Consider the following 72089-nt stretch of genomic DNA (forward strand, 5'->3'; position numbering starts at 1 on the left):
GGGAGCAGTTTTAAACAGTTTATTGTGCAGGTAAGTGCAGAGGGGAGGGGGATTCCAAGAGTCCAGGAGGGAGTGAGAGAGTGCTGGAGCTGGCTGTGGTGATCTGAGCAGGAGGCACTGGAAAAAAGGAGGAGAGGCACGTAAGCGACAAGTACAGGAGGAATACGAACACTGGAGATAACAAGAATCATCAAAAACACAAGAAAACTTCTCTGGAGGATCTTGAGAAGGAGTCTGGAGCAGACGTTTACCGTGTGGTAAGGTAGACAAGACTCAGGCGCTGTAGAGAGCTGCAGCCGGTCTTAAATAGCAGGAGTCAATTAGGTGATTCGCTGCAGGTGTGACTCTCCACAGCACCAGGGGGGCAGGGTGAAAGCCTCAGGAGAAACAGAGGATAGTTAGCAGCCAGCAGCCAGCTCCGGAAACCAGAAGTTCCACAAAATAAAATACTCAATACAATACAAAATATACAAAAAGACCACATTAATCTGCAGATTCACATTCTAGTAAAGTAAGATTTGTCTGTACGATGTTTCATTGCTGTCAGGATTGTTTCTGCACTTACCAAAAGCCTTCATTTTATCTGTAAGAGAAGTCTGACTTTCCGTTTGGTGGGAGCTCTGATCATGACCTGGTGTAGCTGTTGTATCCTCATATGGTTCATAGCTGACATGATCTCCATTGTTCTCCTTTACAAGTTGACCCAAACGTGTCAGCAGCTCTGGAAGTTCAAGGTTTTCCCTCTCCAAGTATCTGTATTTACACTTTTTGATCATGTCTGCCAGTGGATGGAGTGACTTGTATGTTCTCTTTAACCCTTGACTCTCCTCTCTTGGTGCTGATATCAGTAAGAATGAATGATTAAATGATCGATCACTGAAACTGTCAAGGACTCTGCAGAGACTGTCTTTGTGTTCCTCAGTGAAGTCTTCAGGCCGTAAAACCAGCAGGAACACATGAGGTCCAGGATCACAGAGTCTTGCACAGTTTTTTACATAATTAGTCAGCTGTTCTTGGGAAATGTTGCATTTTAGCACATCTGGGGTGTTGATTAGAGCTATGGTGTTCCCCTGAATTTTAGAAACAGATATAGCTCTGTCTCACTGATGAACGTAGTCCCTTTCTGCATGAAGTCCACCACTGAACTCCTCTCAGACCAGCTGTTTCCCAGTAGAATAACTCTCAGCTCTGACAATGTGAAAAAAAGGATTATTAAATAACCAGCTCACATTTGAAGTCAGTGAAAGTTGCATCACATGTTAATTTTAGGGAATAATATACCAAATGTTGCCAACAAAATATGGTTCACAAAGAATGTTATATCACAGGAAAGACGTTTCACTCACTCGATGGTGGCAGCCAATCAATGCTGCTACTGCGCCTCAGAGGATGCTGGTCATCTGTGATTGAAAGGACACAGATCAATGTAATCATTAGTGATAACAGTCTTCAATGCCAAAATAACAACTCACATAATTAACAGGAAGGCTGATTCTGTCATGAGCCATGGACTTAACACAGATAGAACAGGACCCAAAAATGCAGACACACGAGACAGGTGATCGTGGATCAAAAAATCTGAATCTTTAACTCAGTCCGAAGTCAAAAACCAGGGGATCCAAAAACTCACAGGCAAAGGTACAATTCAGGGTCGGTAAGGCAGACGAGGTCGTGATCAATATAACTAGACGAGAGTAAACAAGAGTGCTGGTTCGAGACTGAGAAGGTCAACGGACTAACAAAGGAGGTGAGTGAGCAGGTTAGTATTATACTATGACTAATTAGTGATGCAGGATTGGTGTGAGTAGCAGCGTGCAGGGCGGAGAGCAGGAGAGGGAGGAGACGAGGTGAGTGACACAAGAGGTAAGGAGAGTCAGTGAGGAAAAGGCGAGGCACGGTGAGTGGAGCGTGATCAATCTAAAATAGAAAAGAGAAAGAACATGCAAAAATAAAGCAGACATGAATGTGCGAAAAAATAAAAGTGGAAAATAAAGTTAACAGACAGGGATCGTGACAGATTCAGCATACCCACTATTCCTATCCAGTTTTTATTATTATTATTATTATTATCATTATTATTATTATTATTATTATTATTATCCTTGACCTCATGGCTTGGTTTCTGATCTGATATCACTGTCAGCTGTGAGGTCTTCTTTAAAGAGGTGTGTGCCTTTCTAAATCATGTCCAATCAGTTTGATCTATGGACTCCAGTGAAGGTGTAGAAACATCTCAGCTAAGATCAGAGACAAGGGATGAACTTGTGTTACATTTACAGGGATAATACAAAGGCTCTGAATACCTATGAAAATGTGATATTTCAGTTTTTCATCTTTGATAAATTTGCAAAAATCTCTAAAACTGTGTTTTCACTTTGTCATGACGGGGTACTGACTGTAGATTAATTAAAAAAAACACCATAATTAGTAAAGTAGCATAAGAAAGATGAAAGAGAGTGAAAAGGGGTCTGAATACCTTCTGAATGGACTGTATAAACATGTTTTCTTACATTTTACTAATATGATTCATTTTTCAAAAGGCATCCACTTTTCTATTTATTGCAAGCACACTTCTATTTGAGTTGATCCAGTATAAAAAATATTACTTTTTAACATCATCCTTCAACCTGGAGAACAGATTTCAGGTATAAATCTGTTTCCATGACCTGTTGGATCCTTACTGTATGTCTAGGAACTGTGACCTCTTTGGCCTCAGTGACTCTTTGTTGCCAATAACAGATTTTCCTAAATTTTACCTGCCTATAATGAATATTTTTTCATCTAAATTATTCCAGGATGTTGAAACCTTTTTAAAAGCATGCCGTAACCAAGACATGAGGGCACTGAATATGAAACTAGAAAAGCACTCAGAGAGCACAGACCTCCATTAGTCCTATCTCCCAGTAGTAAAGAATCCTTAAAACAATTCCTGGATCTAGACAGTGATCCAGATCACTCCCAAAATCAAATCAGGTCTTCCTTATGCCATTTCTGACATTTCCTGAAAATTTTGCCAAAATCCGTCCAAGACTTTTTGAGTTATGTTGCTAAAAATCTAACAAACTAACAAACAAACAAACAAACTAACTAACTAACATAACCTCCTTGGTGGAGGTAATAACGGATCACCCATGGGCAGGCCCAGAGCGACTAATCTGGAGAACTGGGAGAATTCCCAGTTGGCTGGAGCGCTCTCAGGGCCCGTAGGGCCGCCGCACAGCAGCATTAAACAGGCTACGCTAGCTAGGATGGACACGGGCAGGAGCAGTTATTGTTTGAGTTACATTTCCTCTCACAAAACTCTCTCTCTCTCTCTCTCTCTCTCTCTCTCTCTCTCTCTCTCTCTCGAATGAACTGTTTGAATTTATAGCCTATACAACAACATTTAAGTACACCACACAAATAAGCTCTAAGCAAATAGCAGCTGTGTTACAGGAACTAAGTGTTAAACACCACCTCTGCAGCTGCAGCCCCTCCACCAGTCTGCTGCTGAAAAGAAGAGCCATCACAAATGATAATGAGCCATAAGAATGGAAGGGGAGGATTCAGTTAATGTAAAAAAAAGAGTACTGTATTGATATGATGTGTAAAGAAAACTAATAATGTAGTTTTTTTTTTCCTTTTTGATTGTGGGAATGGGCTTTCATCGACTCAAGAAAACATTTCTTACAGTTTTAAACTTAACTTTTGTATCAGCAGCAGTAGCAGGCCCCAGTTTAGAGCTCAGTGTTGTTATTGCTGTCAGTAACACACAGGCCCAGGCTGCTGATTTTCTACAGTGTGAATAAATATACATAGTTAAACTGTTTCCAGAATATCTCTACCTGAATGCTAAAAGTAAACTTTAATGCTTTAATAAAAAGTATTAATAGCCTAATTGAACATTAATATAATTAAAATACTTAGTCTGCAGTTGACAATTTAAGTGAAAGGTTATGAACCAAAGTGGGCTGGTCTGAGCCTCGAAACTCCAGGGCTGAAAACGGGAGTTCATGGGTTATAATGGGTCATTTTAGAGACACATGCTCCTCTATGTAGAGGAGAGATGAAGAGCATCCCAGGGACAGCGGGTCTGACTGAACTCACCTTCAGCTGCAGTCGCCATGATGTCACTGCTGGGACCATAAGAGCCAGATTCAACTGAGGAAAAATAGATACTGGTTAAAAAGGTTGGATTTTATGTAGAGATAGAGAATATATTTCATGCCAAAGAAAAACTTTTACTAATGACTGATCAATCTGACATTGTTTTAACGCATTGTGTTTAAAAAAAAAAAATCCTCCCTTTTGCTTTGGTTATTTGAGCTTCAAAGACTTCTTCCAAGTCCTTTAAAAAGGCATTTTCTCAAGTCTACACTTGGCAGAAATGCTGCAAAAGGGCTAGAATTAACAGCCTATACACCTGATGTATGTTTAATTATATTAAAGCTAAGAGTTATGTGTAAATAGGGGCCTGGATAATTTCACTGAAATGTAGGTACCTCGGCCCAGCAGCTGTACGGGTTTCTACAGGGTATATACAGAAAATATGACATTACATTTAAAACTTTTCAAGACCCTCTTCATACATTATAAGATCCCATTGTATGTGATGAATGTGAAGTGAAGAAAATGCTGATGGTATGCTGAGTACACAATAAAGCTCTCTTCAGATGCTAGAAGTGCTAACATTGACAGATTCTGTGCTAGTATTACACTAAGTATAAGCTTTACTGACAAGCAGATTTCCAGAATCCTGTAAAATCGACTTCAGCTGTGCCAAAAAAAAAAAAAAAAAGCCTTCTCTTCCAACCATTTCTCAGAAAACTTGTCATTTTATGCACATATCTCCGGATCACATAGTTAACTTGCTAGCTAGAAACAAAGCTGAGCTTTAAGGAAGCACTGATAGCATCAAAACGTCAACATAAAACTCAAGTTGGATCTGGTGGAGTTTCCTCAGATTCTTGTGTTTGATATTATAAAATAGAAAACAGCAACAAAATAAAAACTTTGTAGCCTTGCATTTCAAACTTTAATACTTTTTAAGCCTTAATTTTCCCTTGATTATTTTATCAACTTTAAATACTTTTAAAGACTCCCTGTTTTAGCTTTCAAGCTTAAGGAGGTTTCTCTGGATCTTGATTCTGTTGTTTTATCATGGTCTGTAGACGGTGAAATCTCTGGATTACTTGCAGCTGCACATAATAACCTACTGGACTTTTGTTCATGCAACCTTCACAAAGTGGAGAACCTCAAACCATCACTGACCATGACCAACAGAAACTTTCAGGTTCTTTGATACTCATAGTAATATCACCAGTTACTGATTAGCATGCTTACCTGTGGAATGTTCCAGGTGTTTTTCATTCCATAACTTTCCCAGTTATCCTGTCTCTGTCCCAACTATTTTGAAATATGTTGCCTGCATCAAATTAGAATTTGCAATTTATGATGTTCTGTTTTATTCACATTTTAGACAATTAACAAACTTCTTGTACTTCAGGCTAAATTCATCTTGAATCACTTAAAACTTATTTTTCATGTCTTAAAGTCAGAACAGTAAGAAAAGAAGGAATCACACTTCCACAAACAAAACTGTTTTGTACTAACTGTTTACATGTTTTTAAAAATAAATTCAAAGCATGGACTGCCCCAAGTATCTTTGCCATATTCATGTTTAAGTCCTCTTTACAGCTTATGGTTGCTAATGAGTTCATCCTGAGGCTCTCAGCAGGTTCATATCTCTAGGAACAGCGCCCATATCCTGAAACTCTTTGCAAGGAACATTAAAAGTCTTTCCTGTTATATTTCTTATTTCAAAAAACCAAAATGCTTGTTACATATACTTTCAGATGTGTTGAGATCATTACATTAGATATAATGACATAAATATTTATGCAAACCCAATTCAAAAAAAGCTGATTTGCTGTGTAAAATAATAAAAACAATGTAATGATTGTCAAATCTCATAAAAGCATTTCTTATTCACAACAGAGCATAAACAACATGTCAGATTAGACTATTTCTATTTCACCAAAGGTTTGATCTCATTTTAAATTTGATGGCAGCAACACCTCTCAAAAAAGTAGGGACAGGGCGACAAAAGGCTGGAAAAGTAAGAGGTACTGGAAAACAGCTGGAGGAGCATTTTGAAGCTAATTAGGTTAAACGGCAGTGACATGACTGGGTGTAAAAGGAGCATTTTAGAGAGACAGTCTCTTGTGTTTTTTTTTTTGTTTGTTTTTTTTTTTGCACCAATTTACAAAAAACTTGATCTAAAATTGTGGAACAATTTCAGAAAAATATTCTTCAATGTAAAATTGTGAGGATTTTGAAATCTCACCCAGAGTTGATTTTGACAGCCATTTTAAATTTCAGCCTCAGTTTAGTCACAGATTAAATGTCTTTAAGTCACATTTTAGTCATTTCTGCCCTTTATAGTTTTAGTCTAGGTAAACTCAACATCTTAGTCTAGTTTACTGCATGAAAATCCTCACATTTTAGTCTCAACTTTGAGTCCAATCATTTATTCTCTAGCATGAATCAGGTACCAGATCACGTGTTTTCTCTGCAAGGTTATAACAGTTTAGGATGTTTCATTAGCTTCTATTTTTAGTTTGTGTTCACTGTCTGTGTTTGCTTTCAGTTCAGTTTTTATTAGTTTTAGTTTTTTACAGGTAGATTTTGAGGCTGTGTGAGCGTCATACATTTTTAAAAAACATATTCAGACAGGCTACTCGTCACTTAACATTTTATTTACTTAATGATGATGTTTGAATACAACTACAGACATAAAACTACCACTGTGTGAAGTCTTAACCAATCAGATCAGGCCATTTTACTCCCCAGACTTGTGTGTAGGTGCCAGTAGGGTTTTGTCAAAGAATAGAACTAAGGACATTTGTGTCCATTTTTATTTTGAATTTTGTAAGAGCATTACACACTTTTAGTTACTTTTCATTCTTTTGGCAAAGCTAAGTTTTTATTTAGTTCCAGTTAACTCAAATGATTTTTGAATTCTAGTTTTAGTTATTTAGTTAGCTTTAGTTAACTATAACAACCTTGGTCTGTGCACCTTTGCAGACCTGGGGTCCCCGCTTTCTACAGCTGAGAGGCAGAATAGATACAGATGTATCTTTACAGATTTACTCACAGGGGAGAAATATCATGGATTTTGAATGTCCGACAAAAACTAAATTACATTTTAGTCAGTTTTAGTCATCAAAGATATATTTTGGCTCGTCTTCGTCTAATCTTTCTCATATAAAAAAAAAGGCTTTCAAAGACAAGACTGAACTTCCAAGTAACAGTAGGTGTTCCTATTGGAAGGTGGGTTGCTTGTCTATCTTGAGTGTGTACAGGCATATAAAGTTTTATTGCATGATTTTAACAACTCTGTTGCTTGAAAAGACAGGTTTACATGAAGGATGACATCTTATATGCTTTATTGGATTTTAATGGTTTTTTTCAGTACATGTATTTTTGCAAACATGTAACAAAGACAAAAATAAGTCTACAGATAAACAGAAAATAGGATATAATCACAAATGTTGGAAAATGTTGTGCAGAAGAAATCACCCACATTAAACTAAATTTGATGAACATGACTGAGAAGGAGGGTTTAAAATAAGAAGTACATGTATAAAAATATACCAAACTTTATGTCTATATAGATAAATGCACACACATCACACTGATATACTAGACAGAGATTACCTAAATGATTTGTTTTCTGTAAAGCATTGAGAAATTAGTTTTACTTCTGTAGATAAATACAGATTTTTTTTTGTCCTAAGGTAGCAGCCAGGGTATCAACTTGGATGTAAGGTTGACTTCCAATCAATCAATCAATCAATCAATCTTTGTATAGCTCCAGCTCATAACTGAAGTTACTAAGTTAGTAATTCTGATCTGCAGTTTGCTCAAGGATATCTTGCTGTTTTTTTCTTCCATCTGTTTCTTTTACTGCGGCTTCTTGGCGGTCAAGGCTTTGTCATATTTCTCTTTCAGTTCATTAAACTCCTCAGCTTTCTTTCTGGCCTCCTCTTCATATATTTTCTTTCGATGCTCCATTTCTCTTTCGTACTTTTCCTCTATGGCTTTTTTCTCGTCTTCCTCTTGTTGCCTTCTGATCTGGTCTTGTTTCTTTCTTTTCTCTTCATCATTGCCTCTTTCCTTCTGGTATTCCTCCAGGATCTTCTTCCACTTCCCCTCCTCCTTGTGTCGTATCTGTTCATTTTCTTTCAATGCTTCCTCCCACATTTCTATTTGTTTGCTCTCCCAGTTCTCTTGTTCCCTATTCATTTCCTCTCTGGTCTTTTCCAGCTTCTTTTCCAGGATTTCCTTGAATTCAGATTCCATTTTTAATTTTTGCTCCAAAGCTTCAACTTTTTCTTCCCACTCCTGTTGTTGAATTTCTTCCTGTTGCCTCTTTTTGTCTTCTTCTCTTCTTATTTCCAGTTCTCTTTGTTTTTTATCTTGTTCATTGTTAATGTTCTCCTCCATCTCTCCCTGTTTTCTCTCATTTTCAGTTTTTAATTTCTGTTCTTCCATTCTTTTCTCCATTTCTTGAATTTCTTCCTCATGTTTTTGTTGTAGTTCCTCCCTCTCTCTTCTCATCTCCTCCTCCTTCTCCTCTAAGATCCTTTTCATTTTTCTCTCTAAAGTTGCTTCGGTCTCCTGGAGCATCTCTTGGGTGTAGCAGATGCCCTCATTTGTCTTCACCATTCCTTCAATCTTACTCATCAGCTCACTAACTTGTGTTTGGTTTAGGCCATCATTGTTATCAAATAGATGGCATCTTCCTCCACAGTCAGCGATCAGATTCTTAAAGGAGTCAGTGCATTTTCTTTCAATGTATTCCTCAATGGACGTGTTCTCGAGCTTTAGTTTATCTCCTCCTGTTAAAAGAATGATGGTGAACTTTTCAGCATTCTTCCCAAAGCTTTTCTTGAAGAGCTTTACCGCCTCCTTCTCTTCTTCTGTAAATCTGCCGATTTGTAACACCAACAGGAAGACATGTGGTCCTGGATCCAGAAGACCGATGCATTTAACCATCTCCTCATGAACCCTTTCATGGGACAAACAATCATTAAAAAGGCCAGGAGTGTCGACTATCATAACAGGACGACCGTCTACCTCACAGTGTTCTGTCTGACAACGCTTGGTGGCAGATATTTGACCTGAAACAGCTTCAAACTCATGTCGTCCCAGAATGGTGTTTCCTGAAGAGCTCTTTCCACTGCCAGTCTTCCCTATCAGCACAATCCTGAGACTCTCTGGGTCGAGCTTCTCATCGTCACCTGTGAAATAAGAAGGCTTTGAGTTACCTTCATCACTGATAATACAAAATGTAAACACTTCAATGTACATTTTTTGCCTAAGAAAAAGTTGTAGTATAATATCAGCTTGTAGAGTTCTGAACTTTCATTGCCTGTTTTAAATTGTCCACTTTGACCTTTTACCACACAACAGAAGCCTTTCTACACAGCCTAACACAGAAATAGGAACCTTCAGTTACAAAAGGGGCACCTTGATTTTGTTCTCACTGTCAGATGGCCAAATTGTTGCTCTTTTAATTCCTAGTAAGTTGATTAAAGCTCACATAAATAGCATATATCCAAACTGATATACCAACATTGATTTAGACTCAAATGTAAGTGACTCAATCACAGAAAGAAAGCTACTTTTCAAATAGTTTTCTCTGACTTTTTTATGACTGCCTTTCAACATTTCTGCACCAGAGCCCTGACAGCTGAGAGTGATCCTCATAATACCATTAAATAGGACTTGTTATGGAGAACTTGCTAACGTTGGCTTATTTGCACCCATCTATTCTTAAATGATAAAGAATTTCTGTCCCTCACTTTCCAAACAGCAGCTTTATTGACTCAAACACCTGACGAATAAAAAACCTGTATAAACTTCATCCTGGCGCCAGTGTAAGGAGAAGGATTCTCCATGACAGCAGGGAAAGCTTCTTTGTTTCTGTGGTTGTTAGACGATGAAGACTACAATAAAGGCAGCTTCCAGTTTCTGTTCACAATACCTTTGTTAAAAACCAGAATGAATTCTATGGGTTTTGGGATGTATTCACTGCATGATCAGACTTTGCTTTCATTGATATGCACCATTTTCCCCAATTTAACTTTAGGTATACATTCATACTAGACCATTGCTGAATAAATGTTAATAAAAGAAAAGAAGGGCTTAGTTTTAGGGTGAGAAGATTTGCAAATCACAATTTCAGTGCAAAAGTAAAAAAAAAACAACAACTCACGGTTAGCATTATTCACTTTAGCTCTGTGGCTTCTGAGAGTTTGCTCAATACTCTCACCTGTGTCCATATCGCCAAAAAACTACCACAGGAATGGCTGGACAGATTTTTACATTGAGGACAGAAGAATACACTGAAACAGACATAGCAAAACACCTAAAGGTGTCCAACAGAGGAGTTCACTACGCCCTAAAGAGACCAGTAGAAACTGGAAGTTATGATGATCAAAAGTCTGGGAGAAAGAGGGTTACTACGAAAGCATGCGATAAACATATCACTGTCACCAGTAAGAGAGAGACTGTGAAAAACAGCACCATAAAAAAGGGAGGAAATCAATATGACAAGGTCAAAACCCAGATGTCTGATGATGGTGGAAAGACATTTGAGAAAGGCTGGTCTGAAGGATTGTATCTGCAAAAAAACACTACTTTATCCAAAGAATGTGCTATGAGTGGGCAAAAGTACACAAAAACTGGACCTATGATGACTGGAAACAAATTCTCTGGGCCAACAAAAGCAAGTCTGAACTATTTGGTTGAAATCACAGAAATCCGCAGAAAAACTAAGACTTATGGGTTGAGCGTTTGCTTTGCCACAAGATAATGACCCTAAGCATTCTTCCAAGCTTTGTCAGGGTTACCTAGACAAAGAAGAAGAGGAAAGTGTTCTTCCAAAAATGGTTTAGCCCCCTCAGTCTCCAGACCTCTCTCCAACTGAGCATGTGTGGGTTGAATTGGATCAATCTGTCAGAAAACTGCTTCCCAAGAATCAGCAGTCTCTCACTGATGAACATAAGAAAGCTCGGAATTCAGTCCCTGGTGCATACCCTAAAAAATTTGTGAATGAACGTTTCATACATGACATGCTGTTGTTAAAGCCAGAGGAGGATACTTTGATAAAGCAAAGCCTCCGCAATGTTAATCCAAATACCTGATAATTAGAGTAAAATATGTATTATGGAGCTGTAGCCGAGTGCGCAACAACACCTGCACAATGACCTTTGTCAAGGCAGGGGAACAGCCGAGGGCAGGACAGAAGAGGGAGGCAGCGAGGATCCTGACGACGGCCCAGGACTGGCAGCTCTCAGTGGATTTGAAGAGACAGATGATATTCCCCCAGCACATCATCAGCACCACCCTAGCGCCAGATATCATCCTGGTCTCAGAGAGCACCAAAAATGTCGTCATCATGGAGCTGACAGTGCTGTCATGATTCTTCATGCTTACTATTTGTAATCTGAAACTGAAATGTGGGCTCCATTGATTGGCCTAAATGTTTTATCTTTATGTTTTGTTAAGTTTCTCTTTCCTCTGGTATTTTATTCTCTCATTTTAAAGCTTTTAATTTGTATTGCCAGATATGACGGGGTTTTCTTTTACATTTGGACGAAAATTGTTGGAGGCAGCTAGAGAACGAGCTCTTCATCATCACTAACAAACCGCTTTAAATATGGTGCAAAGAAAACTTCAGACCTTAGATAAGGAACTGAAATACAGAACTTGCATTGCTGCACCTGATTTCACAAACTAAACAACAAACTGCTCTTCTTGTGACGTCTATGCAGCTGATATAGAAGCCAGTTTTCTTAAACACGTATCAGGATGAAAAGTTGCTTTTTCTCATCACATGTAGGACATCAGGCTGTCAACTCCATCAACATTAGAGATCATTCACTTACTTCTCATTGATGGAGGCGGTGTTGCTCCGTCATCACTTGTATACAGTCCTGTAAAAACATAACGTTGTGTGTTTGCAGCCTCATGTTTAATGCTATCAATAATCTTGTATGAAATAAACATTTTAACATTTTTATGAAGACGAATTCTCTTACCAGCATCCGGGCTGCTGGGCCATGTTTCCTTTTGTTCTGTGTTTTGTACATCACCAGTAGCATCCATGAAAATTTCACAGCTGACATGTTCCCCTTTGTGTTCCTTCACAATTTGATTGAAACGTGTTAACAGCTCAGGAAGTTCAAGGTTTGCCTGATCCAAATATCTGTATTTACATTCTCTGATCATGTCTTTAAAGGGAGGATGCTGCATGTAGTTTTTAATGTCGGATAAGCCCTGCTCTCTTGGAGGTGACACAAGTATCAGTGATCGATCGAAAGACTGATCACTGAAGTGTTTAAGGACTCTGCAGAGTCTCTGTTTGCTTTCCTCCGTGAAGTCTTCAGGCTGTAAGACCAGCAGGAACACATGAGGTCCAGGATCACAGAGTCTCACACAGTCTGTCACATGTTCTGTGAGTTTGTCTTCAGAGATGTCAGGATGAAACACGTCTGGAGAGCTGACTAGAACAATTTCCTTCTTCTTAAACTGCCTTCTAACTGTTAAACAGCTTTCTGGTTCTTCCTCAGAGTTGAAGACGTTCTCTCCCAGGATGAAGTTCCCGACAGAACTCGTCCCAGACCAGCTGTTCCCCAGCAGAACAACCCTCAGCTCAGACACTGTGAAAACAGAGATTTTGACAGATTAACCCACATTTGTGTTCCCCCCACCCTAGTTTCATAATTTTGGGATTTTTTTGGATTAACATATTCTTAAACAGGTGTATTCAAGTTTGAACTCACTGTCAGGAGGCAACCATTCAAAGCTCTTATGGCGCCTCAGAGGACTCAGGTCATCTGTGACTGGAAGGACATGAATAAACATTCACATTGATGATGAGGTAAACACAGTCTCATTATACATTTTACTTAGTAGCAGGTTTTTGATGAATGTCCATGCATGTGCACAAAGATTAAAGAGTGTTATTCAGACTAATAAAAGCCTGACTGCATGGACTCACCTGCTGTATTTGCCATGATGTGACTTTGCTAGAACGTTAAGAGCCTCACTCAACTGGAAAAGAACAGAAACAGAATTTATTATCATTATTTACTCCAGGTTTTCAGGACAGTGAAGGTGGGTTATGTCACAGTAACTCATACTGAACACCTACCTGCCACCTGAGCATGTTATATTTAAGACAAGAGGTCAACCTGTATGAAACTCAGCCTACTAACTGTCAGATTTATTCATTGTGATGAACTGTGAGCACATCATCAGAGAAGAGGAAGAAGAGTCTCTGAAAAACATTCATACAACATTTTATATGTTTATGAATAGTCCTTACAGTCATCATCCTACAACAGAGACTTAGCAGAGCATTAATGCTCTCTACTCATGCAAGAAGTAAAATCAGGAATACTTTCTGTTTTGTTTTGTTTTGTTTTGTTTTTTCATATTTTATGAGCCAGAACCAGTGATCTCTTCCTTTCCAGTCATTTGGCATGCTGTCCTAACTGCTCATTTTGAATAAATGCTTGTCACAGACACTACAGCAAACCCCCTCAGCTCAGTGATATTTTAGAAATGTAATCTGTATTCACTCCTATCATGAACTTGAACTTGTTAAAAAGAAAACACAGATCTCACTGCAATCAAATAAATATTTTACCCTCGCCTTAGTTACCATAAAAATGTACACAAACATTAATATTTCTGTATCTAGTTTTTGTTGAGTTTACTAACCTGATGGGTTTCTTATGCCGTCACAAGCTGCTGCAGCAAAAGTGAAAGTAAAATGAAAAGTGGGGGAGGGGAAGTTGTTAAAACAACTCCCTCACAGAAGCAGCAGCATGTCAAAGTGAAACCTGTGTTTAGTGAGGTAACTCGAGCTGGTTTGACTGTATGTTGTTTAAAGGAGCATCTGTACCCCAGTTGTGTATTTTAAGCTCTTTGAAGTACACTAAATCAGGCTCTGGTCTGTTCACACTTACCCTTGAGAAACTTTGACTATGTGATATTTATGGCAAATAAGAAAAAAAGGTGCAGTGAAATGCTGCAGAGGGAAAGTAGTTAACACCTCACGCTACTAGTTTCTGTAGAACTTTCAAAGCAAAGACAGAGGCTACTAAAAGTGTGTTTTCCTCATCTTCATCCATACAGTAACAATGGCTCTGAGAAGAGTAGTAAACACTCATTAACATCATTTTCCAAATGTATTAACAATGGTAGCATGTAATAGAGTTTATGTGTTTCTCCTCTGACATTAAGTTTTGAAAAACGTTCCCTCTAAATGTTTGTCAGTGATGTCTCAGGAAATCAGATGAGTTTTAAAAAATGGATGACAGCAAGCTTGGTATTTTTTTTTAATGTAAAAACACTGGAGAAAAAAGCTGCAGTTTTACATCAGCTCTATTTTCCAATCAGTAACACAGAAACAAAAACATTGTTTTATATAATCTGATTACATTTCAGTATCTAGCTTTGGTTAAGTAGACTCACCTGTTAAGGTTTTTGCAGCAACAAAATCAGCAGTAGAAGTGAACCAAGAGGACAAGTGCAGTTGAAATCTGTTTGATGGGAAAATTTTGACAATGTGGTGTAAGTGGTTTCGTCGGATGTAAGAGCTTGGCACTTCCTCATAATCACAACACTCAGTCACTGTAAACTTACCATTAAACATCTGAGGTCCCTCACCACTGACCTCTTTGGTTGAGAATAATCTAGTCTAATTTTGCATTAAGGCACATTTATAAGTTTGGGAGTTTGAATACACTTCTGAGAGAAGAGGTGTTGCTGTTGAATATTTTTCAGTAACAAAACCAGCAGTACAGGTGAAAACAAACAAAAAGACTATTCTAACTTCAAGAACTGCATTTGTCCACAATGGAACAATTCATTGTGCAGAAGTGAGGAGCTTAGAAAAACACAAGGTCAGGTGAAGTCGATATAAAAAAAGTTCTACAGCAATCATCTGATTTAAACAGTTTTAGCAAACGTCAAAAGTCAGCATATTTGAGATGAAGGATAAAATAACTTGATAGGGCACTTTTACAATGTGGGGAACTGCTTCCATCAAATGTAAGAACTTTCACCTCCTCAGGACTAAAATACTGACTGATAATGCATTCTAGCTTCAGCTGTAGATAAAATTACATTTACTGAGAGTTCTCATATACAGTAGCAGTACTAAGGCTTTGCTTCAACAGGCTCATCCTTTTTATTGCTGCCACTGTGAGGCTAGATGTGCAGAAGTGGCATTTTGACCCATCAGCCATTTAGTAATGATGATGATACAGGATGAAGCTCTTATAAACAACAGCTTGCATTTTCAGCTTATTTGCATCATGTAACCTGATTATCATTTCAGTGAGTATCAGCATCACCTGGCTTCATTTGACTTGTTTTCTAGCCCATGATTTACTACATATTGAAAAAATATACTTACCTAATCTTTTTTGGTGTGAAATTCTATAAAATTCTGACACAAAAATTTTCATGAAGTATTTCAGAATCAGTCTTCTCCTTGAGGATGAGGAGTGTCACTGATGCTCACTGAAAACAAAACTTCAGAGTCGTCAAATCCATGCACTGCTTCAAACATCAGTCCTCTGCCTGTTCTAATCTGCCTCAAGCTATGACACAAAAAGTTTAAACAAGGCGCTAAATTCAACTGGCACAAGTGTCTGAACATTACGGTTGTTTGCTGATCTCTAATGGAAAGTGTGCAGGTTTGTTTCACTGTGAACTTAGATGTTATATATTTTTTTCACTGAATTTATTTTACACATTTATTTTGAATTGGGAAGCTTTCATATTATCCCGTTGTCTCTGTTCCAACTATTTCTTATTATATCTGTATTAAGCATTTCCAAATAAAAATCATTATAGTGTGGACAAAAAAATAATTTAAGGACAAAGACTTACTGTCAACCTAACTCAAAAAAGGTTCTTTTATGTGTTATTTATATATATGCATATGCAGTTCTTAACAAATTTATTAGACCACCACCCAAAGTAAGGTTTATGCCACAGCTGCCTTAAATGAACAGCAGTGGTAATTAACAAAATCATTTCTTATGTTTCTGCAATGGTTAATACACCACTATGTAGAAGCTCTTTAACCCAAATGATATTTTTAATGCTAAAATAGAATTATTATTGTTATCCATGAATTTTCAAATTTACTGATTTAGAAAAAAACTGAAAAATAGTAAAGCACATTAATATTTCTTGATTAATATGTCAAATTATAGTTATTTACTTGCATTCCTGAACAGAAAAATGAGTTTTAGTGGTTGAATGTTATGCTTGATTCATTTCTGACTTCTCAGAGAAGCCCAGTGAGCCGGCTCAAATTTGTGTCTAAAAAGGTGAATTCAGTTTGAAATCCCTCATTCCTGTTCAAAATGGTAAAACGTGGAGAGCTCACTGAAAATGAAAGAGTCTGCATTAAAGCACTTCATGATGCTGGATGGTCTCTGAGACAAATAGGAAAGACATAAAGTGTTCTCACAGTGTGGTCAAGGATGCTTTGGAGTCAACTGCAGAGACTGGTACTTAGAAAATGCGCCAAGGAAGAGGCAGGAAACCAAAGTTAACTGAAGCAGGTGTCAGACACCTCAAGATCTGAAGTACTAGAGACAGAAGGAAGAGCACTGCTGATCTTCAGGCAGAGATGAATGCTTCTAGATCAGAGTCTGAGAAAGTCTCCAGACTGACCATAAGCAGATGACTGACAGAACAAGGCTTAAAGGGAAGAATAGCTGCTAAGAAGCCATTATTGAGGCCTGCAAACATCCAGAAACACCTCAGATTTGCCAGGGAGCACAAACACTGGACTGTTGATGAATGGAAGAAGGTACTCTGGACAGACCAGTCCAAGTTTGAACTCTTGGGTCAGCATGGTCGTGTTTATGTCTGCAGAAAAGCTGGAGAAGGTTTTGATGCCAGATGCACCCACAGTGAAACATGGTGGAGAGTCCTTTATGGTATGGGGTTCCATTTGTGGATACGGCGTGGGCAAATGAGTGAAAATGGACGGTATCATGAACAAGAACGTCTACCACAACATCTTAGAGCATCATGGGATCCCTTCTGGACTGAATCTGATTGGTCGTGGGTTCATATACCAACGAGACAATGACCCCAAGCAGACTTCAAAGCTGTGCAGAGACTATTTGACCAAGAAAAAGGAATCTGGAGTACTGGAACTGATGGACTGGCCAAATCAAAGTCCAGATTTGAATCCTGTTGAACAAATTTAGGATTTAGTAGATTCATTTTTATGACAGGTGGTCTAATAAATTTGTTAAGCACTATATATATGTATGTATGTATGTATGTATGTATGTATGTATGTATGTATGGATATATATGTATATTCATTAACTACTTGGTCAGATTGACCTTTTAGCTGTAATTATATTTAGTCAAATATATAAAGTATGAAAAGAGAAACTGTCAAAGTCACTGAGGGGAATCGGCCATCAGTATTATACTTTCTGCTGGAGTTAGCCAAAACTTCAGTCATAGAAGTGTTTTGGTTTCCTATAGTTCTTCCTATAGTTCTTTACCACAGCACGAAATTATCAAGTATACAGCTGATTAAACTCTTCTTATCATCACTTAGGTTATCTTTATGCTTTATTAGTCACTGCTGTCTTAATTACTCTTATCTTTATTCTAATGTAATAAAATGCACACCAGTATCACCACAGTGGTGTACTCACATCATGGTCCATGTGTCATTGGCGCCATCTAGTGGAGCCCCTGCAGACTTGAGTCAGGCACCCCAAAATATGTAGCCAGCTCCTGTTAAACGTCCTCTAGCATCATGTCGATCTGTCCAAAATAAAAACAAACAAATAAGAAAAATCATCTATGGACGTTATTTAAGTTGTAAAATGTTGCTTTTTTAGTGTTCTAATGGATTAGATGGCCACATTGGTCGTGTGTAATGTTACTTAGAGTTAACAGTTAAACAGTTTAACACTATTTGTAATTTAACGTACCTAGCTTGACTTTTCCATGACTCACGGCTTCAAGTAAACTTTAAACAGCAGTTAGCTCAAGTTTTTTAGCACTCACCGCTGAAATGAGGAGGGAATGAAGGGGAGATGGTTTGTGAGGGGAAAAACAGTACACTTAAGCTGCTGACTATTCTCTGCTTTAAGTTTTAATAAATTATCTTGTGAACGGCACAAGTTCATCAATAAGCAACTTATTCTTTAAGGCAGTTGTACCGGTACCAACAATCCTCAACCCCCCTCACCGCCTCAGATGGATCTATCCATTAAGAGTCAGAGGTCAATAATGAAAAAAGATCAAAATAGAGAGAGAAGAAATGAATGAAAATACTATTTTGTCGGATACCAGAGGAGCAAAAACTTGAAGACAGAAGTTAGGAAAGAAAAGAGGATAAATATCAGGCCCTGTGACACAAAATGCCCTTTATATTTCACGGTTATTTTGCTAAAGTAACGTTGTCACCCTCAGTTATACCCGTGCAGAAAAATGTCCTGCCAGCTGAAGCAGTTTCTGTCCACCTTTAAAACGAAGAGGAGGAAATTTGGTTTAACAACAGACAGATAGGCAAAAGCAGCAGGTGATAAGTTTAACAGTGCTACAGGTATTAATAATTTAAAAATGAGCCAAATCCAGTATTTATAATCGATTTCTGGTTGAGAGCAATGCGGTCTGTTTAACTGAGAGCACATGTGCCACAAATCCTGTGTTGAGATATAAGTGAAGAAATTTAAGTTTGTTGTTTAAACTGCAAAGTTGGCGACAGACCGATGAAGGAACTGAAGCACAGAGCATTTCAGGAATTGAAAATAGATCCTCGGTATCTCTGGGAGCTGATGGGGTGGGAAGTGCAGGAACACTAGCACTATGTTTTAATACATTCAACTACAATAGAATATGTGACCTAATGATCAGGGCTGGGGGCTATGGAGCAAAAATATCTTAATACTTTAGCTGAAGAGTGACACATGGTATTTATCACAATATTTTATTATTTGATTTATTTATTTAAAAGCAAAGTCAGTTTTAGTCATATCTATGAGTTGACAGCAAATGTCCCCCAGCCACTTTTCTAAACAGCCAGCTGCACAATGTCAACATGGACATGAGAATGACAGACAATAAACCAGACACTTATGGGAAAAATAATGGGTCAATGACATAATGTTTTATTTATTTGATATAGATATGTATTTAATATGCAGAATTTAATGTTAAAATTTACCCGTTTTACCTCAGTTGTAACATGGATAGTGAACCTGCTCACCTAAGTTAAACTGTAATTGATCACAAAAAAATGTTTGGTACCTCGTTTACTTTAATAGAAGTAAAGTAAATATTTTTAGAGCTTTTATAATTATTATTTATCATTATTTATATTGACACTTTAAAATTTAACCACATGAAACACTGGTTGAGCCACCTGGCATTTGCAATTAATTTCAAATTAATCAAATACTCAAACTAAATTATTATTTTTATTATTATCATTATTATTATTATTATTATTATTATTAGAAATGAGTCATGAATATTTCCAATAAAATAAAAATTACATTGATAAAATAATTTTTGGCAGTTTTACATTGGGTGTGACTGAAAATAAATGTTTTTTTTTTATCTTTACTGTAAAAGGATCTATAAACCAGTTCACTCTGCAGTGACTGTCAGCTGGAGTTAAATAGGTGATAAATTATGCTACAAACTGCTTATTTCACTTCATTTTATAATAAAATACCCAGAATTACAGTTGCTCCAGCTTGACATTTGAGACCCTCCAAATTCCAGGACAAAAGTTTTTCGATGATCTTGCCAACTTCATACTGATAAAATTTGATAACATTGGTCTATTTCAAAGATTTGAACCATAAATTAATGCCAAAGAATTCTCATTTGAATTTCTTACAATTAAAACGTCATTTTTAACATGGTCAGTAATCTGTTAAATTAATCAGACGGTCACATTTTTAGGGTTTGAGATTCCAAAATATTAAATTCATTAGATTATTCAAATGTACCACAAACCAATTCAATCAAGGTAGGTTTTGTAGAACAAACTGATATATCTCATGAACTGATTTTTTTTTGTTTTTTTTTTTCAAAAGAATATAATAGGCAAAAGTATGCACACCACTTCATTTACCCAAATAATGAATTAACTCCTAAAATAAAATAAAAAATGATTTCCCATTCCAAGTAAACATTAAAAAACTTCAACATTGGTCAATACTATTAATAATAATATTAATGGTTCTGACTGTAAACAGTATTATCTTACATCTTGCGGTGATTCTGTGTTACACTCATTTTATTTTGGTGGACTTCGTTTCCGGTGTTGCTGATGTTTGTCTCTTTTACCTTTTCCCAGAGGCTGCTCCCTTCCTCCATGATGCAGAGGCTGATTGTTCGCACCTGCGGCTGCTCTGCAATCATTCACCCTACATGGCTGCTGCAGACTCATGCCTCAGCGCCAGAGGATTGTTTGCTCCAGTCAGCGGTACAACGGCTCTCCTTTGAGACTCTCCAATGAACCTTTTCGTAAGACTCCAAATTTACCTGTGCTTTTTGAAATCATTTTTGATCCTCTGTGTCTCTCCTTTTTTCCAGTGCCTCACTCCACGTCTCACGTCAGCCCTTAATCCCAGCACACTCTCAGAAGACTCTCACTGCCTGTCACTTCCCGTTAGATCTCCTCACCCCCTGGACCTGTGGATTCCCCCTCCTCAACTGCACAATTCATCTAATAAATCTGTTAAAACTTTTCCAGCCTGGTCTGCATTCTGGGTCCACTATACAAAACCATTACACATCTATTTTTTTCAACATCGATATCAAGACTGGGCCGCTTTGATAGACCTCACCTTCAGTGTATTAAATTTAGAAAAACAAGCACATGCAGACTAAGTTACGCATAGTGACTGAATATGCTTAAAAATGATCACAACAGGAAGATACAAAGAGATTTTCATGGCTCATGACTGGCAGGGGCCCAAATTTTTAAAACATTAGTAAAAAGGCAAAGAAGAGAGGGCTTTCTTCTGTATTCTGTAATGTTTGGGTAAAGGGCCCAGGACAGTTTGTATCAGAATCTGTGGGTGTGTTGTCAGGGACGCTCATGTGAGTGAACGTGTGTAAGACTAATAATTAATCTAACTGTTGTACAGGAGCATGTTTGTGTGCTTCTCTGTGTTGTGTCAGAGTGTGTGTTGGTGTGAGAGCAAGCAGAGGAGAGCTTGTAAACAGAAAATAATGTTCCATTAAAACTTTATTTTAACCTGTTGGCAAATGCACTGATGTTAAACTATGGAGAAGTTGTTTTGTTGTGGGTCAATTTACAAAAGGAGGAAAGTTTAACACTAAATCCATGTGAACATTTGAACATTACATTTACATTCTTTAGAAATAATAAAGAGACAAGACTTTACAAGCTGTGTTAATTTTGTCAACTAAAACTATGGCTACAGATTTTTGAGGCTAACTTTCCTCTATGAGGAAGATGAGACTTAAAACAGATCTTTGATGATTAGAGACTGAAACGTCAGTGCTGGACTGTTGGACATTTAAAATCCATATTTCACCACAGAGCCTATAGGGTACGCCAGTATTTTCATCAGTATATTCTAAATCAATTATAGCACTGATGGTGCATTTATGGGAGCGTTTTACTTTTTATTAATTTTGCAATATGGCTAATTAAATCACTTTAAATAAACAAATGTTCTGACTCAGACTAATCGATGAAAACTAGACTAAAATATCTGAACTGTACCTTAACCTTTTAATTAAACCTTTAAAGAGTGAGAATGACTAAAGTGTGACTAAGAGTTGACGTATTTTACCCTAAAGCTAAGACTCAATCTATATTCTACATAGCTGACAAAATTAACGCTGTTTACAAGACACAGCAGAGATAATGTTCAGATATTTGAGCTGATTACTGATATCATTAAGCTTGAACAGTGGTAAAGAAATACTTTACATGTTCCCCTCAGATCTCAAGACTACGAGTTACATCTACTAGATTTGTTCGTTTGTGGTCTTACAGTTTTTCTTGCCATTCTACAGAGCAGCATGTGAAGCTCATAAAATACAATTATATAGTGGGAAATAAACATCTGTCCCTGAGAGAACACCAAAACCTTTCAAATGTCTACAGTGAGAGAAAATACAAAACTGTCAGCTCTGTTTATTTTTCTATTTATTCATTTTATTTAGTTAGTTATATTAGTAACATCCTTACAGCACTGCAGGGAAACATTTTATTCATGTTTTCACATCAAATTACAACAAAGAATTCTGTCCAAAGTGGATAACATCAGTTTAGACCATCTTTTCTTCAGCATGATATAAAACAGAAAAAATCAGGGTACATACTGTCTGTAATGTCATCATTATATTTGATTTCTAGTTGACTTTTCATTTAGTTTAACATTTCATTTCTTTCATCACAGGTAACATTATTCTTCTCTTATTTAAAGAACAAAACAGGAAAATCCTAACTTGAACAGTTGACTCTATAGCATAGTCCCTAAAGTAACTATAAGTCTATCCATTTTGCTCCATGCACAGCAGAGGTTAGCAAAGCAAATCACCTTTTTTTTCTGGTTTATGGTTCCGCGCCTCCCCTGAAGTTCTGTGGCGCCCCCCAGGGGAGGCCCGCCTTACACTTTGAAAACCAGTGACTTAGAACCATTTCAATCAAGGTAGGTTTTGTAGAACAAATTGAGATATGGCATTTTCCAAAGAAAATAATAGACAAGAATATGCATGCCACGTCATTTATCCAACCACTGAATAAAAATAAAATCCTTAAATAAAATAAAAGAAGATTCTCCATGAAAGGTAAACATTTAAACAAAACTGTGTCGTGGTCAATAATGAATATTAATGGCTCTTATTGTAAACAGTATTTTTACCTTAGAACTATTTTGTTCAACATCAATATTAAGACTGGTCTGCTTTGATAGACCTCACCTTTAGTGTATTAAATTTAGAAAAACCAGCACATGCAGATTAAGCTATGCATAGTGACTGAATATGCTTAAGAAAAATCAGCCTACATCACAACAGGAAGATCCAAAGAGTCCGGCTCATGTCTGGCAGGGGCCCCAAATTTTGAAACATTATTTAAAAAGAAAAACAAGAGAGGACTTTCTTCTGTGTTCTGTAATGTTTGGGTAAAGGCCCTGGACAGTTTAGAATTTAGAAATTGTCAGGGACGCTCATGTGAATGACAGTCATGTTTAGGATTTATTAAAGATCTAACTGTTGTACAGGAGCACGTTTGTGTGCTTCTGTGTGTTGTGTCAGAGTGTGTGTTGGACTAAGAGCAAAAAGCTGAGAGCTTGTAAAAAAAGTTGTAAAAATGTTTCCTTCTCTGAACTGTTCCATTAAAACTTATTTTTACCTGATAGCAAATACACTGATATTAAACTGTGGAGAAGTTGCAGAGGGAGAAAGTTTAACACTAAAGTAATGTGCATAGATTGATGCCTGGTTGAAATTATACACAACATTTAAAAACTATATTTACTTTCTTTAGAAATAATAAAGCGAAAAGATTTTTACAAACAAGGTTCTCTTGAACCAGAAGCAGTGGTGAAGTTTGAAACTTGGTTCAATAACTACATTTCATAACAAACATGGCACCAAATATTGACAGAGTGTGAGAGAGAAGGCAAGCTTACAAGTACGGTGTCCCTGGTGGATCAATAAAGAAAAATATGAATACACAGGCTGATCTACAAAAACTATGACTACAGATCTTAGAGGCTATCTTTTCTCCATGAGAAAGATGAGAATTAAACCAGCTAAAAACTGATCTTTAATAATAAAACAAGAGGCATTTGGCTGCATACTTCGGGGCTCATCTGTTGCAGACCTCTACAAGGGGGTGACTTCAACTGTCAGAGTTTTTTTCTTAATTTGTGGTGTGTAACTTTTAATTTTATCCCCCTGCCCCTTACCCTAATCTGTCATTATTTCGTGGTGAGTTAAATTTAAATCCATCCCCCTCAGCAAATTTTAAGTTACACTCCTAAAATTCTGCTGTTGTGATAAATAGCCATTTCTTGCCATTCTTATGTGCAGCATGTGAATATCAAAGAAATACAATCATACTGAGGAAATAAACATCTGCTTCCAACAGAACACCCAACCTTTTCAAAAGTGTATATAGTGTGTAAATATAAAAGGGAGCACTGCTCAGTTTTATTTAGTTGTACTGGTAACATTCTGTACAGCACAGTGGGGAAACATTTAATTCATGTTTTCACATCAAATCACACCAAAAACCAGAAACCAAGGATGAAATACAGAACAGAGTTGATTCCATTACATATGTGATACCTAGAGCAGATAAGTTTATTTTCATTCCATTTCTCTCATCTCAACTAAAATCATTATTCTCTTATCTACAAAAGAAAAAAAAATCCTTAGTTTGACAAACCTCCAGCTGTTGAGGTCATTTTTTTCTGGGCTGATCCAGTTTTTACCCAGTGTGATAATGAAAAAAGAGAAAACGACAGAAAACGCATAATTTCAAACAAAGCAGTCAGGATCAACAAACAACAGAGCATACATGTTATGTCAGCAGAACAACAGGTTCTTGTTGTGGCTGTTTTAAAACACCAAATATTGGCCAAAAACTAAAGCACAGAGAAAAAGATCAAGATTTCACAAAGCTGACTTGCAGCGAGTCATTCAGCCTTTAAAGCCTGATTTTAACTGTGCAGAAAAAAAATGTTTTGTCTTGGGATGCAAACACCAAGACAGAAATCTACAGCTATGGGATGCAGCAGCTGTGTGTAAGTTCAAACATAGCCTAGTTTGAACATAACTTCTTACTTATGACAGAGTTTATGCTCTCCTAACATTGAAGGGGTTGCACCAGCTGAGATAGTTTCAATGTTGGCTGAAGTTATAACTTAAATCTTTCACCTGCCTCCTACTAGGCCTAAAGTCCTTAGTAAAATATGGCTGTCATAGTGATAGTTCTGAAAGACGGGATAACTCTGAGGGTGACGAGGAGCAAAAGATATTACTGGCAATTTGGTGTCAGTAGTGTGTTCTCAATGATCAGTATCACTGTTGTTTTCCATGAGCAGTGAGTTCAGTGTTAATATTTGATATAGTTTTAAAGTTTAGTCTGTAGGTTTTATTAATCACCGATGCAAAATGTCTTTGAGGATTAACAGCAGTTAGCATGTTATTTTTAGCTGTCAGCATCTCTAGCAAACACTGGGTTGAAAAAATAATTTTCACTGAGTCATAACAGCAAAAAATATTTGTATTAATTTGACATAAAGCTTAAACACAACTTTAGTTATAACTTTACTCGCTTCAGCGTAGGGTTTAGTGTGGACTCTACGTCAGATCCTAAGATGGTACTTAGCTGGTGCAGGCTACGGTACTCTTGTCTTAATTTTTGCATTATTTACAGATTTTTGTATGAAATGGTAGTTTACCATACTGTCAACAAACTAAACTACTGTCTGGTAAACACTGGCCACTTCCTGCTTAAAATATGTCAGATTTAAGATTCTTTCAAGTTTCTTCCTTGAAAACCAAATGAAGGCAAAAAAACAGTCACATCTGAAACTGCTCTGCCATGGAGAGTAAATGCATCATTTTATCTTCATTAATGACGTTTCATAGAATTGAACACCATGTTGTGTCCACATCATCCATGAATTTCTGTAAATGATCAGTTATTTCTGTTTCATGTTTGTCCTGCAGGGTTTTCTTTTCTTCCTCTGTTTTCACCCTCTTCATCTCTTTCTCATGTTTTTCCAGTAAGTTGCTGATTTTTTTCACATTTCTTTTATTTTTCGCCACACATTTTACCACGTTATATAGTTCATCTCGATGTTTTTCCTTTAACTTTTCTTCTTTGTGGGCTGAGAGTGCTTGTAAGAGATCGTATTCCTGATCTTTGTCTTTCATCTGTTTCTCATGCTCCTCTTTCTGAGCTGCATATTCCTTTTGGTTTTTCTCTTTGAATTCATTGAACTCTTCAGCTTTCTTTCTGGCTTCTTCTTCAAATGTTTTCTTCAGGTTCTCCATTTCTGCCTTGTGGTTTTCCTCAATAGCTTTTTTCTCTTTTTCTTCTTCTTCTCTTCTCTTTTGGTCTTCTTCTTCTCTTTTCCTTTCATTCTTTTCTTTTTCCCTTTCATATTCTTCTTGGAGCTTTATTCGTTTCAGTTCTTCCTCATGTCGTATCTGTTTATGTTCTTTATATCGTTCTTCCCACCATTCCTTTTGTTTTTTCTCCCAGTCATCTCTTTCTTTCTTCAGATTTTCTTCAGCTTCCTCCAGTTTTCTCTTGCTTTCCTCTGATTCTGACTGTTTCATTTTCTCTAAATCAGCAAGTTTCTGTTCCCACTCCTGTCTTTGATTTTCATCCTCTTGCTTTTTCCTCTCGTCTTCCTCTTCTCTAGTTCTCTGCTTTTCCCTTCTCTCTTCTCCCGCTTGGTTGATGCTTTGTTCTTTCTTTTCCTTAAGTTGTTTCTCTCTCTGCTCTCTCTGCATTTCAGTTTCTGCTTGTTGTTCTTCTATTCTTCTTTCTATTTCTTCCATTTCTTCTTCATGTTTTCTTTGAAGTTCTTCCATTTCCTTCCTCATCTCTTCTTCCTTCTCCTTTAGGATCCTCTCTTTCTCTTTTATTATCGCTGCTTCAGCTTCTTGCAGCATCTCATTGGTGTAGCAGTTGCCTCCATTTTCTCTTACCATTGAGTCGATCTTGGCGATCAGCTCACTGACCTGTTCTTGGTTTTGTTTCTCACGGTTATCAAACAGATGGTATCTTCCTCCACAGTCAGCAATCAGCTTCTGAAAAGGCTCATCACAACTGTTTTTAATGTACTCTTCAATAGAGTGTTTCTCATACTTCAGGTTATCTCCTCCAGTCAAAAGTATGATGGTGAACTTCTCAGCATTCTTCCCAAAGCCTTTTTTGATGAGTTTTACTGTCTTCTTCTCTTCATCTGTGAATCTGCCGATGTTTAACACCATTAAGAAGACATGTGGTCCTGGAGCCAGAAGACTGATGCATTTAATCATCTCATCATGAACCTCTTCATTTGACAAGGTTGTGTCAAACAGACCAGGAGTGTCGACTACAGAGATACGACAACCGTTCACTTCAACATGAGCTTTCTGACAGTGTTTGGTGACTGATTTTTGGCTTGGTTCAGATTTAAACTCCTCTCTTCCCAGAATGGTGTTTCCTGAAGAGCTCTTTCCACTGCCAGTCTTCCCTAGTAGCACAATCCTGAGACAGTTTTGGTTCAGCTTATCATCAACCTCTGCAAAATAAAATTTAAAAAAGCCTAGAATTAATGATTTTGTCAATATAACGTCACAGCAGAGGCAGTACAATAGAAACATTTTTTTAAGTCTCAAGGAACTGATTGACTCCAAGCCCAGCCATATTACTAGCTACTAAAATTTGACAGGATCATTGAAATGAAATGAAAATGTTTGGATCTTAATCTTGTTTGAAATTAAACAAAAAAACCTGCCTTGTTATCACTGACACTGTTATTTTTATAGCTCATCACTGGGCTGAGGTCATGTTCATCAACATTAATACTGACAGTTCAATAATTATGAGAAATGCCTTAATCCATAAACTAACATACAGTTAGGTTTACTATCAGGCTCAGGTTTTACAGTCTGTGACTAGGGTCAGATCTCAGACAGAAAAATGAAACCTGTCAGGTCAAACATAGTGAAACAACGTTGCTCATGTACAGCAGAGTAACTTAAGATATGATTACAGTTAAAGCTAATGTTGAGTTAGAATTTAATATATGTGTTAACATCAGCCATTTGCTAACTAAACAAAATCTCTGTTCATGCAGTCTAAGTCTTCCCCACTGTTTCATTGATATTTGACATCTCTGAACTACATGCTTCTCTAGTGCCAGTTAATAAATATGGCTCATTAACAGGGCTTGACTAGCTCCAGTCAACTTTACTGTGGTATAAGTTGTGTGAGCTTTAGCCACTTGAGGAAGTACCTCAACTACTATCAATAACTACAACAACAAACAAAAGTGAGTCATCCATGGTGATACCTCTGCATGTACAGGTGAACAGAACGGGCTACCTTACCCATAGAGCTGATGCTGAACAAAGGACTAATTGAACCTGCATGCTAGAAGTGCTACCAACGGGGCTGTTCTACAACAACTTTTGGCTGTGACGAGCCAAACCAAGCCAGGCTGACACGGTTAACGCTGTCTGCTGACATTGCTCACACTGCCATCTGGTGGAAGATCCATGTAAAACTTTTTTGATTCTCCCAGCATGTTAAATATCTACTGATGACTTGAATCAGAGCCAACAAGTGACACAGAGCACCAGGAACTTCTGGTCCTGTACTGTTCAAAATAAAAAGTACAGTGCAACATTACTTGCAAAAACACTTGAAATGTAGTTCAGGTGCCTCCCATTTCTCTGGATTGTTGCTGGGATACTTCTACACCTTGATTGAAGACTGACCATGTTAAATTGGTAATGCATACACCTCTCCATAAAAGGTCATACCTCTCTATAGAAGGCCACGCTTTAGAGCAAAAACCAAGCCATAAAGTCAAAGGAACGACCTGCATAGCTCAGAGACAGGATCAGGGATTAAAGCAAAAAAAAAAAAAAAAATCTTTTGACTGAAATTTTTTTTCGACACCAAATCATGTTACCCGACCATTAACCTGCCATGCCACACGTGTAAGAGCCTTTTATTCTGCTTATCAGTCACTTCTCAGAGGTTTTCGATTAAAAAGGAGTATACTACGTACATGCCCTTAGCCCAAGGGCATGTACACAGTATACTGTTCTCTAATAAAGCATTCGAGTTGTAAAAAGACTTTCACCTACACTAGTAAGATTCTCAGGACCAATAGCATTTTAAAGGAAGAGGGTGATTTTTTAACAGCTTTTCTGTTACTTTGCTTTTATGTAATTTCAATGTTTTCAATCTATTCACTAAAACACTTTTTGCAAGGCTTAACTCAGATATAATGTAGACATACAAATATTCAACCATCTCCATAACTTTTCAGTGCAAGTTATTTATTAGACTTTGAACAGCCATAAAGAAAAACAAAACTCACAGCAGCACCAACAATTAAGAACAATTAGGTGCAGTTGTGTAAAAGGCTATCCTGCTTTTCATTTCCCCTGCTTTTTGGCAGTGAAACCAAATGCCTCCAGTGACACCCATTTCTGGGGTCTTTCTGAATGAGCTACAGGTTCTGGGGCTCTGACTACAGCAGTGGAGGAGGAGGCTGTAGCACAGGGGTCTCAGATTCATTTAAGGTAGGGGCTGGATTTGCTCCAATGAGACGTCCTGTGGGTCGCACAATTTTTTTTAGCAATATCAGTACGACCAACAACTGATATATAGGCTGCTGTAATGTTTATAAAGAGAAATGATCCAATATTATATGTAGGTACCATTTAATGAGTGCTGCATGTTTGCACACTAAATGGTTAATTACCTACTTAAGAAGGAGAATTTATTTACCAGTAATCTAAACAGGTCAGGCAAAAATATGCTGTCCTTGTAACATGTGACAAGTTTTACAGATTTTAACGTTTTCAGAATCCACTGATGATGAATTTACAAGACTGGAATATCATTCAACATGACTGTTAATGGCTTTAAAACAGCACCTATTCACAAAACCTGATCTGAGCCCTGTTTAACCTGGCCTGGGCCTGCCTACACAGAGTCCAGAGAGGAGAAAGAGAGGGAGAGAAAGGAGGGAGGGGGAGAGAGAAAGCGAAAGAGAGAGAGAGGGAGAGAGCCTCCCACTCTGTCTTGCGGATATTCGCGCACTGCTGCCCTGTTACTGTTTATAAAGCTGCAAACCCTCACCTGCTGAGTGAAAACTTGACTTTAAACACACGTATGAGCCCTACAGTCGTTCTTCTGTATGTCCACTCTACCTGAATCCCCCTGACGTCCCTGCACGTGTCATGAACTGGGGCATCTCTGTGCGTAATTTAGCACTGCATCAAGATCAAACATGCTGACCTCTCATGCATTATGTCTCATGCCTGTGTCCAGATTAGGATTAAATGTTTAGTTATAAAGTTTTGTTTTTGTCATTATGAGAGGGATTTTTACGGTTTGATGAGACCTGGAGTTAAATACGCCACAGAATTTATAAACCATGTCTCGTTTAAACTTAAGTGATCAATCTCATAATTTGACTTCTTGTTGACATACAATTAAAACATATGTAAATAAAATTAGTTGATATTAATTGGCATTATAGATTGTAATAATCAGGGATTAAATCAGATGAGAGATTGAACTGAGTCGCTCACCAAAGCTGCGTCACAATTACGCAGGAAAAACATTTGTCATCCCGAGCCCAGCTGTTTAAATCCCACTCAGGAGAAGTTTGGTTTAACAAGGTAAAAACCTCTGGATGCCATCATAGACTTATTTAAACTCCGTTCTATATCTCTGAGCCTTTATAGACTTATTTAAACTCTGTTCTGTATCTCTGAGCCTTTATAGACTTATTTAAACTCTGTTCTATATCTCTGGGCCTTTATAGACTTATTTAAACTCCTATCCATATCTCTGAGCCTTTATAGACTTATTTAAACTCCTAATAATATCTCTGAGCCTTTATAGACTTATTTTAACTCCTATCCATATCTCTGAGCCTTTATAGACTTATTGAAATTCCTATCTATATCTCTGAGCCTTTATAGACTTATTTAAACTCCGTTCTATATCTCTGAGCTTCTATAGACTTATTTAAACTCCGTTCTATATCTCTGAGCCTTTATAGATTATTTAAACTCCTACCAATATCTCTGAGCCTTTATAGGCTTATTTAAACTCCTATCCATATCTCTGAGCCTTTATAGACTTATTTAAACTCCTAATAATATCTCTAAGCTTTTATAGACTTATTTAAACTCCGTTCTATATCTCTGAGCCTTTATAGACTTATTTAAACTCTGTTCTATATCTCTGAGCCTTTATAGACTTATTTAAACTCTGTTCTATATCTCTGAGCCTTTATAGACTTATTTAAACTCTGTTCTATATCTCTGAGCCTTTATAGACTTATTTAAACTCTGTTCTATATCTCTGAGCCTTTATAGACTTATTTAAACTCTGTTCTATATCTCTGAGCCTTTATAGACTTATTTAAACTCCTACCAATATCTCTGAGCCTTTATAGACCTTTTTAAACTCCTATCTATATCTCTGAGCCTTTATAGACTTATTTAAACTCATACCAATATCTCTGAGCCTTTATAGACTTATTTAAACTCCTGTCTATATCTCTGAGCCTTTATAGACTTATTTTAACTCCTACCAATATCTCTGAGCCTTTATAGACTTATTTAAACTCCTATCCATATCTCTGAGCCTTTATAGACTTATTTTAACTCCTACCAATATCTCTGAGCCTTTATAGACTTATTTAAACTCCTATCCATATCTCTGAGCCTTTATAGACTTATTGAAATTCCTATCTATATCTCTGAGCCTTTATAGACTTATTTAAACTCCTATCCATATCTCTGAGCCTTTATAGACTTATTTAAACTCCATAAATATCTGAGCCTTTATAGACTTATTTAAACTCCGATCCATATCTCTAAGCCTTTATAGACTTATTTAAACTCCTATCTATATCTCTGAGCCTTTATGGACTTATTTAAACTCCTATCTATATCTCTGAGCCTTTATAGACTTCTTTAAACTCCTAATAATATCTCTGAGCTTTTATAGACTTATTTAAACTCTGTTCTATATCTCTGAGCCTTTATAGACTTATTTAAACTCTGTTCTATATCTCTGAGCCTTTATAGACTTATTTAAACTCTGTTCTATATCTCTAAGCCTTTATAGACTTATTTAAACTCCTATCTATATCTCTGAGCCTTTATAGACTTATTTAAACTCCTAATAATATCTCTGAGTCTTTATAGACTTATTTAAACTCCGTTCTATATCTCTGAGCCTTTATTGACTTATTTAAACTCCTATCTATATCTCTGAGCCTTTATAGACTTATTTAAACTCCTATCTATATCTCTGAGCCTTTATAGACTTATTTAAACTCCGTTCTGTATCTCTGAGCCTTTATAGACTTATTTAAACTCTGTTCTATATCTCTGAGCCTTTTTAGACTTATTTAAACTCCGTTCTATATCTCTGATTCTTCCTGTCACATCGGTGATCAGTGATGTCTGCGTCATTTAAAGAATGAGTTGAGGAACAGCAGCGGAGACTCTCAGACCAGCACCCTGGTAGCCTAAGTACTGCTGGCTCTAAACTCAGACAGAACCCAGACCTGGACCAAGCAGAAATCATTGATGCCTTCGCCCTCACCCATAACAACCAGGGCTCTGTTTATTATGAAGATATCATAATAGCGTGTATTGTCTGCTGCAGTGTGTTCATTAAAGGCATTTGTGGATTAAGGCACCTGTTTTGAATTGTTCTTATCTCTTAATGCTTATTCATATTATGGATATAATATGATATAATATTTTGTTGGCTTTAAAGCTGCAGTGTTGTTGACTGGCAGCAGAAACTGGTGGATTTTTGCGACTGAGGCTGTAGTGTGCGTGCGTAAAAGGCGTGGGCCGCACTAACACTACACTTTGATGTCAAGTGGGGGGCCAAAAAATATCTTCCTGTGGGCCACAATTGGACAGCGAGTTTGAGACCCACGGTGTACTAAAAACCCAACCCCGTCTTCTTCAACAGTACGTTAACTTCACAGAGACGTCAATAAGTAACGTGTAGTTATTTTGTTGTCTGCTTACATGATAGTGCTGATAAAACTGTCATGACAAAATCAGATCTGAATCAAAAAATCAGATTCAGGTCACTTTGGCTGCACAGTAATTGCAGCCTTACTAATAGCTGTTGTCTAGTGATTTACTTACCCCGAGTGCCAGCCTGTTGTGTGATGATCTTTTCTATTTGAGCATGCACAAATGTTTTTGTTGTGTAGCTGAATCCAGTTCTCTGTCTGTCTAGATTATCAAACAGCTCTGGGATCTGCTGCCTGTCTCTGGTGTTGAGAACAAAAGATCCTCTACAGCGCTTAATGAGCTCCTGGATGTCCATGCTTTTCTCAAGAAAGTCGACAACTTGTGGAGCTGAAGGATCCGAGTCAATAGTGAACAGAATCATTGTGAAGTCACTGACTTGAGACCCAAATGTGTTCTGGATGGCCTCTAACTCTCCCTTGTCCTCATCAGTGAGTGGACCCACAGGTAGGACCAGGATGAAGGCGTGGACACCTTCAGGATCACAGAGTGAGACGCATCTGATTGATTCCTTCATCACTTCCTGCAGAGGTTTTTCATACAAGGCAGGAAGCTCCACCAGGGAAACCCAACGTCCACAAACCTCTCCCTGATGTTTAACACACTCTGATGAGCTGGAGGCTGAATAAAATCCTGTCTGACCTAAAATGGCCTTTGCTGCTGAAGCCTTCTCTGATCCTTTTCTCCCACACAGAACCAGGTTTAGAGCTGGTTTGTTGAGTTTAGACTTTGGTCTTGTGGACTCTTCAGTGAAAGTGAGGAAGTTTCCCTTGGTCTCACATACAATGTTTTTTATCCTCTCCATTAACAGACTCTGATCATCTTCAAACATATAGCTGCATCTTCCTCCACAGTCTTCAATCAGCTTCTTTACAGGTCTTTGTATATCCTCTCTGTGTGTCATGATGACCATTGAGTGTTTGAAAACATCTTGACCAAACAAACTCAGGATGATCTTCAGTGTTTGTCTGTTCTCTTCAGTGAAATCAGAAGGTTTCACTAACAGCAGCAGAACATTTGGTCCAGGAGGACAAAGACTCACACAGCTCTTCACCTCTCTCCTCACAGCCTCCACAGACAGACTGAACATGTCTGGAGTTTTCACTACTGTTACTGGTTTTCCTTTCCAATTCCCAGTGTGGGCCTCTGAGTGTTTGGTCTGAAGTTTTTGTTTATGGAAAGGATGGTCTTTGATGATGATGTTACCAAGTTTTGTCTGTTTGCCATCACTTTTTCCCAGAAGGACAACTCCAATTGCTGATGCTGTAGTCAACAGAAAAAAGTAGAGTAAATTTTTGAATGTTAATTGTGATACGACTGTTTCATTGTAACTGTTCTGCTTATCACAGTGTTGAATATGTAACATGAATAAACCTTGATTAAAGTTGTGATTAAAACACTAATTCTAGTAAAATGAAATGTGTTTTTGAAGAGACATGGAGTTTTCACTGTTTGAGATAAGAAAAAAAGTGAAAACCATTAGCATTATTGTTTTTTCTTCTTTGTTTCACATAAAAATAGATAATAAGGGGAGCAGGTGGCCTAGTGGTTAAAGGCGCTCCCCATGTGCGTGGGCGGCATGGGTTCGGGTCCGGCCTGAGGCCCTTTGCCGCATGTCTCTCCCCCACTCTTGACCCTGTTTCCGACTCTATCCATTGTCCTCCTCTATCTAATAAAGGCACAAAAATGCCCCCCCCAAAAAAAATAAGCCAAACCTCAAAGATCCTCAGAGATCTTTCTCTCCAGAGTTGGTCAATAAACTACAACTTTTATAAATTATATACGAAGATGATCATACATCAAAACAATGCATAACAAAAAACAAGAGAGGCTAAGTTCTTCATTGAGCCAGAATGAGTAAGAGATTCAGGGCTGGATCTACTAAAGGTTTGCGTGTATAGAAACGTGTGCAAACTCATTGCACACGCAAAAAAAAATACAAACTGATTTACTAACAGTGCGTGCTAAGGATTGCAAAATAGCGCGGCTGCATCCAGTTAGTTCCCTGTAGTGAATATGCAATATGTACGGTGGCCCTGAGAGCTCACAGCACTGCAACTTAAACCATAGACTGTATATAGTGTGAAACACGCTGTCAGCTGGCTATAGTTACTATCAGAACCCTTAGTGGGGGACAAGTAAGTTAAACTACCGGTAGGTTTTGCTGACATAGTTTCACACTATATACAGTTTATGGTTTTACAGTGAATTAACCGTGTGTATTATTTCATCAGGTTATGAGAATTGGCAGGCTAATTACAAGCAAAAGGCTAACGATAGTTTATCAGCAGATCACTGCAATAGGCTACTATCTGAATCATGCGATCACAATGTTAAAATTAATCAAAAACACTTTTTATCTCATTTTCCAACACCACTGTAACTCAAAATCCACGTCAACAACATAGATGTCAAGATGTAGATGACGCGTTCGCTATCTGACGGTACGTCTGTGGGGCCGCCATCTTGGCAAGGGCAAAAGAGTGAGAGTGCAACAGAGTTCTATGGGCAGACAGCATTGAAAAAGCCAACTTCCTGTGCTGACGCCCACAGATACGATGGGTTTCTCGCTCTGATGGTGGTGGTCTGGCTTTAAATATGTACAGGACTTCCGACCGGGTTGTTTATTAAAAGTTGTTACCTTATTTAAAATACAATGCACCCGCTGTTTTGGAAGGAAATGTGGAATCTTTCACTAGGTGTAGTACTGACCGTCATCTGATTGTTAAAAGCCAGACTGGTCATTTTAATGTTGCTGGCAGAAATCACCTCCTGGCTTTAAGTATTTATTTTTTTACTCAGTGTTATTTTAATGTCATTAAATACAATACTTGAAATATACAACTAGGTGATATAACATTTTTTGGCGTTAGTAAAGCACGCAGTTCTTATCGCCCACTCCAAAAATATATTTGCCTTCATTTTCTGCTGTCCCACAAACCAATAAATCAGTCATCAGGAGACTGGTATTTGATTTAAATGCAGGAAAATTCTCTCGTTTTAACGATAAGCATTATTATATGCACCGCAGAGAGAGAGAGTCAGTGTGCACCGCGCTGTACAGACAGTGTGAGTATCAGTTTGATTTAGGCTTTTTAGACAACATAAAGATGATCAAAGAAGCCAGGAACATTCAGCTTTAACTTTGCTCTTTCCTTCTTTGTTTTGCCACTTTTTGTTGTACCATAAAGAAGAAAATCATGAGAAATTAGAAATCACGTGACTCGTCGGGACTTCTACCTGTTGAGACTTTAGTTTTCCTCATGTAGCTCTCTCTCTCTCTCTCTCTCTCTCTCTGCCTCCCATCTGATGATCCGCTCAGAAAATTTTACTGGAATCTGCTAGCTCTGCGGGTGTTTAAGTCAGAAATTCATCCCCTGCATGAGTAATTAAGCCGAGATCGGCCATTGTGTCCTCACATGGCTAATATGCACTGCAAACTCAAAAATCATCAGGTGAGAAAGGGCTTGACGACTCCCAGTGTATGCCTGCATGTAGCCTAGATTAAAGACCAGTTACAAGATGAGAGGGAGAGAAATTATCTATATAAATCTATTTGGAGAAACAAAAACTATCTAATTATAGATTCTAAATATTCAATTACACATGTTCCCTGTATAGGTCATAGACATAATAGGATTTTTAATTTAAAGTTGATCAGACCCACAATAAGTACCTCGATTTAACTCCAGTAAGTAATCAGTATGATCAAGCTTTCAGCTTTATAACAAAACAAATTTCATGTAGATTGGTTCAGGATTAAGCAAGGTAGGGTGGATTTTACAGGCGAAGTGGGCTTGTTTATATTGAGTGTTCACTAATCCCGCCAGTTCCAAGATGGTGGACCGGCAGATGCAGAGCGGCTATGTTTATTAGCTGTGGACGCGTCATCTACGTATCCATATCTATGGTCAACAACATCAATAAGCGTGTCCGAACGTGTGCATCACTTTTAAGTGTCCTCTGGAAACACTTCCGTTGTGTTGCGGTCTATTTGCAGCGCGTTTTTCTAATGTGTTGTGTTGGTCTTTGCAGCGTGTTTTCTAAATGCTGCCGTGTGTTGTCAAATTGATGAAGATGTTTGTGTGCATCACTTTTAAGTGTCCTCTGGAAACACTTGATAAATGCGTTTTTCTAATGTGTTGTGTTGCGGTCCATTTGCAGCGCGTTTTTCTAATGTGTTGTGTTGTGGTCTCTGCAGCGCGTTTTCTAAATGCTGCGCATGTGTTGTCAAATTGATGAAGATGTTTTCTTAATTTGCTTGTGTTTTGTCTTTTTGCATGTGTTTTCTTAAGTTGCAGTGCTGTGAGCTCTCAGGGCCACCGTAAATATGGGGCGTTTGCACGCAATTGTGCATGTACTGGGAGGAGAAAATGTAAATATGTTATTTTAGCACATGCAAAGCGATTTATCAAACCTGAAAGCAATTTTGCTCATAGAAACTGCGTCTATATTTAACACGTCTCGAAGGGAGGTGCAAACTGTTTGTGCAACTGTTGTATGCATAATTGCGCACACGTGGCTGCGGTTATTGTGGAAAGAAGGAGACATGAAACAATGAAAGAAGACGCAGAGAACGCATTTTTCACCCTCGTGTAAACATTTTTGGAATGAATGAAGAAACAGTCATTTAAACATATCGCCTATCCAGCCTTGCCATTTTGGAGCTGTTGGTTGGAGCCAGCCACAAGGAGGAGTCACGCAATACCTGCAATGACAAAACTTGCAAGTTTACATTTTTTTGCATCTGGGTCATTCCAGCATACGGTAGCTACTACAGCTGGGATCTCCCAATCCCCTTTTTCGGATGTTCTGTGTGAAGTTGTAACACTTAACTTTTCTCAAGCTATAGCGTTAAACACACACAAGGGGAACTTTTAAGTAAAATAGAGAACCTTTTTAAGTAAAGAATATATCAAAATGCAATAAACAACAATTCTGAACAAATATAATCAATAAATCTCCCAAGAGAACGTAATGACTTTAAAGCACTTCCCATTTAATTAACACCTCCCCAGAACATAAGCGCACGTCGTGCGTAAACTCAAATGAAAAGTAGGTCACAACAAAATTTTATCTCAGTCTTTATAATTTCATAATAAACTAAAAGTCCAAATCTAATGAAAACAGCAACCTCGTTCTTATCTGAGCACTTTTAAGTGTCTTTTAAGTCTATTTTAAAATGTCTATAACGCACGCAAACACAAAAGTCTATAATCCACCAGTCTCCTCAGAAAAAACCCACAATAAATCCACACAGCAAAAGACCACCAAATCCAGGATGCACCTCTTGTCTTTTGCGCATTCACTCTTAGTAAATCACCCGCAAACCGCAGTCCAACCCAAAACGTAAAATTCTAGATTGCGCACGCAAATTAGTACACGCAAATAGGGATCTTAGTAGATTTGGCCCTCAGAGCATTTAAAACTTTAAAATCGTTTTCAGAAAGGCAGTATAGGTACTGGACTACTTCTGTTTGCGTTTCTGCAGTGGTACTTTCAGAACCTGATGGTATTTTATCTTTTTAGAACTTTCTGGAGTCATTTATTAATGCTCAATATTTTATGATTAAAGGGAAATTTTGTATTTTTTAAATTGGTATGTATAAAGTACTTCGCAGTAAAACTGGTATTAGCCTTTGAAGATTCCAGTGTGCGCTGACCCTTTAAGCGTTACACTCTTGGGGAAGCTATGCAATATAGCACAACAGACAGGTACTGTCACTCTGTAATTTAGCAAGTTTAAAGTAAAAATGGGCCAACAAAACAAAGTAAGCTCAATTGTAGGCTATGCTGAACGTTTTCAGAGGAGCAGCTGCACCTGATAGTAATGCTGCAAAGCCTAACTTCCCCATGCACATCCTGTATAAAGGAGCCACGCTCACTAAAAACTGGAGGATACTGCCACACCATTGCCATGTACTTTATGCTGGCCTTACATCAGAGGACTTTTCTAAAACTCTTAGAAGACTCTAAAAGACTGGCACCTGAGAACAATTTGTTGGCAAGAAAACTTCCCATCTTTGTGGAACAATTAAGTTTGAATCTAGAGTCATTGTGAAAGAGAAGTTAGACTAGGGGCAGTCCTACTCATTTACCATGCCAGTCGCATTTAGTCTACTTCAATCTGTAAATATATAGAAAGTTCAAATGCTGTAGTTTGGTTGATTTCTTTTTAGATCAAATATTTATGCTGTGTCTTTAAAAGATCTCAAACAAAATCTATCCACAGTATGACTAAATCTGTGAAGGTTTTACTTACTCTGACTCTCAGGACTTTTTCCTGAGACCAAGTTTTGTGGCATAATTTTTTTGGCTGCAGTTATCCCTGTGAAAAGAAGACCACATTATTCTGCAGCCAAGTCAAATAAGATTTGTTGACACATGGGTGTCAAGAATGTCAGGAATGAATCTGTACTTACCAACAGTCTTAACTCTACCTAGAAGAGAGCTTTGATGATGACCTGATAGTGTAGCTGCTGCATCAAGTGTTTTAAAGCTGACGTGATCTCCATTGTTCTCCTTTGCAGTTTGACCCAAACGCGTCAGCAGCTCTAGAGGTTCAAGGTTCTCTCTATCCAAGTATCTGTATTTACACTTTTCGATCATGTCTTTTAATGGAGGAAGTGACTTGTAATCTTTCTTTAAACCTAAACTCTCCTCTCTTGGTGTTGATATCAGTAAGAATGAATGATCAAATGATTGATCACTGAAATATTCAAGGACTCTGCAGAGACTGTCTTTGTGTTCCTCAGTGAAGTCTTCAGGCTGTAAAACCAGCAGGAACACATGAGGTCCAGGATTACAGATTGTTGCACAGTCTTTGGCATGATTAGTCAGTTCTTGAGATTTGTTGCATTTCATTAGATCTGGGGTGTCGATAAGAGCTACACTGTTTCCCTCCACCGTTCCACTGATTCTGTAACAGTTTACTTGCTCCTCCTCGTGGTTGAACACATTCTCTCCCAGGATAAAGTTTCCCACTGATCTTCTCTCAGACCAGCTGTTCCCCAGTAGAACAACCTTAAGGTCCGGCACTGTGGAAACCAGATTTTGTACCATGAATTCACATTTGTCACTTCTGAAAGTTTCATCACTTTTTAATTTTAGGGGTTTATACCTACTCACAAATGGTACCAAAAGAATAGCAAAGATATTATCATGCTTCTGGAAAAAAGTTTCACTCACTGTCAGGTGGCAACCAGTGATTGCTCCCATGGTGTCTCAGAGGAGGCAGATCATCTGTGATTGAAAAGACAGAATTACAGTGTCAGGATTGATCAAAGTCTTTAGTACAATTATGGCTAAATCTCAAGTCACAATTTTTGTGACCACACCTGACTTTTCCATACCTGCAGATGCATCTCCCTCTGAGCGCCAAGCCTGAGCTGTGAAGAACAAAGGGAACCAGAATTTCAGTTTCATGTTTCATGTTGGCCTCTCGCTTTGTTTTATTGCTGTTTAGCAAATATGCAATGCATTATTTCATAATGAACCTATTGTCACATATTTACTTCCATTACATCTTGTTTGTTTACAAAGAGAACAAGATGCCACAAGTAGAAATGTATGTAACAAGGCACTCAAGTGTTGACTTCATGGTTACTTCATTTGTTTCACACTTGAATGCTAATCTAAATTAATTCAGAGTGAAGGCCCTTTCACGAGTTTAAATTTTATTCTATTTTGTTTTTTTCCTGTTTTTTGGATCCAACAACTAATTTATAAATGTCACAAACCTTGTACAAAGTCAGATGCATTTACTTTTAGTCTCTGTGTCAAAAGAGGATAACTGAAACGTGTTCATGCCTGTATTTTAGGAGGCTTCACCAGTGTTGGGAGTAATGTGTTACCAAGTAACACATTACAGTAATTCAATTACTTTTTATGGTAATTAGTAGTGTAACACTTTTCTTTTAAAATTGATAATGCCATTACTGGGAATTAAAATAACACGTTACCTGTTACTTTTACAATCGACAACTCGTCAATGAAGTTTAGCAAACATCCGGTTCGGCGGATGACATGTCGGGACCGCTAACACATTAGCATCCTGTGACAGAGAATATCCTCGGCAGAAACACTCAAACACAGGCTCTGAAGCACACACGTCATGGCTGAGCACTCGAGCATGAACAGGGAAGTAAACCTTTCCACCTCCAAGAACAGTGATTTTAACTTCACAAGTATGGCGTCTTTAATCTTTGTATCTATTTTAGACTTCTTAAACAGTGTAAAAATGCTTTAACACTGTCAAAAGTTGAGAAACATTTCAACTGTGTTCTGTTGTTTCACCACATTCAACATAATGATAATGGCTACAATGTTAGGGTGCTTTCACACTAGGAGCCCGGTCCCGGATCCAAGTGCATTTGAGCCCAAAGTCTGGTTTGTTTGGGTAGTGTGAATGCAAATGAACTGCACCCGGGCACCGGGCCAGGACCCGCTTGGGGAGGTAGTCTTGGGCGCGATTCAAGTGGATTCTGGCACGGTTAGGATAAGATGTGAATGTAACCGTGCTTGGATACGGGACAGAGCGACGTATCAGCTTTATGACATCATCATAAAAACTAAACTTCTTTCCACAGCGCGACAGTTTGTTCACATTTTTCCACAATAAAGGGTGGAAATCATCAGAATCCAGTCAATAAACGGTCTGTTGTGACTCACCTTACAGATGAACACGAGTTGGAGTCAGTGAGAAGAGATGCAAAGGCAATTAAAGTCTCTTGTCACCTCAGAAACTGCTGTATCAGTGCAGTGCAAGCCGATTTAATCCTCTGAGCTGTAGTAGATGTGCAGGTACAAGGAGAGAAGTTGCTGGCATCTTAAAAGGGATTTTAATCATCCATGGCTGCAGGACAGACTTTTTGCTAGGTCAAAACAAAAATTATCTTTGCTCAGGTCATGACCCCAGTGGTTGCCATGGTAGCTTCTTCTTCTTTCTCCTTCTTTGGGGGGCTGTAAACCGCTACGTGCATACCACCACCTGCTGTTTCAGACTGAGTAAATAAGCAAGAGGGCCCGCGCACTGTTGGATGTTGCCAATGTGAAAGCAAGCCAGCGGGGGAAGGGGGAGGGGGAGGAATCGTGCTGCGGTGCAGTTCAAAACAACTGGGCCTAATGTGAAAGCTCCCTTATATGGAAATACAGTTATTTCCTCACACACTGCCATAACACAAATGAATGTGATGTGTACCATAATGGGGATTGAAGCAAAAAGTAACGCCTGAGTTACTTTTCAAAGTAACTAGTTACTTTTACAAAGCAGTAACTCAGTGACTACTCAGTTACTTTTTGCAGTTACTCAATCCCATATCTCCACAGTCTGGGACTGAACTCTATCCTCCAAGATGACAACATTCATCCCCACAGAGCGGGGTTTATCAGAGACTACCTCCAGAATTTGGAAGCAGAGAGGATGGAATGACCTGCCAGGAGTCCTGACCTCAACCCCATTGAACACTTGTGGCATGCTGTTCGTGCCAGAGTGACCAACAACCACGATGGCTGGCTTGCAACAAATGCTGGTTGAAAATAAGGATGCCATCGCAAGCAGTGTGTGACCAGGCTGGTGACCAGCATGAGGAGGAGGAGGAGCCAGGCTGTTGTGGCTGTGTATGGTTCTTCCACACGCTACTGAGGCTCCTGTTTGTTAAATGAAATGAATAAATTGTTAAATTGCCAATATGTCTTATAAAACTCACCAGGAGGCAGCCATGTTTTGGTTCGCGCTGGTGCTGTGACATCACAGCTGTGCAGCGCTCCTCACCATTTCTATGCTTGTTGTTTTTTTCTGCTGCCTCACCATTTTTCTATATTATTATTATTTTCTGCTTGCAGCTGTTGCTTCCATAACAGCTTTCATACCAGGTATGAGTTTGCTGCATGTTGGCATTGTCTCCCTGCAGTCAAAGCTCTGTCATTTCTCCTGTAGGAGCCAATGAGCGCTTCTTTATAAATAGGAACCAATCTATTTTTGTAGAGTGAGTAGAAGTAAAACAGTTTTTGACCGCTGAAGGAGCCGGTATGGTGAAATGTTTGTTCGTGTTGGATGAATGTTGGATCACAATTGCTTTTATCAGCGCAAAGAAGTTTTGGAGCAGTAAATGCATGCAAGCTACCGTCTCAGGCTGTCTTCAGCCATCAATTAGTTCAATCCTGGTGAAGCATCTCAGGGGCTTCAAGCAGTGGCTTAGCCTCTACACCTCCTAAGTTTTACCTCAATAAACCTACTAACAAGTGACTGGATTCTGTGTATAGTGGAAGCATGCTGGGAGCTTTTCAAAATAAAAGCAGTATGTACATACGAAGGGAGTTTCTCTGAAGAAATGTTAAAGCAGAATTTTACTTCGGAAGGTGCATACTGGTAGTGCTTTAGTTTTGTGTCTATGTTAACCTGAACCGTGTGGAAACAGAAAGCTTCATAAAGAGTGAAAGTTCAGGGAAAACCTTTATCAAAAAGACACATCTTAGCCTGTTAACTACCCAAACCCTGCTAACCCTTGTTACTGGAAAAAGACCCTGAGGTTGCACTAAATCTGGAGAAATCTTCTGAATCTAGTAGAAAAACATGCACCTTTAAAAAAGTACACTGCAAAAAATGTGAGTACACCATGGTTAGATCAAGAGTTAAAGGAATATATGTATGAACGCAACCAAGCTAAAATAAGCGCTAACATGTCTGGTTTTAAAATCTGATTGGCAAGTATACTGTAAGTTAAGGAACTTTGTAACAAAATTATATAATAACAAAAGGAAATTGTACCGTGAGGATAGGATTAAAAACATTAAAAATGACAGCAAACAATTATGGAATACATTAAATGACTTATTGCGCTCCAACACCAAGGTCACACCAGCATACTTAGAAACAGAAGGAAACTATCTAACTAGACCAAGAGAGATAGCTAATCATCTTAATAACTATTTTATAGGAAAAATTGATAACTTAAGGAAAAATATGCCAATAGTAGATAATAACATATCTTATTTATTAATCAAAAAAACAACCTGGACTACAGTCTTTTTAAAATATCAGAATGTGTCAACTTAGAGCTATGAGAAGCTTTTCAAAGACATGATGAATCATGGGTGTCTGTCTGGGTATTTATATTTCATATTTGGACATTTACTGTAGTTCTGTGACTCTGTTAACTTAAAGTTATGCTTTCTATTTTGTGTCTACTCATTATTATTGCTTTTAGCTAAAGGGAGAGGGTCCCCATAGTTGTCTTTGCCCTGGGCCTCCAAATGAATAAACCTGCCCCGCCTCACACCTCCAGCTCCCCCTCACACATGTTTTCTGTCCTGCAAGTTTGTTGCTTTCATTTTTCTGTTTCTGCCCTTTTGACAGTATTTATCATTAGTACATTTAAGATCAAATAAAACACCCATGTTTGGACAAGTTTTACTCAATTTTACATTGTTTTAAGATGTGATCTGTGTGTGTTTGGCTCGTTGGTGATGATGCGCATCGCAAAAGTCATCATCAAATACAAGTATGGGAGAGCATCGGCAGGGAGTGACTGAAGAAATTTATTAAAACGAGGGCATTAGAAACTTCAGTTTGAACACAAGACAGCACACCTCTATGAATGAACTTAATGAAGGGACACGCCACCAGCGGACTCCCTCTGCGCTCTTTTATGCACGTTCCTCCATCCAGCGCGCATCCAGCGGTAATAATATACAAGTGTTCATCTGAATTTGGAAGTTAAAGTCTTTCTTCTTTGTGTGGATTTATATTTATAGAGGATTTAGGGAGGATTTTTTAAAGTAAGCCTTAAAAGAGCTGCAACTGGTCACTAAAGAGCTGCGGGTTGAGTATCACTGCCTTAGTTGAATACTTTGAATGGGGGCACATTTTACTCAACACATTCACTGAAAATCTCAAGTATGTTCAAGTCATCGGATTAAAGTCCGAGTCAAGTCCTGAGTCATTGATGTCAAAATCCAAGTCAAGTTGCAAGTCTTTGATGATATTGTCAAGTCGAGTCCAAAGTCATCAAAATTGTGACTCAAGTCTGACTCGAGTTCAAGTCGCGTGACCTGAGTCCACACCTCTGGGAGCTAATAATTGTGCCCTCATCTGTTTATATGTGACTTGTCAGTCATTAGAAGGATAGAAAGTAATGTTCATAATAAGCCTCCTAGTGATTAAAATGGTTTAAAGAATATTGCATTTCCAGGTTTGAGTTTGGTTTCAGCAGACAGTTCAGAGTATCATAAAGATGAAAAAGTCTGGCTGGACTCACATTCTGCTCCAAACATCATGATTTCACTCTGCTGGAAACATCAGAGGCTACCAAACCTAGAAAAGAACAGATGGGATTAAAGGCCTTCACAAAACATTTAAGACAATATTGTTCAGAACAAAATAAAGGGTTTTCTGAGTAATATGTATCCTTAAATCAAAACTGTCAGGCATGTAAGAAAAATTTACAGTAAATAAAACAGAAAGGAGTCATAGGGCTCTATATTCGTAGACCAGGCGCAGGCGCGGCACACCTGCCCTGTGCCGCGCCTACGCCGCGCCAACGGGGTGTGTCCAGGGCATTTTGCAATTTTCGTGCACGGCGCAGGTGGCAAAGAGGGAGGAGAGAAGGCTTGAGTGGGTTTAACACAGCCGAGTGTAATCTTCACCAATCAAATGAATGCCTCTCCTTGCCTTTAAATGCGGGCAAGGCGCAGTGCCAATTTCACCTCACCACCACCATGGACGAAGACAGCAGCAGCAGCTCCAGGCGGCCAAACTTCTCCCACGATGAAACTGATGTGCTGGTCCAGGAGGTCCAAGCTCGCAGTACCAGAATATATGGTAATGCTAACAGACCTCCACGGGCTGATGATGCAAAAACTGCCTGGGAGGAAGTTACTAATATTGTCAATCAAGTTTGCCCAGATATTCTGAGAACCGCTGCCCAATGTAAAAAACGGTTCAATGATGTAAGGAGAAGGGCCAAAAAACAGTTGTCAGAGCAAAGAAGGCACACAGTGGCCACCGGGCTGTGCATCAGAGGCCACGATGAGCGTCACCGTGTGGACCACCTTGCGAGACAGATGTAATCTGTTCCTGTGTCATGAATAGGAGTACAAAATTAAGTGACAATTACATTAAACACAGCAGCAGGCTAATCCAGGCATCATGCTTGTGATCCACCTGCATTCCTGCTCTGTCATCGCCAAATAGGAGAACCTTTGGTGATATATTCTCTCCCGGTATCTCCTCCTCATCCTCCTTGCAATAATGTACTCCATCTTTTTAGATCACGTTAAGAATAAAGATTAAAACAGAGAAATATGGGCAATCACAGGTAAATCCTTAAGACACCGACTGACTTACATTTATTCAGCGAGCGTCTCTCTCTTTTTTCTTTTCTTTTGAATTTCATGAGATGACAGAAGCCGAATATATACTCCGTATCGGATGCCGTGGCTGTTTGTGGTTGTGAACTCGCTAGTTTTTATCACTCCCAGCTGCCATCAGGTTGAGTTTCAATTACGCGTGACAAACATCTTTGATTTGACATCAGATGTGACGGGACAATTTATATAGATACAAATGTATATGCTGGTTCAGACGGTTACATTAAATAGTGGTTGCGATGATTGTTTATTGCATTGAAATGTGCCTGACACTCTGGAAACCTGCCTGTGAGGTTTTGGTGACGTGTGCGCACTGCGCCTGTCAGCCAAATTACCACTACATCGGGCGCGCTTCGCCTGCGCCAAGAATAGACCAGGTTGGAGCTGGCAGGCTTTCAGCGCACCTTCCGCGCAGTGTTTTGGCACAAAATTGTCACTGCGCCAAGCTGAATCTGTCGACACCTCCCCCTGGTGCACCGCCACACCCATCTCGGCGCAGCCTGGTCTACCAAATAGCCAAATTGGCTGCGCACGATGTTGCGCCGGACGAAATTACCACTGCGCGGGGTGCGCCACGCTCTGCCACCCTGCGCTGTGCCACGAAATTAGAGCCCATTATGTTTTGATGTATAATGCGCTAGTTGGTGATAAAGTGATATTGAAAGCTTTAACTTAACCATTTATATTTAGTGCAGAAATAAATGAATGCTGCAAGTTGAAGTTAAAATATCCCATGGCTTCAGTTTGAATGCTGTAAGTGCTCTCATTAAAGTCGTATTGATAGGTACCAAGATTGTCCTGTGTCTTTGATTTAGCTGTAAAAAAAATGTTTTTCTTTAAACTAATATGAATAACAGATAATGAGCTCACATTGCACCTCACACCTAATATTCTTGCACATTCTCGCTTCTTAAACATGTCAGATCAAAACGTGACCTCCTGCTGTCCTGGGATTTAATATATTGTACACCTGGAATATAATTACTGATGCATTCATGTTTTAATCATTTAAATGTAACTGTTTGTTAAGATGGAGCTTATTAAGAGGGATTCCTATCAACTAAGCCATCTAAATAAACATTTTTATTAAAAGGAGAGTTTTGCCTCTTAAACCTGGTGGAGTAGAGCTGTATGCAAGTAGGCAATGCATTAAGTACCAGTTAAGTTACTCAAATGTAAGCAATTTGCAGCAATTTCCTTTATCCCTATAATGTGACCAGAAAACGGCTTCAGGAAATTTTAGCCATGTTACTGTTGACGGGGAACTCCAAGTCTATCACTGTTTAGTTTTCTAGTTAAATGATGAAACTGCAGACGTTTTCAAACACATTCAACACATTATAAGAGACTCAACGTTAAACCTTTCTGTAGGCTATGTTATGTTGTATAACTTGAAAAAAACACTTTCTCAAACAGATGAGTATTTGCAGTCAGGAAGCTTAAATAAGTTCCTGCTGCATGAGCTCTGCTGTTACTTTGAGAACAAGTAGCTGCAGCTTAAAACACTGTTTAAATCCCCAGCTGACTTTATTAATGATTAATCATACTGGTGATGAGAAGAATGAAATGCTGATACAGATAATCAACAAAATGCCAAATATTGCACTGATAAACAGCCAGACCAATTATTGGTCCGTCCAGAGTTTTCCATTTTAATAGTAAGCAATCTCTTCATCTGAATCTGTTTGTAAGAACAGCCACATACTGCAATCAACTTAACATCTTACCCTTACCCCAAATCACTAAAAGGTATTCTAACATTAAATTCTTTTTCTGCTGCTAGACTTGGTGGGGTTTCTAAATTGATTTTTTTTTTTTAATTTAATTGTTTATCTTTTTTTTTTTTTTTTTTTTTTTTTAGATCAGACACAACTAGCAGAACAAGTGGAAGTAAAGAGAGGAGAAAGGTGAGTGGGAGTAGCACGATGAGAGTGTATTTTCTGAGTTCAGAAACAGATGGGTTTGACTGGGTGCTTTATTTGCAAAAAAATTTCTTACATATTTCTGTTTTAATCCTGAAATTAAAGTATCATTTGAACAATGCTCATACCAACTCAGGACAGACTTGAGCTCTGGCTTATTTTTAACTTTATTCCTCAATAGTTATAAAATCAGATTGCAATACCTTAAATCATGTTCCCACTGGCTGTTAGAGCAATGTCAATTTTTGATTGGCTATGGCAAAATGTGGTAGAAGTATAACAGCACAGAGACATAAAATGCAGAAATGCTGCAGGAGTAAGACAGAAGTTCACAGCTTATTTTTCCTGTGAATGTAAAAGTTGAAATACAGGACTCCTATATCGGCTTATTTACACCATGGTTTAACTAGATTTAGTGGAAGAGTAATATCTGAGCTCTTTTGTACAATTTGACCTACTGATAATAAACCATTCATGTTTTGAATGGTTCCAACAAGGCCAAAGGTATTGTTAGCACAATAAACAGAAAAATACACAGAAGACATTTTTTCGTTTGACAGATGTTGTAAATTTTTACCTCAACACACAAAACCTGCAGACTGAGTTGTCAAAATACACAGAAGATGCAATATATTGCATGTTAAACTCAAAATTGACCTCCAAGTAAATCTACAGACGTTCACAGAATCCCTGTTTCCAGAGTACTGAGTTGTAGTGTTGACCAAATAGTGAATCGTTTAAATAAATGATGATAGCAAGTTTGGTAAATATTCATTAAATGTAATAAAGGCTGAAGTTACAAGTCAATTCTATGTACCAATCAAACATTTTCTTACATAGTCTGATTATGTTTTGCTGTATAAAGTTTTGGTCAAGTGTACTCACCTGTTAAATAGTTGAAAGCAGCAAACTCAGCAGTGGAACTGAATGGAAAAGAACAAGTGCAGATGAAGTCTAGAATAAAGGAAAAACCCTCCCACAATGGTCATGATACATCTGACTAAAACAGAGTCCTATAAAGCCTCTCATGTTAAAGGATAACCTGGTTAGGAGTGGCTTTTACAATCAACAGGAGCTGACTCTATAAACTCTGAAAGCTTGGCACTTCCTTTTATTTTAAATCACATGTTGTTGAAAACTGCTGACTGTTGATTTTTGGGGGGTTTTGGGGTTTTTGTTTTTTCATATGTGTGGAACTTGTCTGGGTGTTGTCTTTACCAGGACTCCCTTGCAAAGGCGATCTTGGTATCTCAATAAGAAAACTCATGGTTAACTAAAGGTTTAGATTTATAAATAAAATAAAATATAAAAATGTACACCTCACTTTTTTTATTGTGGACCCCAGAGTTGACTGGCAGAAAAAAACAGTTTTCTTCTTGCTGGGCATTTCCTTTATTTTAAATCACGTGTTGCTGAAAGTTGCTGACTTTGTTGGGGTTTGGGTTTTTTGGTTTGATTTTGTCATTTTTGTTTTTTCATATGTGTGGAACTCGTCTGGGTGTTGTTTTGACCAGGACTCACTTGCTAAAAAGACCTTGGTATCTCAATAAGAAAACTCCTGGTTAACTAAAGGTTTGAATGAATAAATAAATACATTTTCACCTCTCATTTGTCTTTTATTGTGGAATGCAGACTTGAATGGCAGAAAAATGTGTTTTCTTAAAAATGGAAGATAAGATATTCCTTTATCAGTTCTACTAGGGGAAATTCCTAAAGGGAGCTGAATTGTTTGAAATCATTTATAAATGTTACAGTATTCTGAATGATAAATATCAATCTCCAAATGTGTTTCTAGAGCAATGACAGCTGAAAAACACTGAAATAAGTCCATTCATACGTAGGATAGATACAACATCAAAAATCACACAAAAGTGACCTGTTTGCTTAAGAATATAAGCTTTTTGGTAGATTGTTGAAATATAAGGAATTTATAAATCGGTGACCTTTAACGTCTTTGCTTCAAACTTGTGATAACTCACAAAAGTATGTCTGTCTGTCTCTCTGTAAGACACACAGTTTTTGTAAATTGTATAAAATACTCTAAGGGCCAGATCCTCAAAAGGATTGCACTGCTTTTGCGACCGCTAAACCTGTGCAAATGACAGAAAAAAATAGCGTGCAATCCTCAAAGCATACGCAAAGGGTGAAATGCACGCAAACTGAACCCAAACTGCACTGCCACTCCTCGCTGCGCCGGTCCAATTTGCATGCATGTAAATTAGGGAATATTCATAAATTCAGTGCAAAATTGCCCCTGCAAATGAGCCTCATTGCAAATACCACCTAATCCTCAAAGACCAGCGCTAATTGCCATAGGCAGTAAAGCAGTGCTATTTACCGCCAGTGAGACCCATGTATTAAATCCGCGCAATATCTCTTTCTCCCTCTCTCACTCTCTCTCTCACTCAAAATGATTGCAAATTGCTTTCAATTGGTGGTAACTGTGGAGCATAGCCTATATAGGGGCTGTTATGCCAGGACTCTGCGGTAATCATGGCAGCAGTGATTGTAGCCAGGGGAAGGCACCGTGGCAGGCGAGATGGCAGGCGCGCACAAGAAAGGATTTATCGGAGGAGAGTATCACTTTTTGATCTAAGCGACAATGAAATCATCTGCAGATACCGGTTGCCAGGCCGCATGATCCTTGCGCTACTAGATGCCATGCAGCTTATTGCAATCAGAGGCACAAATAGCGCTCAGCTGCCAAACTGTGTGGGCGTGTTAGCACCTGCATATGATTAGAGCAAATTCTTTTGAGGATAAGGCGCTAAAACAGGGCAGATTGCGTAAGCTAATTCTGCGCAAATAATGGCGCTATTAGCAGGAGCAATCCATTCTTTGTGGATCTGGCCCTAAATGTAATATATGACAACAGAGAGGAGGCAGCTTAAACTCAGTCAGTTCAACTTGGCTGCGAGTGAAGACTGAATTCCCTGATATCACCCTGATAAAGGCTATAAAGGCACTCATTCACTCTTGTGACATTGACTATTTTGAAAAGTGCGCAACAAGGCTGTGGGTGGAACATGATCCCCTTATATTACCTTAGAGAGTCTATCCCTGTAACACTCAGTGTTCCCACTTAAGTTGAGATGAGCATAATAATAGGGTAATATAAGTAATCTTTTTTTTTTAGGTCAAAAGCATAATTAAAAAAGGTTTTATTCACAATGTTGAACAGTGATATGAAAAGCAACAATGTGCAGAGTGTGTGAGGCAAATTGATTTTCATGTTCGACTGACTTTTGAGTGTTGAAAACTTATTTCTATATGTCATTATCAGCAGTTCATATATGCAAACAGTGTGTGATTTCAGAAGGAATTTTAGCATTAGATATTTAGAAGCAGAAGTTTACAAATCCGGTTTCAATTTATCCCATTACTAATGGAGGATAACAGTAAAATTGTTTAGGCTTGGGTAGCCTGTTATGCATATAACTACCTCTCTGATTCATAAAAGTTCCCTCCCATTTTCAACATAATTGGCATTTTCTTGTTTCCATCTTAATAACATTTCTATGTATTAAGTGTCTTGTTATTCAACTACTTCCCTTAGTAGTTACTGTAGTTTAAAAAGATAAATCTGGGGCGCGCCGGTGGTCGAGTGGATGGAGCGCGCACCATGTGTGCGGGCGGCCCGGGCTCAAATCCGGCCTGTGGTACCATTGCCTGCATGTCTCTCCCTGCTCTTTTCCCTGTTTCCGAGTCTATCCACTGTCTTCTAGTGGGGGTGCAAAAAAGCCCAAAAATAGATCTTTAAAAAATATATATATAGATATATATCTGCATGAAAAATACAGTTATTAATCAATAATTAACAAACTATAAGAGCTACTAACCTGCTCGACACTGTGTTGTCAAAGCTGATGGGTGTTAAGATTTCCTCACCACCTGAAACGCATCAGGAATATTTTTTTATTAAAAGTTGTGTAGCTACTTCTCTCCACAACAGAGAAATCTTGAAAAACTCCAAATTTTTCCGGCTGATACTGCTGAAGTAAAAACAAGTAAAGCCACTGTCTATTTAATTCATATTCCACTGTTGATGCAAAAGATGAGAAGCACTGCACATGAATGTCATGGACAACATCATTTTTTGGCTTCACCAGAGCTACTGAAAAATGAACATACATTGCTGGAGGCATACACCGTTTATCAGAAGATGATAAATGCTGATGGATGCTGAGATTGCAAAGACAGCCAGATATCTGCTGAGAAGCACCGCTATTCTCAAGCATCAAAAGACCAGCACTAAATAATTAAATAAATCAAGTCACCTAGCAAACAAGCATTCCTCTGTTTATTCTAACTCATACAGTTTGCCTCCTTATTTTACTTTTCTTTAACTGCTAACCTAAACAGTCTTCTTAGCTTCCACTGGTCTCTGAAGACTTGTTTTGGCATGTCCTGACAAGGCCCACTCCTGTTTTGTGCATAACATGTTACTTAAGCTGTTTTCACAATGAGCTGAATGAAGCCAAAGATCACTTTTCCAAGGATTCCAGATATGGCATGGCTTTTCAAAAACATTACACATTCCATCATGTTTCCTTTAGAAAAAATAGCTACTGGCACTAAATATTGACTAATAACTAATACTGCAACACTGTGAAAAGTAAGTGTTGGCTGTTCCCCAAAAGGGTAATGTATAAACCAATTCAAAGAAAGCTATAAATCTAGTAGTATGTCAAGTATGAATCCATGTTCAGGTAAAAAAACAAACAAACAAAAAAAAAGATATAGCTGCAGCTGCAAGCAAGTAAAAGGGCCTAATAAAGGAAAATAAATCAGAAAATTCAAGATAAGAGTCTTAACGTTACAAGACTGGAGTTGTAAATATGCAAGATTCACAACAACGGTACAAACAAATGTTAAAATAGTTGTGATAAGTCTATGGTTAAATGTATTGTTGTGGCGAGAGATATATCATTTCATACAGACCTTGTCTATAGGCTATCCTCGTCAGTAGCTATACAATATACACAACAATATAGCAATGAATGAAGCCAGTTAAGCATATGCTGAAGAGCTCAGTATTACCAACCACCAGGACAAATAACAAAATAAATGCATTAAATATCTCACCAAAGTACTGCAGATGTTTTTCATCTCATAGGCTCTCTCCCTGAAAGAGTTATTCCTCCTTATTCTCTTGAACTAAGACAATCCTTGTCTCTAGCATGCTGTAAAATCATGTTTTTACCTAACCTGACACGCTGGGAAAGCTTCAATAGGAAACGTTTGAGAAAAGGCAGAGGCTTTGAAAAAAACTCAGAGTGTGATTGGATGAATGTTCTGTCTGTCACATCTCCACGGGCCAATCAGAGCAACGAAACACCTGACGTCGTAGCCCCAAACTGAGATGTGCCACAATGGAGGAGTAAACTCAAAAGAGAGCTGAGTAACATGAACCATGGCGACTGTAGACATGTCAGTACAAGACTTTTGTCGTTTTTGAAAAGAAAACACCTCACTGCTGTTCTTTGTTCTTTTACTTTAGAAATGTCAAGTTCTGATAAAACGTATGCTTTAGCAGCATCCACGCTAATCTTTTCCTCCATAACTGCACCAGCTCTTGCTGCTTGTTTACGTCATGACTCGGCCGTGCCTGAAAGTACTGCCTCTCGTCGCTGATTGGTCCTGTCACTGTCTAACCGGGCCCAAACGGTTCAGACGGGAGCTTGACAAGATGGATTTGCCAATGAAAAACAAGGAAACGGGCGTATCCATCTGCTTTGCAAGGTTAGTTTTTACCTGTATGACCCTTGATTTTGTTCTTCAAACTACTTTTCTGATCCTGTAAAGAAGTCTACCATGTGGTATGCTGTGGGTGTATGCTGATGAGGCCTGATAAAGCTTAGGTGTTTTCTGCCATCTTTTTTGATTTTCAGGAAAACAGTGATATTCTTACACCATACCGAAATTGTGGCTATCATCTCATTGTGAAACCAAAACACGTGCACAACACCTCACTGTTTGAATTTCAAACTGCAGCTATAAAAGTCAAATAATGTATCCCATTAAATTGAGGCTATAAACTCTGGGTAAACATTAACAGTGCTACTTTAGTTGTTTTTCCCCACTTTTTAAAAAACTACTTATTCAAAGCAGGAAATCAACTCTTTCCCTTAAAACATACTGACTTACATTATGCATTCTAGCTATTCAGCTATGGAGGGAGTAAAACAGATCTTTTTTAACACATTTACAGTTTTTTATGGCAGATGTTGGTGAGGCTGTTTTACAGAAGTGATATTCTGACTCATCAGCAATTTGGTAATGACTGTGGCAAGATAACGTATCTATGAACAAGAGCATGTGCTTTCTTTAATATTTTACAGTTCACTGATCTTTGTTTAGAACAAAAAACTTCTTCACATTGCCTAACTTCAGTCTGCTCATTTTCTAGCTGATGATTTACCAAGCTTTAAAAAAGAAGAATAAATAATGCTTACCTTATTTGGTGAAATACTGCAATGTTCCAGCACTAGGAGATAACATTTTCACCGATTTATAAATCAGACTCCTTTCTCAGCATAGCTAATGCATCAAAATTCTGAAACAGTCAAATCTAAGTAAATGTTTTGTTGCTCCAGCAACATTTAAACATCTTCAGTCATGTGCCAGTTGTCATTTGACAAAAGCTCAGCTACACACAGTTGAAACCTCTGCTTTAGAGGTTTGGTATAATGTTCCCATGTCTAACATAAAGTCTCTAAAGACTGTTTCATGGTGAACTTACCTTATACTATCAGTAACACTGGTTTCACCTTAATGAAAAAGATATTTTGAGTTGTTTCAATTTATTTTTATTCTCAAAATTTTAACTGTCTTTAACTTTTATAATAAAGTGAAATGCTTTCTGTGTATCCTGTTAGCTCCATTTTTCATATTCTAAATTAATTTGTACAATTCACGTCTAAATAAAACTCCATACAGTTAAGATAAAAAATAGATAATATAGAGCTTATTGTTAATCCACCTTAGCAGTTTAAAAACATTTCTGTCTCTATAAAAACAATATTCTCCTAATTCATTACTTGGTTAGAGTTACATTTCTACTGAGCTGAACCAATGTTCAGCCTTGGATGACTTAAAGTATGGACAGTCAAACTGTTAGAAGTTATTGAGGGGAATCAGCTATTGATATTTAACAATCTTGATAATGGAAATGTGTCTGTGGTATGTGAAGTTGAAGTTGCAGAGGAAAGGGTACGTTGGTGTGTGAATGCTTGTATACAATGGCTGCTAGAGTGATTAGCCACAGCGGCTGGTAAATTCAATTGTTTAGAGATGATTTGATAATGTACACACCTCTCAGCTGAAAATGCATATAAGAGCAAAAACCAAGCCATGAGGGCACGTGAACTACCTGCAGAGCTCAGAGACAGGATTGTTGACAGGCATAAACCTGGAGAAGGCTATCAAAACAAATCTGCTGCACTGAAGATTCCCTAAAGCACAGTGGCTGTCATAATTCTCAAAAGCAAGACGTTTGGTACAACCAGTATTCTGCAGAGCCAGTTGCACAAAGAAACTGAGCTATCGGGGCAGAAGGGTCTTGGAAAGAGAGGTGACCAGACCTGACGGTCACTGACTGAGCTCCAGAGATCCTGTGTGAAGATGGGACAAGTTCCAGAAGGATAACCATCACTGCAGCCCTCCACTGATTTGGGCTTATGTTAAAACACATGAAAGCCTGCTAGTTTTTTTATTTTGAGTTTTTTTGCAAACCCCAAGCAGGCTTTCATGAGTTTGGCATGGAGGAGAAACTTCCATCTAGCCACTCTGCCATAAAGCTCAGATCAGTGGAGCGTTGCACTGATGGTTGCCCAGTCTCTGAGCCCTGCAGGCAGAAACGCACTATCATAAAATGCAAGAAGACAAGAAGACAAAATTAACAGTAAATATCATTTAAACTGAAGTTAAAGTGCATTGAACAGTACTGTTTAAGGGTGGCTAAAACTTCAATTGTAGGGAAAAATCCTGTTGTGGTGCTTCTATTATTTATTTGTTCATAGTTTATTTGTCAGGGACAGAAAAAGTGAACATAGACAACTGAGAAGAGCTTTCCCATGCAAGTATAATAGTGTTTACGGCAAATTCTAAATTGCAGCACCCATAGAAAGTTAAAAGAGTTCATTAAAAAGAGGGAAAGGGTGAACTGAGGACCTCATGAGGCAATAAAAACAAATTAAGCAGTGACAGTACGGCCAGGCCTCAGAATTGGCTGAGCCCCTGAAAACCCCAACTTTTAAGGGCCCCAATCTGCCCATTCTTCACCTTACTTTGCTATCTTTGCCGCTTTTAACCCTTATGTCTAATTTGAATCAATTGTTTCCAGTTTGGACTCATTTCAAACATTTTGCTCGTCACTTTTAGCCCATTTTTGCCACCTTTTAACCCTTGTTTACCATTATTTCAACACATTTTGCCACTTTTAATCCATTTTTTCAACACTATTAACCCATTTTCAACACTTGCTCTGTCCTTTTTTTGCCAATTTGTTTTACATTTTTAATCCACTTGTGCCACTTTCTTCCAACATTTGGCATTGTTCACCTACTTTTGCCTCTTTTCTTAGATATTTATTCGTGTTTCCCTTGAATTTGTCTCATTTTCTTCAACTTTTTCCTGGCATCCTGACGTCTGTGCACATCATAGCTACGAAGTCTGGCAATACTGTCAAAATGGTTTAGTTCAACACTCATCTTCTTTTTTTTTTTTTTTTAATCATAACCAAAAGAGCTAATTCTCTTTAAAGAAAAGGGGTTCACATTTTGAAAAAAGGAACTACTACAGCATTTTTGTTGTTGTTGTTGTTGTTTTGTTTGTTTGTTTTTTTGGCTTTGATAAAAGTGGTTATTTTTCAGATTACAAATAAACTATGGTTTTCACAGCTTATCCCTACAATGGATAATGGTTTTGCTGGCCTCCATGGGCCCCCCTTTTGGCTTGGACCCAGAAAGCTCTTCCCTTTATCCACATTTATGGGTGGCCTTGATGACAGCAATACAGAAAAATCAGACAAGAGTGCAGCTCTGATTTTCCATAATAATTTCACTGCTTACTGTGTTTTTATTGTCTGGTGATGTAACGACTTCACTTTTTCCCTTTTTAAATGAACTGTTTAACTTTTTATACCCATTAAAGCTCCTCTAGAGGACAAAATAGCATTCACTGTGATTTTAAGTTTTACAGTAGTTGGAATGAAATGAACTTTACTTTGGTTATCTTTATGCTTTATTAGTCACTGCTATCTTTATTAGTCCCACTAAAGACAAAGTTATCCTGATTCTAATGTATTAAGGCGCACACTGATGTCACCTCAGTGGTTTACTCACATCGAGGTCCGTGTAGGCCACTGCATGAAAAAAAACACCTAACCCTAAAAAAATTCTAACAAAAGTTTTCTCAGCTGTTTTTTGTAGTATTGGGTGTCCTTAAAAACATACTAAAAGTTTACCAAAGTTTGACCACTAGAAAGGTGGAATTTTCAATATGGCGGCCATCAGGTCCTTAAAAAGACCATTACTCCTTTGTATTCCTCCTAGACCAGGAATTCTGGTGCCCGATACATGTTTTGGCCATGTAATATTCTAATTAGCATTTTTGCATGATAGATAAGTGATTACAAGTAGAATTATATATTAAAGCAATTGGTTACAAGCATATTTATGCGAAAAATAAGTACAGTTTCCCTTTAGTCATTGCATATTTCACTTTTCTCATATCATTTTGCTGAGTGTTGGTGGCTTTTGTGGTTCATAACAATTCTTTTGATTCCAGTAAAGAATAAATTCATTTCAACTGTGTGGTACTGTACACCGCTTTCCACATTATTATGCAAATGACATTTTTCTCTTATTCCTCCTCCTTAAAATTGCTTGATGCAGGAGCCCTTAAAATATCCTAACTCCTTCATTATTTGACCTAGCCAATCTTGGTGTCTAACCCCATGTTTTCTGGGTCTTTGAATCCACTGGACTTGTCTAAATGCACTGACATTATGTACTAAAGGAATACATGATTTTGTGAGATTACTGTAAGGTTTATCTTTGTTTGGGGTGAACCAGAGATGTAAATGATTTGACCGCATCATGTAACTCCTACTCAGTACATGTTTTTGGACACACATCCTTTTTTTTTTTTTTTTTTCTTTTGCTAAAACACAGACTTGACATTCAATGTAAAAGTTATTGCACCCCAAAGTAACTTAAACTGGAGTTGTATAACTTTTGATCTTAAACAACTCTGAGTTAGCCCGAACAGAGGCCTGTGTGTGAACCCTCTAAAATGGTCACTCATTTCAATTTGAATAAGTTGAGACATATGTAATGCATCCTCTATGGATGTTTTTCAGTATAAAGGTGGCATTATACTAAACCCAACAGCAGCACAGTGTATACCATTCTGCTCAAACAAACTTCATCCTTGACTACCTACAGACAGCATTCCAGAAACTTGTGAACGGTGAATCAACCATCCAGTCCTGTGCAAATGTGTTTCTGCTCCCACATCAAGCAAGGAATGTCATAGAGGACCATGGGACCAAGGCAATGGAAGTGTTGTTTGGTGGAAAGAGTACAAATTCACTTGCCTCTTTGTGCTACAATCTTTTTAGCAAGAACATCGTTACAGCCAAATCATTTGTTACCCCAGAATGTCTGCCTCCAACTGAGTCCTCAACCAAATACCACTGCCAAAGAGTTTACTTCCAGATCAAAGGAAAGGAAAGGAAGGTGACACGAACACAGTGGATTGGGGATGGAAACTGGTGGGCAACCGGTTCCTGCCAGTTGTGACCAGTAAGACTGCTGCCCCAGAAAGCCTCCTGCAGATGACCCACTGTAGCTGCACAACTGCCTGCCGAACACAACGGTGCAGTTGCAGGGCATATGGACTACCATGCATGCCTGCCTGTGGACCATGACCAGCTGGGAACTGTGAGAATCACTATAATCAACCTCTATGGGAGGAAGAGTGTGACCACTAATGTTAAATCTAGTGAGGGTTACAGTGCAAAAAAGTATTAAAAAATACACCAGAATAAGAGGAAACAACTGAAGAAAATAGAAAAAGATATGTATAAATAAGAAAAGTATTTAAAAAACATAAAAAAACAAAAGGCAAAAAAAAAAAAAAAAAAAAAACATTCTAAAAAATATTTCTAAAAATGAAACACAAAAAAATAAAAGGGGTTAGTGGTACTGAGCCTTCACGTGGCTGCCCTGTTTCGACTAATTTTACACCGCTTTCCACATTATTATGCAAATGACATTTTTCTCTTATTGTCCAAAATATTAATGCAAATGACAGTCAAAATATTATTAGAGCATAATTCAAATGTTCTTCATGATGATAACCATTATTTTTTAAAAATAAAACCTCAAAATGCACTGTTCCACATTATTACGTAAAACAAAGTTTTAAAAGATTTTATAGGTTGTAAAGAACTGAAAATGGTCATTTGTTGAATTTGCAGCATTAGGAGGTCATATTTACTGAAATCACCCTCATAGATCTTTAGCTTGAGGATGCTCCAAAGATTCTCAACAGGGTTAAAGGTCAGGAGAGGATGGGGGCCACACCATGAGTTTCTCTCCTTTTATGCCCATAGCAGCCAATGACACAGAGGGATTCTTTACAGCATTAGATGGTGCATGGACATGCATTAAGAAAATTTTGCTACAGAAGGCACTGCTCTTCTTTTTGTACCATAGAAGAAAGTGGTCAGTCAGAAACTCTATATACTTTGCAGAGGTCATTTTCACACCTTCAGGGACCCTATAGGGGCCTACCAGCTCTCTCCTCATGAATTTGGCCGGGAACATGACTCCGCCCCCTCCTTGCTGATGTCACGGCCTTTTTGGGACATGGTGGCCATCCACCAACCATCCACTACTCCTCCATCTGGACCATCCAGGGTTGCACGGCACTCATCAGTCAACAAGACTGTTTGAAAATGAGTCTTCATGTATTTCTGGGCCCACTGCAACCGTTTCTGCTTGTGAGCACTGGCTGGGGGGGGGGGGTTCATGTCTTTATCTGCATGAACCCGTCTGTGCTCTGAATCAGACACAAATTTCTTCACAGTACGATGGTCATGATCAATTTTTCTTGAAATATCGAATGTTTTCATTTCTTGTCCAAGGCATTACACTATTTGACACTTTTCAGCAGCAGAGATCCTTTTTCTTTCTCATATTGCTGAAACCTGTGGCCTGCTTAATAATGTGGAACAGTGCATTTTGAAGATTTAATTTTTAAAAAATATTGTTATCATTATGAAGTTTGTTCAAAAACATTTGAATTATGCTCTAACAGCAGATGACTTGAAAAATATTCTGTCATTTGCATTAATATTTAGGAAAATAAGAGAAAAATGTCATTTGCATAATAATGTGGAAAGCGGTGTACAGTACCACACAGTTGAAATGAATTTATTCTTTATTGGAATCAAAAGAATTGTTCTGAACCACAAAACCACTACGACTCGGCAAAACGATATGAGAAAGGTGAAATATGCAATGACTAAAGGGAAACTGAACTTATTTTTCGCATAAATATGCTTGTAACCAATTGCTTTAATATATAATTCTACTTGTAATCACTTATCTATCATGCAAATATGCTTATTAGAATATTACATGGCCAAACATGTATCAGGCACCAGAATTCCTGGTCTAGGAGGAATACAAAAGGAGTAATGGTCATTTTAAGGACCTGATGGCCACCATATTGAAAATTCCACCTTTCTAGTGGTCAAACTTTGGTAAACTTTTAGTATGTTTTTAAGGACACCCAATACTACAAAAAACAGCTGAGAAACATTTGTTAGAATTTTTTGGGGGTCAAGCCATATATGCAGCCGCCTACTACCTGTTTGTAGTATGACACCTCCCTGTAAAGAAGTGGTTCTTTTCTGACTTCATCTTTATCAAATGTAGGGCCTCTCATCCATACCTGCAACAAATGAGATCCATCAGAGTTATGAAAAGGAAATGCATGAAATTCAGCCTAAATCCACATTTGTGATGCCATGTTTACTATTTGACAGCAACCCCATGGAGGATGGATGAGCAGAAATGATGTTGGATAAAAGTCTTGAAAATGTGCAAATCTGCTGGAGCAGCCAATGATGTGTTGATTTATTTAGGCATCTCACGTTTCACGTCACTGAAATGGTTTATAGATATGTAAGTCACAGTTTTTAACATAACAAAACTGAAATAAAACAACAACTGTAGTACTTACATTTATGCAGCGATGATCCCTCCATGATTCAAACTGACTGCCACATGTGGGGGTGCGGCTTTTATAAGTCACACATCAGGGAGGGGAAAAAAAAAACAACTTCTCTTCCAGATGCATTAAAGGGCCGTGTCTCTCTTCAACTATTGTATGACTTGGGGCTCTGAGAGAGGTTGTATATGCCAGGCATAACTAATCATTCATCTCTTTCTCCTGTACGGCATTTGTCATAGTTTCACCCTTTTTCAGCAGAAATTGTTTGATTTTTAGCTGTTTATATGCACTAGTATTTTTCTAGAGTTTATTTTGTTAGTGTTAACAAGCAAAAGACAGTAGAAGTTCATTTAGATCTTTGTTTATAAGGTTTGACTTTTCAGGGCTGCAGTGAGGAGAGTTCACGCTCTGTTTCTTCACTTAATACATGCAGTGAGGAGGACAGTCGCACGCATTGTTCCTGGTTCTTTGTTCACTGTTCATATTCCCTTTTTTTCTTAAGGGTACTGTAGGGACCAAATGAGAATTGGCTTATTCATTTAGGACCTGCCTTATCAATAGTTCATATGTAAGGTTATTTAAATGTTGACATATTTACAGTTTATGTACATTCAATATATTTCATATTGGATATATTTCATGGATAATAATTTAGTTAAAAAGGGACTTTCATGGTTATTTCTTATTTACATATATTTAGAATTCATTAGTTCAAAAGGTTAATGAGACACAGACAGACAATGTGTGATAAAAACGTTTTATTTAGAACTGCTCCAGACTGGTCACGTGACCTACTTAGTTTGATACGCAGCGTAAGCTTGTGTGGGCGGAGAGATGAAGCCAGCTCAGCATAGAAGCGAGACAGTTTTTGACCGTGCGACCTGACTCTTATGTACAACTTTCTGTTATTAAAGTTGTAAACTACAAGTTGTTGTCCTGTCGTTCGCGTTCAAGACTCATCGTTACTCTGGCTTCAAGGGTGTTTTGTTTTTAGAAGATGTTTTTTGAGAATACACCTATATTTGTCAAAAACTAGCTAAGGAGCCAGCTAGCACCAAAAGAGACTCGGAGAGGACGCGGCACGGGGCTGAGAAAAGCTGGCTGGATGCGAAGAAACAGGAGGCAATCTGAAGTAGGGAAACGGTAATCCATTGACTCTACGGGACAAGGTAAAGAGAAATCTTCATATTGTCTATGCCAGAAAGAAATGTGGTGAAGAAAGAAGGCTACAGCCAGGGAAGCTAATGAAAGCTAACGTCGGTAAACAAGCTATCTAGATACACGGAGCCTACGTGAAATCGAAAGTGAAAGTGAACACCACGTTTTCCTGCATTGAAAACGCACGTCGTAGCTTTGACTCAACCATACAGAGTTTGGCACTGTATTAGAAGCTGTTTTGCATTCGTTTTTTGTACTGAGAAAAGTGACCCTGAAAGAAAGGGTGCTTTTGAACGTTGCATACAGTTAAAGTGAGCCTTACTGCAAGTGATAAGATGGATGGAGAAAGTGAGCATAGAGACGTGGAAAACCCGACATTAAAGGAGCAGGGAAGGTCACGGAGGCTAACAGAAAAGGAATGGAGGATAAATTGCTAAGATGCATTTCATTGAGGAGACAAAGATTAAGAGATCTGTCCAACAAAATGAATGTAATGGAAGCATTGATGAAAGATGTTCAAAACGTGCAGTGTGTCCAAGATGAATTGGAAGATGACTTTGGTCGTACATTAGAGGAATTTAAAAGTCTGAACAAAGAAGTAATGGGCCTCATGGCTAAAGACGAACAAGCGATAGACCAAGAGAACTGGTTCGAACCCAAAATGGCACCCATCAGAGAATTTATGAAAACAACAAAAAAATGGATCGCTGCCGCACACAAGTCATGTCCAAAAGAGGATGATGACCAGAAAGGGGCTCAGCTACAAAGGCAGCCTGAAGCAGAAGACGATCTGCAAGATGATGTGCAGCCAGAAGACAGCGCTTCACAGACTAGCTTCCCGCACAGTAGACGCGCCCATTCTCATGCATCTTACGTAAGCCAATCAGCAGTAGGTTCAAGAGTTTCGGCGACACGCGCTAAACAAGAAGCAGAACACGCTGCGTTGCTGGAACGCGCTGCAGCGCTGAGGAAAAAACAGCAGTTAGAGGAAGAAGAAGCAGAACTGCAGCGACTCGAGTTAGAGGAAGCTGCCTTAAAGAAACCGCGCGAGCTGGAAGAGGTGAAAGCAAAGCAACAGAGGAGTATAGAGATAGCCAGAATAAAAGCTAAAAAAGAAGAACTCGAGATCGAGACTGCATTGGCTGAAAGTAGCGCAAAACTGAAAGTGCTTAATGAATATGAAAGACCTGAAGACGGTGTGAGCAGCCACACACGAGGATCAAGACATGGAGAGAGTGTGAGGCAAGACGTGGTCGTGCCTCGCCATCTCAACCAGACAACCTGAACCCTCATATGCCGTCACAGATGCCGCATATTCAAGTGCCACCAGTGGCTCTACAGAACTCTAGCTCCCATTCTAACGTCAGTAGAGATGATAACATACTAAAGGTCATGCAGAAACAGAATGTAATCACGGAGCTGCTTGTAAGGCAACAGAAGCAATCTCAGTTACCAACCAAGGATATTCCAGTGTTCAGGGGTGACGCACTGCAATACAAGTCCTTCATCAGAGCATTCGAACATTCAATAGAGCAGAGGACAGATAATGATCAGGATAAATTGTACTTCTTGGAACAATTTACAAATGGTGAACCCCAAGAGCTAGTTCGTAGCTGCATCCACATGCAGCCAAGCAGAGGCTACAAGGAAGCTAAGCGACTGCTTCACAAGCACTATGGAGACGAACTGCGCATCGCCAGCGCATACATTGACAAAGCATTACAGTGGCCGCAGATCAAGTCTGAAGACGGAAGGGCACTGAATGCCTACGCAATGTTCCTGGTTGGATGCCGCAACACAATGGAGGATATAGAGTTGCTAGAAGAGATGGATAACCCTACCAACTTACGGACAGTGGTATCCAAGTTACCCTACAAACTGAAAGAGCGTTGGCGTGCTGAAGCCTACAACATCAAAGATAGAAGAAACCGAAGAGCGAGATTTACAGACCTGGTGACATACATAGAACATCAAGCCAAAATAGCAACAGATCCCCTCTTCGGTGACATCCCAGACAGCCGCCCAACCACTGTTGGAAAGAACGAAAAGGAGAGGCCCCCAGCTAAGAAAGAGAAACGTGGGAGCTTTGCAACAAACGTCTCCACTGAAAACCAAAGGTCAAAAGGGGCCAGCGAGAAGTCAACAAACCCAAGTAAAAAGGGAAGCGCCTTCGAGAAGCCCTGTATGTACTGCCAGCAAACTCATCACACCTTGGCAACGTGCAACAAAATCAAGAATCAGCCGCACAGGCAACGGGTGGAGTTTTTGAAGTCGAAGGGCTTATGCTTCTCATGCTTGTCTTTGGGCCATCTTAGTAAGTTCTGCAAGAAAAGAGCAGAGTGTAAAGAATGTGCACTAAAGCACCCAGACATCCTGCACAAAGATAAAGACGATTCTGCCTCCCAAGAAAAGAACAATGGCGTTCAAGAAGAGGAATCAAGCCCTCAAGTTCCTGTCACACAAGAGGCCGCCTGCCTCACTGGGGCCGGAGAAAATGAATGTGTGCTGTCAATAGTTCTGGTGAAAATCAAATCAAGAAAGAGCGACAAACATGTAGAAACGTATGCTTTTATGGATCCGGGGAGCACAGCAACGTTCATCACAGAAGATTTGCAGAAGAAACTGAACGTCAAAGGGAAACCAACACAAATACTCCTCAGTACCATGAGTCAAGAAAACCCTGGAGGACAGAAACCCATGAGCAGTTATGTGATATCAGACTTGGAAATATGTGGGCTGGAAGACAGCAAGTTCATCGAGTTACCCAAGGTGTACACCCACGGTAACATACCTGTGCACACTGAGAACATACCTAAGCAATCAGAGATCCGTAGATGGCCTTACCTCAGTGAAGTACGCCTGCCAGAGATAGAAGCGGATGTCGGGCTACTTATTGGAGCAAACTGTTCAAGAGCAATGGAGCCGTGGCACATTATAAATAGTCGAAATGGAGGACCCTATGCGGTGAAGACTGCCATTGGCTGGGTCGTGAATGGGCCCATAAGGAAGGAACAGAGTGACAAGGAGAAACCATCTCAGTGTTCAGTGAGTAGGATCACAGTGATGGAAATCGAGAAACTACTTGTCCAGCAGTATAACACAGATTTTCCAGAGCGCCACTATGATGACAAGAACGAGATGTCTCAAGAAGACAAGCAGTTCATGCAGTCAGTGAATAAAACGACAACTTTCAAGAACGGCCACTACAGCATTGGGTTGCCGCTCAAGAAAGACAAGCTGCCAATGCCCAACAACCGAAGTATGGTGGAACAGCGCATGGCTAGTTTATACAGGAAGTTCAAGAAGGACCCTTGGTTCTATGAAGACTACAAGGGCTTCATGGACAACGTTGTTGAAAAAGGCTATGCCGTCAGAGTTCCAGCTGACCAGCTGAACCGCGCAGACGCCAGAGTGTTCTACATACCACACCACGGGGTGTATCACCCCAAGAAAAGAAAGATACGAGTGGTCTTTGATTGCGCAGCCTCTTATCAAGAACAGTCCCTAAATAGTAGGCTACTACAAGGACCTGACATGACCAACACACTAGTTGGTGTCCTCCTGAGATTTCGCGAGGAGCCGGTGGCGATGATGGCCGACATTGAGTCGATGTTTTATCAGGTGAGGGTACCTGACCACGACGCAGACCTCCAACGCTTCCTTTGGTGGCCTGATGGCAAGTTGAACAAGCCCATGGAAGAGTTCAGAATGACGGTGCACCTCTTTGCTGCCACCTCCTCACCAAGCATCGCATCGTACGCATTGAAGAGAACCGCAGAAGATCACAAAGACACTGCGCCCCCAGAAGCCGTTCAAACAGTCCTATACAATTTCTATGTAGATGACTGCTTAAAGAGCGTGGCTACAGAAGATGATGCAGTGGCCTTGGCTAAGGATCTCCGCACCTTGTGTGCCAGCGGGGGATTCACCTTGACAAAATGGACGAGCCATAGCAGAAAAGTGCTCATGTCCATTCCCGAAGAACACAGAGCGAAAGAAATGACGAATCTGGATCTCAGCTCTGAAGCCTTACCTGTCGAGAGAGCGCTCGGCATACAGTGGGATACAGAAACGGACTCTTTCACATACAGCATCAATTTGCCAGACAAGCCAATGAAGAGAAGGGGAATTTTGGCCGTCGTCAACTCCTTTTACGACCCCCTCGGCCTACTGGCACCAGTCATCCTGCCTGCTAAACTCCTACTGAAAGAACTTTGTAAAGAGCAACATGGATGGGATGAAAACATTGGTAAAAAACATGCAGAGGATTGGAAAGGATGGACGGAAGACGTCACTCACCTCTCCAACTTCCAAGTGAACAGGTGCTTGAAACCTGCCGACTTTGGGCGCACTGCTTCAGCTCAGCTGCATCATTTCTCGGATGCCTCAGAGTACGCCTATGGCACCGCAACTTACCTGTTGCTGGAGAATGAACAAGGCAAGAAACATTGTTCCCTAGTGATGGGCAAGTCAAGAGTGGCCTCACTCAAACAGGTCACGATCCCCAGACTAGAGCTGACAGCGGAAGTCGTCGCTGTGAAGATCGACAAGATGCTACGCAAGGGGGTCCAGGTTCCGCTACAACCATCTATCTTCTGGACTGATAGCACCACAGTGCTCAGGTACATAGACAATGACACTGCACGCTTCAAGACCTTCGTGGCAAACAGAATCAACGTGATCCGAGAAGCCACCAAGCCTTCCCAATGGAAGTATGTACGAACAACAGAGAACCCAGCGGATCTATCCAGCAGGGGCCTGAAGGCCAAGAACTTGTCACAGTCAAGATCATGGATCATAGGACCAAGTTTCCTGCTGAACAAAGAGTGTGACTGGCCGGAGCAACCCATGCAAAGGAAGGAAAGCCTTCAAGACGACCCTGAGGTCAAGAACATGGTGACAATTAATACAATTAAAGTTGAAGAGGACGAAGAACCACTGAGCAAGCTAATCAACTACTACTCAGAGTGGCAGAAACTAAAAAGAGCTGTGGCGTGGATTCTGAAACTAAAGATAACTCTGCAACAACTGAAAGAGGAAAGAAAAAGGTCATCCACAACAATCAACCAAACAGAAAAGAGCCCTGAAAAGCAAAGGTCAAAGTTGGAACAACACCTAAAGAAATACAGAACAACAATGGGAAAGAAACCACTTACCTTGGATGATCTGGTCGCAGCAGAGTCAGAAATAATCCAGTCCAGCCAAAGACAACAGTTCAGTGAAGAACTCCGTGCACTGCAGAAGGGAGAGCAAGTTAGTCGTAGTAGTCCGTTGTTCAGACTAGACCCTATACTTCAAGACAACGTTCTGAGGGTCGGCGGAAGACTCAACAAGTCAGCTATGCCAGAGACCGCCAAGCGCCCAGCAATCGTATCTAAGCACAGCAGAGTTGCTACTCTGATTTTGATGGACATCCACCAAAGCACAGGACACGCCGGACGCAATTATGTCTTGGCGCAGTTAAGGTGCAATTACTGGATTCCACAAGCCAACTCTGCAACCAGAAAGCTACTCAACAAGTGTGTTGTGTGTCGCAGGATCACTGGAAAGGTAGGGGAGCAGAAGATGGCAAACCTACCCGAAGACCGCCTACTGCCCGATAAATCCCCGTTTACGAACACCGGCGTTGACTTTTTCGGGCCCTTTGATGTCAAACGGGGCCGGGGAACAGTCAAGAGATACGGCATGTTGTTCACGTGCCTCACTTTGAGAGCCGTACATATCGAGGTCGCAGACAGCCTTGACACAGACTCCTGCATCAATGCAATTCGGCGATTCATATGCCGCAGAGGTCAAGTCACAATCATGCGTTCCGATAATGGTACGAACTTCGTGGCCGCTGAAAGAGAGTTGAGAGAAGCAACTCAGCAATTAGACAATAACAAGATCGCAAGAGCCTTCCAACCGAAAGGAATAAAGTGGATATTCAACAGCCCAGCAGCCTCCCACCAAGGCGGAGTTTGGGAGAGGCAAATTCGTACAGTCCGAAGAATTCTCAGCTCCATCATGAAAGAGCAAGCCATAAACGACGACTGTATCCAGACAATGATGTGCGAGGTCGAGAGCATCATCAATGGAAGACCGCTCACCACCATCTCAGACAATGCGAATGACCTCGAGCCCCTGACACCTAATCACTTGCTGTTGTTGAAGTCCCAACCTAACATGCCCCCTGGCATCTTCAGCAAAGACGACATGCACACAAGAAAAAGGTGGAAACAAGTTCAGTACTTGTCGGATTTGTTTTGGGCTAGATGGACTCGCGAGTACCTACCACTTCTCCAAGAGCGTCAGAAATGGTCGACGCCAAGAAGAAACTTTGCAACAGTAGATGTCGTTCTCCTGGTGGATAGCACTTCTCCGCGCAACTCCTGGCTCCTTGGAAGAGTTGTTGAAACACTTCCTGATGCAACCGGGATGGTGCGAAGAGTCAAGATAAAGACCAAGACCAACATACTGGAGAGACCAGTAAACAAACTGTGCCTGTTAGAAGAAGCAGCCTGAGAAGAGAGGACTTAGTTAGAACCCCCCCCCCAAGAGACTTTTAGTTTGTCAGTGGATACTATACTACCTTGAAATCTTAGTTTATAAGTTAGTAATTGCTTAGCCTTTCTGTCTAACCAATTAGGGGCCGGGTAATGTAGGGACCAAATGAGAATTGGCTTATTCATTTAGGACCTGCCTTATCAATAGTTCATATGTAAGGTTATTTAAATGTTGACATATTTACAGTTTATGTACATTCAATATATTTCATATTGGATATATTTCATGGATAATAATTTAGTTAAAAAGGGACTTTCATGGTTATTTCTTATTTACATATATTTAGAATTCATTAGTTCAAAAGGTTAATGAGACACAGACAGACAATGTGTGATAAAAACGTTTTATTTAGAACTGCTCCAGACTGGTCACGTGACCTACTTAGTTTGATACGCAGCGTAAGCTTGTGTGGGCGGAGAGATGAAGCCAGCTCAGCATAGAAGCGAGACAGTTTTTGACCGTGCGACCTGACTCTTATGTACAACTTTCTGTTATTAAAGTTGTAAACTACAAGTTGTTGTCCTGTCGTTCGCGTTCAAGACTCATCGTTACTCTGGCTTCAAGGGTGTTTTGTTTTTAGAAGATGTTTTTTGAGAATACACCTATAGGTACATCTCTGGCTTGAGTCTTTTCCTTGAGTCTTAGTCTGTCCCATCAGAGACTCATGGAGAGACTGAAGGAATCATTGGATAGACTAGAGGTAGCATTCAGTCGTCTCCTGTTGATCAGGCAGTGTTCCTTTACTGGCAGTTGTTGTTAGCTTTTAAGCTAGCCAGGAGTTGTAGTTGAGACAGAGGTCTTCTTTTTTGTGTTTTTCTACACTATCAATCTTCTTGTTGTCTTCTTGGTTTCAACATATGTTGTCAACTTAATTTTGACATAGCACTACAATTCAGAGACATAACACAAGAGTGCATCTTTCTTGCTGCCAACAGCTCTGGTTGCCCGGCAACCAGATTATGATGGAATGGTTTATCATCAACCAGCTGATCCTTAATCAGCTGTTAGAAGGCGTTAACAGCTGATTGTATCTGTGTAAATTTTTACTGTATTTATTCTGTATTTGTATATTGCTTGCTCTCTCTCTCTCTCTCTCTCCCTAATCTGTCTCATTTTTCTCCCTTTTTTTTTCACTGAGCGCTGATCCTCTTGATAGGGCACAAGTATCTTGTGTTTCATTCAGAAATTCTAATCACATTTACAGTGTTTGGTCTCAGTGTGGGATCAGAAAACATCTGAACATAAAGTCTATTAAAAAATTTAAAGACCTTATAAAGAGAAAATAAATATGTATTTAGGTTTGTTGTATGACGGGTCACTGTCTTATAAACCCCTTAATCTAATTTCAGTAAAATAATACATCTCTAGGTTTATAAAATTAGGCATCAAAATCATGAAAAATGAGGCAGTAAAATCTGCTCCAGGATGGTGTGGGCGTGTCTGTTGAATGAACTGAAGCCACGCCCACTCAGGAGAAATACGATCCTCTCAAATTTTAAAAATGTAACAATCTGAATGTTGACCTTATGATCAGAGCACAGCTGCCTGGCTCTGGTCCAGAGAAGAGACAAAGTCTGTTTTCTGGCTCAAATCTCTGTTATGATGCTTTAAATCAGTGATACTCAACCCACGACTCTCGAGCCGCATGTGGCTCTTTAGTGACCAGTTGCGGCTCTTTTAAGGCTTACTTTTAAAAAAATCCTCCCGAAATCCTCTATAAAGGTGAAAACTGTCAGCAGTAAAGACTGCAATAAGTCATATCAATAAATCTCAGACCACACAAAGAAGACAGACTTTAACTTCCACATTCAAATGAAAACTTGTGTATTATTACTGTCAGATGTGCGCTGGATGGAGGAACGTGTGTAAAAGAGCGCAGAGGAAGTCCTCTGATGGCGTGTCTCTTCAGTAAGTTCATTCATAGAGGTGTGCTGTCTTCAAGGTGAAGCTTCTAATTCCCTCGTTTTAACACATTTCTTCAGTCATTTCCTGCCAATGCTCTCCCATACTCGCATTTGATGATGACTTTTGCGATGCGCATCATCATCAACGAGCCAAACACACACGGATCACATTTTGAAATAATGTAAAACTGAGTAAAACTTGTCCAAACGTGGGTGTTTTATTTGATCTTAAACGTACTAATAATAAATACTGTCAAAAGGGCAGAAACAGAAAAATGAAAGCAACAAACTGGCAGAATGATTTGTGAGGGGAAGCTGCAGGTGTGAGGCAGGGCTGGCTTTAGCCATTTGGAGGCCCAGGGCAAAGACCACTATGGGGACCCTCCCCCTTTAGCTAAAAGCAATAATAATGAGAGGAAAAAAACTAGAAAGCATAACTTTAAGTTAACAGAGTCACAGAACTACAGTAAATGTCCAAATATCAAATATAAATACTCAAACAGACACCCATGATTCATCATGTCTTTGAAAAGCTTCTCATAGCTCTAAGTCGACACGTTCTGATATTTTAAAAAGACTTTAGTCCAGGTTGAATTTACATAAATAAAAAACATGCTTATTATCTGTGAAATATCCTTTCTTCTGACACGATACAGACATTTTATGTAGCCTGTTTCATGCCATTTAACAAAGTATTAATCCACCAATTCACTGTTTCATTTCAACTATGGATAGATTGATTATCGCATCCCTGGTTTTGGATTGTGGCTCTTGCAGAAGTATCTTTAAGACAATGTGGCTCCTGAGTAGAATAAGGTTTAGTACCACTGCTCTAAATGATCCATAGACCACTGTGGCTGATAGATTTGGTAAATTTACTTCACAATGAACAGAAAAACAGCATTTAACTGACTGTTAACTTTCAATAAAGGCAGTGCCATCAGCTAACAACAGACTGGACTGAGATGAACTGCTCTGTGATTTTAGATTGTAGTGTTAGAGGGGCGGGGTCATTGACCCTGCCCAAACGAAACCAAGCCAGGAAAGAGGTTAAAGGTTTCTA

General features: G+C 38.9%; 2 protein-coding genes and 1 pseudogene across 3 annotated transcripts; all 3 read right to left on the reverse strand.

Moving 5' to 3' along the window:
* LOC121509503 overlaps positions 1 to 4105 on the reverse strand; it is a 10188-nt pseudogene extending 6083 nt beyond the window's left edge.
* A 3325-nt stretch (positions 4106 to 7430) lies between these two features.
* On the reverse strand, positions 7431 to 14603 carry LOC121510142 (GTPase IMAP family member 8-like). Of its 2 annotated transcripts, none has more exons than XM_041788075.1 (6): positions 14533 to 14603; positions 13052 to 13104; positions 12834 to 12893; positions 12090 to 12710; positions 11937 to 11984; positions 7431 to 9284 (listed from the first exon to the last, which is right to left on the reverse strand). In XM_041788075.1, the coding sequence occupies exons 2-6, from the start codon at positions 13065 to 13067 to the stop codon at positions 7945 to 7947; spliced, it is 2085 nt and encodes a 694-aa protein (XP_041644009.1). In that variant the 5' UTR covers positions 13068 to 13104; positions 14533 to 14603; the 3' UTR covers positions 7431 to 7944. The 2 variants fall into 2 exon arrangements, with proteins under 2 accessions (XP_041644009.1, XP_041644008.1); XM_041788074.1 differs by lacking the exon at positions 14533 to 14603 and adding an exon at positions 13777 to 13807.
* Positions 14604 to 22290: 7687 nt separating this feature from the next.
* LOC121510518 (GTPase IMAP family member 8-like) lies at positions 22291 to 49200 on the reverse strand. Its single transcript, XM_041788607.1, has 8 exons — positions 49056 to 49200; positions 45138 to 45193; positions 40233 to 40268; positions 40069 to 40122; positions 39303 to 39917; positions 39143 to 39208; positions 32995 to 34143; positions 22291 to 27362 (listed from the first exon to the last, which is right to left on the reverse strand). The coding sequence occupies exons 2-8, from the start codon at positions 45154 to 45156 to the stop codon at positions 25708 to 25710; spliced, it is 3594 nt and encodes a 1197-aa protein (XP_041644541.1). The 5' UTR covers positions 45157 to 45193; positions 49056 to 49200; the 3' UTR covers positions 22291 to 25707.
* Positions 49201 to 72089: the final 22889 nt, after the last annotated feature.

The sequence above is a fragment of the Cheilinus undulatus genome, linkage group 5 (assembly GCF_018320785.1).
Source record: "Cheilinus undulatus linkage group 5, ASM1832078v1, whole genome shotgun sequence".
Classification (NCBI taxonomy): Eukaryota; Metazoa; Chordata; class Actinopteri; order Labriformes; family Labridae; genus Cheilinus; species Cheilinus undulatus.

Coding starts and splice junctions, on each gene's coding strand:
- LOC121510142 (XM_041788075.1), bottom strand. Junction 12,711..12,833: donor TGAATGGTTGCCTCCTGACA/GTGAGTTCAAAC, acceptor CTGTTTTCACAG/TGTCTGAGCTGAGGGTTGTT. Junction 9,285..11,936: donor ACCGCCTCCATCAATGAGAA/GTAAGTGAATGA, acceptor CTTATTTCACAG/GTGACGATGAGAAGCTCGAC.
- LOC121510518 (XM_041788607.1), bottom strand. Junction 39,918..40,068: donor TCACTGGTTGCCACCTGACA/GTGAGTGAAACT, acceptor TGGTTTCCACAG/TGCCGGACCTTAAGGTTGTT. Junction 27,363..32,994: donor ACAACAGGCTGGCACTCGGG/GTAAGTAAATCA, acceptor TTTATTTTGCAG/AGGTTGATGATAAGCTGAAC.